General features: G+C 34.3%; 1 protein-coding gene and 1 long non-coding RNA gene across 2 annotated transcripts; one reads left to right on the forward strand and one right to left on the reverse strand.

The window, feature by feature from the left end:
- Positions 1-10424: 10424 nt before the first annotated feature.
- Positions 10425-20922, forward strand: LOC143224289 (serine/threonine-protein kinase PAK 2-like). Its single transcript, XM_076452689.1, has 5 exons — positions 10425-10575; positions 17912-17977; positions 18255-18318; positions 18997-19125; positions 19592-20922. The coding sequence occupies exons 2-5, from the start codon at positions 17965-17967 to the stop codon at positions 20244-20246; spliced, it is 861 nt and encodes a 286-aa protein (XP_076308804.1). The 5' UTR covers positions 10425-10575; positions 17912-17964; the 3' UTR covers positions 20247-20922.
- A 13161-nt stretch (positions 20923-34083) lies between these two features.
- On the reverse strand, positions 34084-46403 carry LOC143224290 (uncharacterized). The gene is made up of 3 exons (XR_013013317.1): positions 46170-46403; positions 35940-36102; positions 34084-34180 (listed from the first exon to the last, which is right to left on the reverse strand). It is a non-coding gene; the product is annotated as an uncharacterized LOC143224290 (long non-coding RNA).
- Between the last annotated feature and the right edge of the window lie 25686 nt (positions 46404-72089).

A 72089-nucleotide genomic window follows, 5' to 3' on the forward strand; every position in this document is an offset into this window, starting at 1 on the left:
ATATCCACGTACTATTGTAGCGTAAATGGAAACACAGTAGCGCACAATGTTCCTGTCGAACAATCGATGTAAATAACGCCCATCAAATAGACACAGTTAAATATTTTTATACAAAGAAATTGCTTATTGGTAACTTGAAAAATTCTGTAAAATTTAAAATATGAAACTCTTAATATGGTACGTTGCACCTAAGAAAATGCGAGATAGATTTTTGCGAGAAAATTAACATAACCTGAGACATTTACGTCTTATACGTTTAAATATAAGTTATAATATTTTATATTTTAAAACAAATAGGTAATAAAATATATTACAAAACTGATAGAGAAACCTGTTGTTTTTGTTTGTTTTTATCCGCGAATGAGTGGTTCATAGAATGGACTCTGAGTTATTTTTTTTGTTTAGGTCATAACTCCGTCATCTCTTGATTGATTTGAGATATATTTACAGTTTTGGACTCAGAAGGTCAAACCCTTTCGATGGACGCAATTAACCACTCCTAAGGTGTTACAGATTCATTTATTCTAATCTTGTCTAAAAGAATTTCAATTTAAAGTTAAGCTGGAAGTGACAAGAACGAGTAATAAAATCGAATAAGGTGAGCCCCATGTTTAGTATTGAAAATATAGGAAATAAAACCACAAAGAAAAGAAGCATAAATTAATGTATTCTAGTCCTACCTATAGGAATTTTAAATGTCGCGACTGTCTGCCATTTTCCTACTGCGAAATGACTAATGGAGATTGATAAAAATCACGCTTTACCCTTTATTTTGCAGAAATGGAAAAAGACAGCTATACAGAAAGCTACGCAAATCAATGAACCATCCTTACGGAATCTCAACTGTCTTGGCCTCTGTTGGTGGGACCATGAGTTAGAACGAAGTTTTCTGGCACTCCATGGACTTATTGGTCTCTTTAGAAGGGCCCAGCATGGCCAAGTGGTTAAGGCGTTGGACTCGTAATCCGAGGGTCGCGGGTTCGAATTCTGGTCGCACATGCTCGCCCTTTCAACCGTAGGGGCGTTATAATGTGACGCTCAATCCCACTATTCGTTGATAAAAGAGTTGGCGGTGAATGGTGATGACTAGCTGCTTTCCCTCTAGTCTTACACTGCTAAATTAGGGACGGCTAGCGCAGACAGCTCTTGAAAAGCTTTGGGCGAATTTCAAAATAAGCAAAGGCTTTAAAGTATTTTATAATGTAGACTTCATCATTATTTTTAACTAATATAATCCCATCTTTTACTCATACGGACCTACTGTCAACTAATAAAACCTGATATCCGTTTCTTCCTCTACACGTACCCAGACTTACCATCGGTTTACACTTTCTTATATATATTTGTATTCCTCTTACAAAGTTACTTGAAGTTTTAAACTGTTTATTATTTCACTTTTAAGTACATTTTATATATTTTTGTGTAGTGGAAATGTTTACGTTTCTTGATTCTAAAATGTTGTGTACATTTATTTTATAATAACTTTGAGCCCGTAGTTACTGCTAATTATTATTATTTTCTGGCTGAAGATATTTCAGTAAAGAACCTAGTATCATTTTCAAATAATGCACTTCTGCTTAGCCTAGGATCATAATATTTTTTAATAGCAGGTCGTCTTTGGACAAGGTGAGTTTAAGCGTCCACATCCCAGCCCTTATTTATATGGAATTATCATAACCTCAATTATATGATTGAATATATCTACAGTTTGAATGTACTTGTACCTTAAATATTGTATGCGATCATGCGTCACTGTTAGAGACAAAACAATGTTTAAAAATAAATATGTTAACCTACAAACAGCTATTTCAAAATTTCACATTGTTCGTAACGTAAGTTGTTTACTATGAATTCTGTTTTCTTATGATTTCAAAAAACAAAACATACGTTCACTACAATTTTCACTTTGTTTTGTTTCTAGTGGCTCAGTGGTAAATCTGCAGGCTTACCACACTGAAATGTGGTTTCGATATCTGTGTAGCTTTACGCTTCACAACAACCAAAACCAAAACAGGTTGTTTTATCATATTTTCTGAGGGAATCTATTAATCATAGAATGGTGACTTTATTTGCCAGGATTTTGTGAAATTCTATATCACACAAACGTACTGACTGTGATAAAAAGCAATGACTCAAAGTGTTCATGATAAATCTAGATGTCGCGTCAGTTCTATATATTCGATTAGAATATAATACCGCGTATGCTATCAACGTAAACATGAACTCTATAACGAGGAACCACAATTAAGATTAAGTATTTATTTCATATATTAATTCAATAATAAAACAATTACGTTTTCTTTTTTTTGTCTAAGAAATTTTTCCTCAATTGCTTTTATAATTGAAGAAATGACATCCGTTTTAAGTGGAACTTGGAACTGCTTAATTTCGCAACAGTGATATCATCGGATGAAACTTTTGACAGAAAAACAGCAAATGGTTTCTAGAACGTCCTTCTAAGTCCCATGTTTTATTGATATTTACAAAATTTAAGGGAGATTTCTGGAACGGCGTTCTAACGCAATATGTTTGGGGATTATCCATGAAAACCATAGGTAATTTGTAGAACGTCCTTTTAAAACATTTTATTCTATAGATTATCTACAAAACTCATTAAGGATTTCTAGAACATCATTTTAAGGCACCGTGTTGAAGAGATATCTACAAAATGTAAGTTGCTTTCTAAAACGTCATTCTAAGGCACCGTTATCCACAAAACACACAGACAATTTCTAGAACGACGTAAAAAGGCACCACGTTTAAGAATGCATCTACATGTATAGCATCGGTAACAAGAAATAAGTTTGGAGTACAATACAGATGGACTAACATCGCATACAGGTAGAATGGACCACCATTCTCATCTGTTTGTGTCATTTGCAACCAGAATGCAAAAAACATAGGTTCTGTGTGTGTTCCAAAGGCATGACAGGAAGTTAACTTTAAATACTTCTATTATATAGATGTTGTAATATTGAGGCTTAGTTAATAAACATTATATTGCAATATTGAGGCTTAGTTAATAAACATTATGTTGTAATATTGAGGCTTAGTTAATAAACATTATATTGTAATATTGAGGCTTAGTTAATAAACATTATGTTGTAATATTGAGGTTTAGTTAATAAACATTATGCTGTAATATTGAGGCTTAGTTAATAAACATTATGTTGTAATATTGAGGTTTAGTTAATAAACATTATATTGTAATATTGAGGCTTAGTTAATAAACATTATGTTGTAATATTGAGACTTAGTTAATAAACATTATGTTGTAATATTGAGGCTTAGTTAATAAACATTATGTTGTAATATTGAGGCTTAGTTAATAAACATTATGTTTATGTACAGATATAGTTTAAAGGCGACTGGAGAAATAACAGCAGAGACCGAAAATGTAACAGCTCGTAACTTACTCAAGCTACAACATTATTATTGTATAAAATTATAATTCTACATTATGCATTATTGATCGATATAAATGCTTGAGTATTTCGAAAAGTGTTCTCCACACACACACACACTAACTATGGTGGTAAAGATAATGCTTCTTCGAAAGTACTCGATTCTTTTTATTTTATCTTCAATATGTTTGTATCTATTTAGCAATGTTCAAGAAGAGTTGTTGATATTGACACTTTGTGATGATTTTGGGATAAACACAATGGTTAAATACAACTTTTTTAAAAGTTGTTTGTTAAATGTCACGTGAAGCTACTCGAGAGCTATCTGCGTTAGCCGTCCCTAATTTAGAAATGATAGACTAGAGGAAAGACAGCTATGTCAACACTACCTACCACGAATCCTTAGGCGTCTCTTTTATCAACGAAAAGTGAAATTGATTATCTGATTATAAAGCCTATACATTTGGTGACGGGATTCGAACTCTGGATCTTCAGATTGCGAGTCGTGACCATCAGAACTCAACTAACTCAGTGTTTCATTATCTTATATTTCGTCGTTGCTTTGAATAAAAATCTTTTGAAAGTTTAAAATATACCAGAATTTCTCACACTTACTCTCTTGTAATTTCCCAGTATGGATGAGGTTCTTTGCCATTGCTTCATATGGAAGGAGATTCCAAAGTTCTCTGTATATTTTACTTTTTGTGATTTTACCAGGCACGATTTTTTTGTGGCTGTTAAAAAGAGAACCCCTAACTTATTAACTACTCGTTAGTGTTCTCAGTCAAACACCATAAACACTTGAAACAATACATCGTTCTTTGGATTCATTCTGGATTATTGAAAATGTTGTTCCGTTAAACGAAAGTGTCAAGTTTGGCGTCAAAATGTGCTAGTTACGTCTGAATCGATTTTAGTTGTTGTTGTACACGTAATGAAAAGTAATGATATGGTAATTATTTATATCATTAGCATTTTTATTCCGGGAAATCCATTAAATGCGCCCCCCCCAGTAGCACATAAGTGTGTTTACAGACTTATACTGCTAGAAACAGGGTTTCAATACCCGTAATGACCAGAGCACAGATAGCGCTTTGTGTAGATTTGTATAACAATAAAACAAACAAATAAACCATTAAATGTGTTATTGCCAACACACAAAAACCTATCATCCTGTCTGTTGGCATTTGTTCCTAGAACGTGCGAGGTTCGCTGAAGTTCCTCCGTTGTTCTGTAAATAATGTACGCTATTTTTGTTTTTAAATGGCACTCAGCTTTTTCCTCCCGAAACACAAAAGTCACGAAAATATGAGTGTTGAGTTTTCTAGCAAAATTAGTCACCTGTTCGAGCTGAACTTCACAGAACGATTATTAGCTGGTCATTCACATTATGTGGATGTGACATCTGTTAAAACTAAACTTCGTAGAATGAGTTTTCTCTGGTCATTCATATTGTATAAATGTGACATTTGTTGGATTTGAACTTCATAAAATGAATATTCTCTTGTCATTCACACGGTGTGAATGTGAAACCTGTAAAATATGAACTTGTAGAATGAGTATTCGCTGCGTGTGAATCTTGATTCACTCCACTGTGTAGTTTGTTGCGTAAAAAATGTTTAAGTGTAATTTACTGAACACACTGACAATCTAGATACCTTAAACCTGTGTGCTGATCTTTGTCCTCGTCGAATTTGTGAACGAATTTCCTTTACAAACACGTCAGTGATCAAATTGCGTCGTTGGGTATTATTATTATAAGAGAAATGAATATTTTATAAGCTGATAAGTGATATCAGTGATATTAAGTGAATATCTACTTAATCGTACTTGCCATGATCTAATACTCAGATAAATTGGGTTACAATAAACTTCAGCTAGAAATAATTCATTCAATTGAAGTCGCTCTATTTAACATATAACTATATTAATAAAAAAAATAATTAAATTTTAATAATCAACATTAATATCTAGCGCATATTTAACTTACAGATTAACAGGAATTTAAATGCGTGTCGTATCAAAGTTACACTAAAGAAAACATTTAACTACTTCGCATTACAAACAAGTGTAGCCTAGTCTCGTTGCACGTAAGTTGAATAGCAACCCGCCCTAAGAGTCGGTATAGAAGGAGCAGAAATATGAATGTAGAAACATATAAGTTATGTATGAAAGTACACATTCAAACATATCTCTTTAAAAACTCTCGTACAAACATTAATTACTACTATTAAGTAATACAGTAACAACAATTATGATACGATAATGACATAAATAAAGTGTACGGGATAAGAGGAGGGGCAACATAACACGTGCAAAAAGAGGGAACACCATAAAAAACAAAGTTTGCCCACCACTACATTAGTTGCTAGACAACATAAACAAATCCAGGAAGTAACGAGATACAAGATATACAGTAGATTCTTTAGGTGAACATTCACATGATCTGCTTTTATGCTTTTGTAGGAACTGTTATAATGTAGAGGACATTATGAATTAGTAAACTATATGATATAGCTACAAGTTATGTAAGTACAAAATATTACAGTAAGAGCTGAGTGGCAAACAGTTCTACCGTCCAAATACAGATAGCTAGAGCTTAATACTAGCATATTTCTGTTATGACGTTTGTAGTAGCTAAACCCAGTACTGTGAAAGGCTTAAAAGCAGAACCAAAACCTGTTTAACAGTAGCATGATCAGTCCACGTGCAGAACTTAAGACATCAACCGCAATCACGAAACTTCTGAACGAAATAACTAATCATGCCTTCCAAATTCATTATATAAAATATGTTACACAAACCCCAGATATGAGCATTTTTTTCAAGTTAGTCATCAGTGATCTAAAAAGTCATTAGTCAAACATCAATTAGCTACCATTCATTGAAGTGTATGTATCATTGTTCTACTTAGACAATGTAAATTAGGATATATTGTGAACTATATTGGCTGTAGTACTTTACAGTTTGTTTCCATTAATTAATACTGTTATCATGAATATTTATACTCATTGTTTTCATTTATTAACATTAATCAAAACTTCGTCTCTTACATTCACGTTCACTAACTCGAGTTAGTGACTTGTGTATCTTCACAACTTGCACCTTTCCATTCGTATTTTAATGAGCACTATTGTGACTTATTGTCATAGTCAGCATTCCATTGAATAATTGTTATTAAAAAGTGCCGTTACACTAAATATACCATGAGAATAGCATTGATTTTTCATCATGTTATGTTGTGATAGATAATAAACAATTATTGTCAAATACAACTATTTAAGTTTTATATTTGATTATTCAGTTCATATAAAATAAAACTTATTTTTCTGACTATATGTTCTTTATTTTCAAAACCTACAAAGTCATCTTTCGAAGCTTTCATCACTTCTTGTAATTCAGAAAAATCTTCTACGTCGAAGAATTGGTTTGCCCTGACTAACTGTGAAAAGGGAATACCTTTGTGAACCTGACGATGACCGAAGAAGGTCGAAACGTTGTTCGCTCTTATATATTTTCTCAAATATTTCTTAAATATTTTCTCAACCTAAACGAGCCGTTTTTGCATATATATTTCCAACGGACCTATTCGTTCTTACACTGTCGCTAACGGATATTCAGAAAAATGGTTATATAGCATATGTCTAATTCAAAAACTGTGACGGTATATGAGTGTATAACTATTGACCAATTACAACAGTTTATTTAAAAACAGATACATTCTGTGTCGAGAAAAATTAATATTAGGTCAAAAGAGCAAAGAGTAAAAAAGTGAGAAATCAGCTATTTACATAATTTCCTTATATTTATGTAAAGTTTTCATTGGCCCGGCATGACGAGGTAGTTAAGGCACTTGAGTCGTTACTTGCGAGTTTGAATCCCAGTTATACCAAACATGCTTCCCCTTTATGCAACCCAAATAAATATAAAATATTGGAACATATAAACAGTTTACTAAGTAAAGATATTTCATTATTTATTTAACATTACTTCCATTAATAATATTTGTTAGAGTTTTTAAATCAATTATTTTTTTATTACGGATATTATTTTACGTTCATAGCTTGGTATATATATATTAAAGACCAACCTGAATCTCCTAAACTGGACAAATCTCGAGAGATACTGTTAATCATGACGGCGAAAATATCGAAACAATGGGTTACCTAACTTACAAATTAATAAAATTATTACACTTTTTTTGTTGTTTTATGGTATTGCATACTCTTGTCTGCATTACTTCCTGAGTTATAATTTTTCTTGTTATCTATGTATGTAGCATGTTTCGATCACAAGTCATTGTAAATATATTCATTTGAATATCTAACCACCTGGTCAGCTATTCCAAGAGGCCCAGCATGGTCAGGTGAATTAAGCACGTTCGACTCGTAATCTGAGGGTTGTAGGTTCGAATCTCGGTCGCACCAAACATGCTCGCCCTTTCAGCCGTGAGAGCGTTATAATGTGACGGTCAATCCCACTATTCGTTGGTAAAAGAGTAGCTCAAGAGTTGGCGGTGGGTGGTGATGACTAGCTGCCTTCCCTCTGGTCTTACACTGCTAAATTAGGGACGGCTAGCGCAGATAGCCCTTGAGTAGCTTTGCACGAAATTCAAAAACAAACACAAACAAGCTATTCTACGTTTGTCTAGTCTTCCTACACTCACTTTTTTCACTCAAGTATGTCAAGTGAATTAAGTACGCTGTCAGTAAACATTTAACATGGTTTAACATTCTATATTTCTCAATCATATTATATAATCACTGAATTCTATAACATCTTACACAGTATAATAAATAGAACTTTAAATACGTTTAGCACAAGGTGTTAAATTATCCGAATTACAGCTTTAAGTTCGATGGGATATACGTAAATTAGCTTGACAACGATATCAAAAACGATTAGTTCTAGTTACTTGTAAATTGGCAAATAGCAGTCCATTCTGATAGAAATGACCTAATAAAATAAGATACAAATCTATGATAAAACAGGTCTAATCTTTTCCTGTTAGGAATTCCTGTTCATGAAGATTCCATACTCTTTCATGATTAGTTTTTTATAATCGGTCACTGGCTCATTCATTAAACATAATAATAATATTACCACGTGTCGCCCTTACTTATGGTTCGTGAATACTAAGTGTTTTATAAGAGTTTTTACGTGTTTTACTTTGATCTTGTACCTGATACCTAGCTGGTGATTTTTTGCATGTTTCAGGACCTGTACTTGTTTCAAAGGTAGCCATCGTATTGTTGAAGTAATAAAGAGAACTGGTCCACTTGAATGTGGGCGAAATTATATATCGAGTTGAATAAAAGCAAGCAGCGTGATAAAAAACGATGAATTATGTGTAATATAAGTCACTTCTCGAGGATTACTATTCCCACATACCAGCTATAAAAGCAACTTACACGTGACTCTATTGAGGACCCTGCGAAGTAATCTTGATAGTAACCTGTCGATCATATAAAACCCAAATACGAAACCCTAATATGTGAACCAAATGAATTATATTCTTGCTACGGTTGTTGAGGCATAGTAAATATCATAGCTACATAGGGCTATATGCGGGGAATCTAACCCAGCAATTTAGCGTTGCAAGTTTATAAAATTGCCGCTGTCTCTCCAGAGGACCGTTCCGAGTGATAAGAAGCTCTTTAATCACACGTGGTAATTCTTATTTGATAAGGCTTTATTTTCAGGAAAACATGAAAATGTGCAAGTTTTTTACAATGATGTAACAACATAAGTTAAAACATTAATGTGGAGAGACTGAATTAAACCCAATGACGAAAGAACTGCAGACTTATTTATTTTTTTATAAGAATGAAGTAGTTTTAAAAGATTAAATTGTTTGACAAAATCGCGGAAAAAATATGAACTCTTTATGAAGACGTAATCAAATAACTATAGCAGCCTGATTTCACTCATATAAGTCTAAATAAAACTTATAAGTTAAGTAATATAGGTTTATTTAAGTCATGAGGTTTCTTAAATAGATAAGCTGAGGTCACTTACATAAATGTGGTTTTAAAACACACTTTTATTAACGTAAACTAAAAATGACCATTTTTAATTGTAATGACATTTCATACAAATGTAATAATTTTAGCTCTAACGATCTCTTTTTGTAAACGATTTTTATCAAATAAACATTCAAAACATCACGTCACTATTCCACTTTGCCCCTCGCTAGCACAGCGGTAAGTCTACAGACTTACAACGCTAAAATCAGTGGTTCGATTCTCCTCGGTGGGCTTAGCCGATAGCCCGACGTGGCTTTGCTAAAAGAACACACACACACAAACACATTATTCCACGTCACTAAGTGAGTTAGTTCTAACTGTACAAGGTCAGTGAATTCTACTAAAGTGTTATATTATCTAACAATGTGCTTGTCCCCACATCATTTTGTTTCATTCAAGTGCACTTTTCATGAAATCAGTTTTCAATTTATTCTACAGAATGCTCGTCGTCGCATCTGTTTGTTTAACAGCATGCTTCTGGTAAAACAGCAGGTTATTGAACAGATGTTTTGTTGTTATATTAGTTTTTTCAATTGTAAATTGATAGCATTCGTTTGTTCAACAGAATGCTTATTGTCACATCGCTGTCTTCACGTGTGCTTGTCGTCACATCAGTGTGTTTAACAGAGTTATTTTTGTCACATCAGCTTGTTCAAGTGTTTGTGATCACGTCAGTTTTTTTTCAACCTGATAATGATGTCATATCACAGTGTTTATCACGTCAGTTTGTTTTCAACCTGATAATGATGTCATATCACAGTGTTTAAGACACATGTTATCCTTGTCTCAGAATCCAGATGATATGGTATTATTTTCCTTTTTTGTATTTACGTAAAGAAAACATACATTTTTAGTTAATTTTTAACTTTATCAAAGGGCAACGCATTATTTATCGAACCAGGGCATTTTGATATAACCGAAATAACCAATGATGTAGAGTAGGTAGCAGTTTACATAGTAAAACGAAAACCAAAACCTAAAGCAAAACCACCACTACTACTGCTATTAATGCTCTCGCACCTTGCTCCAGTTGATGAATTTCTATTTCAGTGAAAATAGATAATGAAATAAATCGTTAAGAAATCACCTGGACTAGCTGCAGAGATAAAAACAATCAAACGTGTGACTGTACTTATTATATAAAGGTAATGTTATTCATATATACCTTTCATTAACTTGTTTTACTAACATTATTTGTGCCTACTATAGGATAATATGTAAGATATGACTTTTGTCCCCAATTAATAGGGTGTATTGTGAAAATTACTAATATTGAGCATATACATTTATCGGTGCTAAGTATATTTGAAATAATTTGTGTCTTATGCTTCAGAAAGAAATCTTAATTTAGCACACCTCAGTCTAGCAGTATAACCAAACCAATACCAGTTTAATTTACAGAGACATTCGGTTTTGACTTTCACCTCAATCGCTATACTTTAGAAGCACATAAAGTCATAAAATCTGGCAACCTTTCATAATTTGTCTGTTTGTTTCCTTTTCTGAATTTCGTCTAAAGTTACACGATGGTTATATGTTCTGGCAGTCCCTAATTTAGAGTGTAAGACTAGAAGGGAAGCAGCAAGTCATCACCATCCATCGCCAAGTCTTTGTATTGAATGTCACATTATAACGCCCCCACGGCTGAAAGGGCGACCATGTTTAATATGACAGGGATTCAAACTCGCAACCTTCAGATTACGAGTGGAATACCCTAATCATTTGGATATGCCAGGCAAATTTATAAATCAGATTTGAATATATCAAAAGTTTAATTAATTAAAGCAACTTGTGCAAAAATTTATAAAATAAAAACAAGAAGAACTTTTGAAATTTACAAATAAAATAAAATCTATTGCGTATTTTCAACGTTGTTTTTTTAATGTTTAAATTTAAATTATAAAGTAATGTTTATAGAATTGCTTGTCAGGTGGCTGCACCAATATTCACTCTAATGATTTATAGAAATGTTGATTTAACATCGTTTTCGTGTCTACCAGAACAGATTTGATCTTCATAAACCCACAGTTTGTCGCTTCATCTGTTATTTGTTGTTGTTGTTTTTAAGAGCCCAATAGGGGGATCATATTTAATTTGTTCGCGTCATCCGATGGTTATTGACATGATACTCGTTCCTGGTCGCAGTATGTTGAATGTATACATCATTCTTTCAACTAATACGGTCAAACCAATGCAGGATTAGCCTCTCTATTGAAGTATAGTAGTGTTACAACTTGAGCTGTATGTTTTCTACATGGATTACAGGAGTTAAATCCTGGAGAAACAACTTTTTTCCTAATGGAACAGCTATATTACACTAAGAGACAAATTATTTTTTAAAACTTTATATGAAAAGGCTTAAGAATCTCTACACCAGAACAGCTATATTTAAATGTTGTATATAAGTTTATATGTCCTAAATGTTTTTAATAACACTATACCTACCACTAGGTGGCTTCAATTTGGAATACAAGAAAATACAAATCGAAGGCCAACGTTGTTTTCAGCATTAAGAACTATGATTCAAGCGAGTGTAACAGGCCAATACATAAAATGCAATTCAAAGCCCTCACTAAAGCAAATTACTGAATATGAACTACACGTTGTTCAGTTTTGTAAACTCAAACGTTTTGGAGTTTAATAATTCTTTCTTTATTTCAACAACAAATTAGTTCAACAGTTTATAGTTTTACAAACTGCTACAGATGAAACGGGCTACGAATACTTTACTAAAACATGGACAATAATGTTGAATGCAGTGTTGTGTTATTGGGTAGTTTTAAAATTAATTCAAGCGCCTTCATTTTTTCGCCTTGAAGCTCTAAATCTTTCATTTTCTACCAAAGACAAAAAATCGGTGTTTTTCTAATCTGTGTTAATTAAAAAAGTGTATGCAATATATGGGACATTAATTGAAAACTGACATGTTGAGGATTCATCATCTGTCTAGTTCGCTGTTGTACTTTGTCTCTCTGTAGTTTTCTGCGACTATTTCATTGAGCAGTTCTGCATGGGGGCCCGGCATGGCCAAGTGTGTTAAGGCGTTCGACTCGTAATCCAAGGATCGCGAGTTCGAATCCCGGTCGCACCAAACATGCTCGCCCTTTCAGCCGTGGAGGCGTTATAATGTGACGGTCAATCCCACTATTCGCTGGTAAAAGAGTAGCTCAAGAGTTGGCTATGGGTGGTAATGACTAGCTGCCTTCCCTCTGGTCTTACACTGCTAAATTAGGGACGACTAGCGCAAATAGCCCTCGAGTAGCTTTGCGCGAAATTCAAAAATAAAAACAAACAAATCCTGCATGGCCAGGTCGTTAGGGCCCTCCTCTACTCGAAATCTGAGGGTCGCGGGTTCGAATTCCGTTACCAAACATGCTCGCGCATTCAACCGTGAGGGAGTATAATGTAACGGTCAATCCCTCTATTAGTTGGTGAAAGAGTAGCCCAAGAGTTGGCGGTGGGTAGTAATGACTAGCTACCTTTCCCTTTAATCTCACACTGCTAAATTAGGGACGGCTAGTACAGATAGCCCTCATGTAGCTTTTCGCGAAATTCAAAAAACAAACAAACAAACAACTTCAACAAACAGTAGATGATTACCATAGTACATTTCTCTGCTCTTGTGAGTGATAAGTTAATCTATTGATTTCATACTCTGCCAAAACTTTAAGTTCGTATTTTATTATTATTTATACTTTTGTTTTACAAGCCTACAACACAATCTGTGGGTATTTTGCACCAAAACCTAAAGAAATACCAATTATTTTATGAAAAGCTGTGGATGCACATGAAGTTGATTATTCTTTATTAAATGTTGGTTTACTTAGCCATAACAACATAGTATAGGCGATGTCATTGTGAGAGGCTTCTTTTGTACTCGAAACTTGTTAAATGCATATTTGCGTGAAACCTCAGGCATAAATCCACCTGGTTCGGTAAATAAGCCAGTACAACAGTAAGCTGTTATAACACATGTAACACTCAACTGAACGTATATACACCAATGTAGATTAAAATGTATTCTCCATAAACTGAAATAAAAAACCTTAAGTAACAAAACGGTTAAAAATTAATAGCAGCTTTAACCAATACAAACAATTGCTCCTAACGAAGCTCCCTGGTTGTTTGGCAGTATCCTTCGGTTCTTATAACGTTATAATTTAGGACCCAATCCCTGCAGTGGACAGGATGCAAATAGCCCACTTTGCAGTTACTGGTATAAAATAACATCTCCTGATTAGCTTGTTGTTACTGGAGTTTGCTCCAGATATACCTTATTCTATCTGAACTACATTTACAATAGTAACAACACCTGTCGGTAGGTGTCTTGCTACAGAACCCAAATTCATGCTTTTCATACTGCTTAAATCTACCTAAATACTTTAATGAATCGTCTCACACACTATAACTTGACAGTTTCCTTTCTTCTAACTTTTTTTCACATATGATGTAAACGAGATTTTACCTTATACTACCAATCACAAACCAAGGCAGATAGTATATGTAATTTTTCCGTAAAGGTAACTGACCTAGTATTCAGCCGCAATACCATTACCAGTTACTTCAGTTTTAAGGGACTGTCTCTGAGTTTCATAGCAGATATACAGATGAGGTTTTCCATGCGTTTATTGGCAGCCAACATTCTCAACAAAACTTCATAATGTTGGCATTTCTCAATTATTCTTTATACTTAGGCACAAAGATCTGTTTTTGTTTGCGTTTTCGATTATGTTTTTAACTGTGTATTATCCTGCTTTGTTTTTCGACACGGACAAATTATTTTCATCGCGAAGTTTTTAGCGATAAAGCTGAAAACCGCTGATCTTATGTAAGTACGGACTGGGGGCTGAATACTTATGTGATAAAAAAAAATCAATTTACATATTTTCTTTGCAGGTTTTGCTGACATTCAACCTCCTTAAAACATCACAGTGTTAAACTTGTGTATATGTAAAAACGGCTATTATGGGTAGAGAAAACTTTATGTGGAGAAGCGAACAGCGTTTCGACCTTCTTCGGTCATCATCAGGTTCACAAAAAAAGAAAGAGATAACTGACCACATGTTTGAAGGCGGTTGTGTTATTGAGTGTAGGAATGTAGAGGGCGTGCTTTTCTCTACAAGTGGGTTTTCTCGTCATCACGGATTAGTGTTAAGTTTGATCACTATAGTTTTGAATCAAAACAATGTATTAGACATATTACGATTTCCCTTACTTTTTAACTATCTAATTAGGCTACAGTGTTTTCCCCTGAGTGGCTCATCGAGTGTGTCAGCAACTTTACGACACTAAAAACCGGATTTCAATACAAGCGTAATGCAAGACACATATAGCCCGTTGTGTAGCTTGATACATTGCAGTAACTTACCAACTGAATAATTTATTTTTGTGTTTGTTTAAACGACATACTCCCTATTTACATAAATCATGCTTACTGCAATTTATTATTGCTATATGTGTATGTATATCATAGTATATTTTGATTAATAAGTGATGTACTGGGATAAATCGTCTAAGTTAGATTTAAAAGCCGTCAGCGTATTTTGACTACTTACGTTATTTTTATGCATTATTGTTATCGTTTTATTGCAATTAATTACGTCCACTGAACCACAAACCCAGTGATGCAGCAGTAATACTGAGAGCTCATAACGCTAAAAAACAGGCTTCGATACCAGCTGACTACCTCTGGTCAGTAATTCAAAATTAAATAGCCTTTACTTATGAATATTCTGAGCTTCTAATTTGGCTGTTTAATAACTGTGTTCATAAATTATCGCTTGGAGTAAAGGTTCCAATTTTCAAATGTAATAAATAACACACAAGACGCAAGTTAATCATATCATCTGAGGCAATAAGCCATATTGTCATCAGGATGTTTGTTTTTTGTTCAGTACGAAAACTGGAGCTTCAGATAATCATGTGGTTAACAAGCCTCATAATGAGGTTAAGAAGCCTCATATGCTTCTGGGATTTATGCAAGGCATAAAATATTTGAGTGTGAGTATCTGAAAGATAGAGTATAGAGTTGTTTATCAAACAACTGTTTCAATGGACCCTCTCTTTTTTGTTGTTGTATTTTTTGTTATGTTTTGTTTTCTGTCTTTTCTCACATAATTTTTAAGTTGAAAATTCAGTATTTTAAAAGCAGTGTACATATATATATTAGTTTCTTATAACTTGAAAAACAAGCCGAAACAAAAATACATTAAACAAAAAAATGCTGCACCAGTTGAAACAATTTCAGTGTACAAGTTATAATGTGGGATTATAAAATGTACCCTAGGTTTTAGAGGTGACTTAAAAGTAGGACCCACATTGTGATGGGATACACCGTCTATCAGACTTAACCTCCATTCGTCAATATCACATAATAAATAAAAGCGTTTAGTTTGGCTTATTTTGAATTTCGCGCAAAGCTACACGAGGGCTGTCTGCGATAGCCATCTCTAATTTTCCAGTGTAAGACTAGAAGAAAGACAGCTATCACCACTCACCGCCAACTCTTGGGCTACTCTTTTACCAACAAATAGCGTGATTGATCGTCACATATATAACGTCCCTACGAAATAAAAGAGTAGCAATAGATATAGAAATAGAAATTAGAAGAGCGAGGTGTGGGTGCTCGAGCCCACAACGTTTCACATCTATACTGCGTGCAGAAAGTTGTGGGAAAGCAACTGCTCTCCCAAATAAAGAAGAAAAAATTTAATTTAAACAAAAATAAGAAAAAGAAAATAAGGAAATAAGGCTTATAAAAGGTAACCAACGCAACGCAGAAATCTGAGGGTCGCGAGTTCACATCCCCGTCGCGCCAAACATGCTCTCCCTTTCAGCCGTGGGGGCGTTATAATGTGACGGCCAAACCCACTATTCGTTGGTAAAAGAGTAGCTCAAGAGTTGGCGGTGGGTGGTGATGATTAGCTGCCTTCCCTCTAGTCTTACACTGCTAAATTAGGGACGGCTAGCACAGATAGCCCTCGAGTAGCTTTGTGGAAAATTCTAAAAACAGACAAACAAATTGGATTACGCCAACAATATCCCACCAAACGCTTAACAAGACTTTCCTTGGGTGGAGGTCCATTTTGGGCTATGTAAGGTTTACCTGCACTGAGTCATTGTCTGTGGCGCTTAACATTTTTATAAAATATCCATTTTTTCATCTATAATCACTTACCTGTCCAAAACAGGTGAGTTACGTTCACGAGAGTGCAGAGGAGTATAAATGTCCACACTTGCTCTAAGTTTGCCTTCTGTCAAATCATAGGGTACACATGTTCCAAGTTTTGACACCTTTCCAAGCTGTTGCATATGACGGTGAACTGTTTAATGGGTTGAATTAAGCTTCTTTGCTAGTTCTTCAACTGTTACAGCACAATCTTCATTAAGTACAGCTAGCAGCAAGTCATCGTTAAACTCAACAGGACAACTTGAACGTAGTGCATCACTTAAGCTGTAGTCACCCGATTTGATCTTCTAATACCACCTTCGACATTTTCTTTCATTGAGGGACTCCGCACCATAAACACCTTGAATGTTTCATGTAGTTTCTGCTGCACTGTTGCCTTTTTTAAGCTCATGAAGCATTATACTCCTCATGTGCTCCTCAGACACATCCATCTTCATAAGGGTCTATTTGATTAATGATCTGAAAAGTGGAGTTGAGTTAGTTTATCTTATTTGTCTGAGCATTTTTATACACGTCCTACTACATATTGTAGCTATTAAAGCCTTCTACAAAGAGAGAAATGATGATGCACTTTCTGTGTTAAATTTTCGAACATCACTTGTGAGATGACCTAACATTTTTGAATTACATCATACAGCAAAAGGTATTGTTTGAAAGTTTTGTGTTTTGTAAAAAAAAAAATGGTTTAATAAGCAATATTACTTTATTCATTAAAAACAAAACGGCCCGGCATGGCCAGGTGGTTAAAGCACTCGACTAGTAATCTGAGGGTCGCGGGTTCAAATTCCCGTCACGCCAAACATGCTTACTCGCCCTTTCAGCCGTGGGGACGTTGTAATGTTACGGTCAATCCCACTATTCGTTGGTAAAAGAGTATCCCAAGAACTGGCGGTAAATGGTGATGACTAGCTGGCTTCCCTCTAGTCTTACAATGCTAATTTAGGGACGGCTAACACAGATATCCCTCAAGTAGCTTTGCGCAAATTCAAAACAAATGAAAAAAAAACAACAACTGGACAATGGGTTACCTGCGAGAAATGGAACCGCGAATCATAGCATTTGAAGTCTGTAAAATTATTGCTGACCATCCACGCAACGATGGTGATAATTGATATTTTTATTGACATACGTGTTACTGTGTTAGGCACAGTACAGCTGTCCTATCATGTAGTTTTGTGCTAAATGACAAACAGACATATATATTTGTTTTACACATTAGATTGTTATTGACAATTTAACAGACAGTTACTGCTCTACATTTGGCATTTTAACAAATTACTCTTACATTACAGGTAAATGAGCATTCGTCAATCAAGTGTAGTAGAAAAAACCCTCGGATGAAAATATGCAGAATTTGAGTAGGTTTGAGTTAATAAGTTTGTTTTACTGTTATTACATCTAAACATAGAGAACTATTTTTAAAGGAAAGATTGAAGTTGTGTGTAATAATGTTAATAACTTGATGTTTGCTTTCTTTTAATTTGAGCAACTCCAAATAATGGCACAACAAAATCAGTATTTATCCACCCTTTGTAATACAATCTCTGTCTAACCTTTTAGAATACACAAATCATGAATTTTGATAACATTTGTGTACTCTTAATAACAGTACTGTTGTTTTGTTGTTTTTTGTAGCTCAAATTGTAAATCCAGGTAACCCCTACACAACGTATGTGCTACAGGAAATAATTGGAAATGGGTAAGGTTATAAATTGTTCTCTGGTGTAATTATGTGTGTAAAAATATAAGAAACTCGTTTAATAAACTACTAAAGGAAACTGTACAGTTTCGTTGGTTTACATAATTGTACAATTAAAGATTGCTAGCCCATAAGTGGATTGAAATAAATTAGGCCTTAATTTAGGGTCCGTTAAGGTTTCTGTAGATCATATTTGTATAGGTAGAAAATAACTACAAGTTAACCTTTTTCCTTTCATCTCAAATCGTTGATCTCTGATGTCAAAATTCAAACAGGCATGACATCAGAGAACAAAGCTCAAACTGGAGTCTCCATATTACTAGATGTGACGTCAGAGATTAACCATCTGTATCGCCAAGATCAATGATCAATCGACCTAGTTTTCAACTTATAACATCAATGTTAAATTTTATTAAAAACAAACATATGCTAAATAGTTTAAAAAAACAGATGTTTTTATGGAAGAAAATGTTTACCTATAATCGCACGAAGTCATTCTCGAATCTGCTTTATCACTCGGGGCATCTTATATGCAAAACTTTTATATGAAAAAAAGGTTTAAGGATTTACAGTAACTTTTTCTCATTACCTTTTAATTAAAAACCGTAAAAGGTGCAATATATCTTATTTAAGATTGTTATTAAAACTATTGGTTTTGGCATACACTCTTCCCAATAGGGGCTTTGGAATAGTTCACAAAGCAAAACACGAGCATACAAAGGAGGTGGTGGCAGTGAAAATCATTGAGCTGAAAAAACCTATGAAGAAAGAAGCCTTGAATGAAGTTTTAGTCATGAGGAAAATGAGGTAATTTTACTGAAATCAAAATAAATAACACAAGTACTGTCGTTCGTGTAAACACGTATGAAAATACTAATGAATTAAGAAAAATACAGGCTAGTGAATATATCATGATCCCAAACATTGTGTTTAGTTTGTGATACATTTGCCTGAATATAAGATTGATTTACTATGAACAACGTTATTAAATTAGTATAAGTTGTTTGTGTTTCAACAAAAGTATATAGCCTTGTTCATTGTGAGATTGGTTAAACCAAACTACTTACCGGACAAATGAACTTTTAATAAAGTGATTGTAATGTTTTAACAGCTTGGGATAGAGACTGTTTATTTAAATAGAGGTGAAACAAAATAAGTTGATGATTTATTTTCTAAAAACAGATATAATTTGTTCCTAATTTTCAATTCTCAGTAGAATTAATTTCTATCATAATCCATAAAATTTATTTTAATTTGTTTTACACATCTTTAGGCACCCAAACCTGGTCAAATTTTTGGACAGTTACATTGTCGGAGATAATCTATGGATAGTTACAGAATTCCTAGGAGGTGGTACTCTGTGTGATCTTATTGCTCATACAGTAATGAGAGAGAGACAGATAGCGGTTGTTTGCCGAGAAATTCTTCAAGCTATCACGTTTCTCCACTCTAAGGGCATTATTCACTGTGATATAAAGAGTAGTAATGTTGTGTTTGGAATGGATGGAAGTGTAAAACTTATTGATTTCGGGACTTGTATACACATAACAAAGGGGGAGAAATGTCTTTCTGTAAGGGGTACAGTCCATAGTATGGCTCCAGAAATGTTCTGTGGAATGCCTTATGATACTAAAGTAGACATATGGAGCTTGGGGGTTGTTGTCACACAAATGGTTTTAGGAGGTTTGCCTTCACAAAGCCGAATGAACTTACGGATAATGGTTACCAATAAAGAACTACAAACAAAAGATAAAAATATTTCGCCGGTGTTACAAGATTTCCTTAACGAATGTTTGGAGCTCGACGCAAACAAAAGATCGTCAGCAGAAAACCTACTGATGCACCCTTTTCTCCAAACTGGTGAAAATGTATCATTAATAAAAAAATTAATCCGCTTAGCTAAAAGAAAAACCAGAATTCAAGACTAGCTGTGTATTTGTTAATAAATATTATTCGTTCATTCACCTAATAGCGACCGACATGATGTGCACAATTAGCTACTTTCAACCGAATAGCTGGATTGGCTGTCATTCCTGTTACGCACCCACAACTGAAAGTATAAAGCATATTTGATTGCATCACCTCACAGATTCGAGACCCTCGAAATGCATGTATAGTACGCTAACTTTTAGGTCACTCTCGGACCTGGGCCTGGCATGGCCAAGCGTGTTAAGGCGTGCGACTTGTAATCTGAGGGTCACAGGCTTAAATCCCCGTCACACTAAACATGCTCGTCCTTTCAGCCATGGGAGCGTCATAATGATACCATCAATCCCACTCTTCGTTGGTAAAAGAGTAGTCAAAGAGTTGGCGGTGGGTGGTGATGACTAGCTGCCTTCCCTCTAGTCTTACACTGCTAAATTGGGGACGGCTAGCACAGATAGCACTCGAGTAGCTTTGCGCGAAATTCAAAACAAACAAACACTCTCGGACCAGCGAGATGTATGTCCACAGTTACCATTTCTTGTAATATGTGACACTCCCGGACTTGATGTTTGTGAAAAATCTTGTAATTGTTGTTTTTAATTTATTTAACCCACACAAGTACTTCACTGATTAATTGTTAATATTACGGTAACAAAATCGCTTTGGATAAATGTTTATTTATAAGTCAAAAAAGATTGATTGGACTACTCTTTTAACCAACGAATAGTGGGATTGACCGTGTTACGTCATAGTAATTTTGTAAATTGTATTATGTAAAATATTTATCTGATAAAGTGGATTATTTGTAACTTATACTTGTAATATTTGTTATTATTTTTAATGGTGTATTACAGTTAGGGTTGTCTTGAATTTAAAGAGGTTTTGTGAAGAGTAAACTTTAACTTTTAATGACTTGTATAAAGTAACAAAAAAGTAAGCTTCGTGGAAGCTGTAACCGTTTTATTGTCTTTCAGTTGTGTATCTTAACCCTGATGAAGCTTCAAAAGGGAAAAGGTTTAAAAGATTAATATATATATGTATGGAGTATATAGGACGTCGTTTTTTAAACTTTTTTATCAAAATGGAATTATTTTTATATAATAACATATTTCAGTTCTTAGAAGAAACAGAACTTCATAAAATTTCTATCAGATTTTTGAATTTACATAAGAATGATTCTTACAGTTTAAATTAACTGTTTGTAATTCTCCTGAAAATGAAAGTTTATATTTCTCCATAAATCAATAAGTCATCTACTAAATGTAGAAAACAAATGAATAAATAAATAAAACCTCAATACGGTGTCAAGACTGACTGTTAAAAATTTCTATAATTATAAAAAATAGTATTGAAATATTAAGTATTTTGGAGATACTTCAACAATGCTGTGAGGATTCGAAAAGATAAACAGAAAAATTTGGCACAGAACTAAAAGTACAAGGACCCATGAATTAGAAACTGAAAACAAATAACTCGATAGAAAGTACTTTATAAAGTTAAAAACATTATAATAATTGTGTATCTTTCAATGTTAAGATCCACTGTTACAGTGTAACAGTATTTTATATAATAGTTGAAAATAAGAACAATAGATACAATTAGTATCACTGGATTAATGACAATCAAAAGAACTTTTTATATCGTTAACTTTCATACATCTGAGCAGCTTGAAGTAAATAATTGTTTCGAAGACGTACATGAAATTACATAAATATGTAGAACGTTATAGATGCAGGGATACCACTTTTGAAAATAATATACAGAACGTTGTTCAAGGATCAACGAATTTAATGCTGGATAAATAAATTTGTTCATGTAGATGAATTCTGTTGAAGTTGGATATACCAGTTTCACATCACTTATAAATTTAACAGTATAGATTTAAAATTGTTAGAACACAAGAAGGCATTGATGAACAAGGTTGCTATAATAATAATAAAACATTAAATGAACGGGTTTTCATTCAAACCCCACAGTGGTTCAGAGGTAAGTCTCAAAACCTGTAACGCTAAAAACTGTTTTTTAATACTCGTGGTGGTCACAGAACATAGAGCCCATTGTGTAGTTTTGCACTTTATAACAAGCAAATAAACTAACCATTCAATAAAATGATCAAGAGATTTCCATAACTCAAAAAGAAATTTAAGGTATAATAACAACACATTTACACACAGTCAAACACTTGCAGGATTTTAGCATCTTTAACACTAGGACCACCTGAATTGCTGTTAGCAATTAGTTAAGAATTTCAGCAAAATGCTGACTATTTTACATATACCACCAACAGCAACGAGGTTCACCAGGACCATTCAAATTATCATTACAATTCATCTTAGCGCCTTCCTCTTTTAAATACCTAACGCCATTTTAAACTCTGTAACAAAGTGTGTGCAACAAAATTATCTTTTAAAAATTACATGGATAACTCAAACCTTGGTGTAAGGCATATCAAGTCGCCCTTCTCCATTTGGATAGTATTTTTCAAGTAAATAAGTGAAAAAATAAATAGTATTAAAATCATTTTTAGCCCAGCTGAAAGAATCGAGCTTAATGGAATTAAACTGCTTGTTTTCAAAAGGTCGGATTATAGCAGTATTCACTGATATTCATTCTTTGCAGTTGTTGAAAGAGGAAATCAGAAGTATCTTTCTAAGAATGTACAGCTACTTGCACATAATTTTTCTAATCAGATACATTTTACGACACCGGTATTTAAAGCTTAATTACAAGACTTAAGCTTCAATACGTTAGTTATTTTTCATCACGTTAGGGCACACTACAAATCATGAGACAGAATCAATTCACCCAATGTGATTTTTCTTTCAGTCATGGAGGCATTATAATGTGATCAATTCCATTTTTTCTTGGTAAAAGATAGCCCAAGAGTTGGCTGTGAGTGGATGGTGTTGACTAGCTACCTTCCCACTAGTTTATCACTTTTAAATTAGGGACGCTTAACGCAAATAACCCTCAAGTAACTTTACACACTCTTCAATAAACAGTAGTTTCCTTCTATCCCCTCAAATCAAATGGCCGATCAAGAAACCGATATTAACTACGTCCTTCTCGTTCAGCATAGTTACTGTTACTATGTTGGTTAAGCTACAGAAAGCAAAACGGCATCTGACGCAAGTTCAGGTGATTGCCTTTCCGAATAAAAAAAAAACAAAATGTCACAGCCAGATTTTGGAAAACGAACAACTTTTGTCCTCCAGTAGACAAAAAAGATTTAAGTACGCTCAAAATCTTAAAAGTTAACAATATCCTGAAAAGTGAAACTAATTTAAAGGTCACCATTTGTATTATTCCATTTGTTTGGTAGGTACTCCGAAAACCCTTTGTGTGTGTGTGAGTTTTTCTCCTAGCAAAAAAACAAAACAAAACCATCTACTGTGTCCCTCGAGGAGAAGCGAGCCCCTGATTTTAACGTTGTAAATCTGAAGACTTATCTCTGTCCCAGCGGGTAACCCGTTTTAGTAACGATTAACGTCAACTCGGCGTGATTTTGTTTTTACTGTTATTGTTACCACAGCTATTTCCTGATATTTTGGAATATACCGTTTTAATAATTATTTTATGATAGAAATATCTTTATATTATGCCTTTTTTACAACATTCTATACGTGTGGGGCTGAATTTGAATTATTGAATAACCCTATTTATAAGTCGTCTAAATAAGGGTGTTAACTAATTTATTTTAGTATTGAATATTACCTAGACGAATAGTATTCAAACTACGCTTCAGAACATTGGGAAACAAATTATTCTACTTTGAAAAGCTCCTACAAAGTTCATCACGAATTGTTAGATTTGGGTGTGGTAGGCATACTTAGGAGCAAATGAAGTGTCTCTGTTGACTGTTTTTAACGTTCAGATGGTCGTGTGATCTCCGGCAAAGCTTCATTTACAGCAGAACTTGTTTTTTATGCTTATTTTGATTTTGGGAACATAATGAAAGATACTCACGTATTCACACGCTTTTGTCACCTTGGTACTGGTGCATCAGGAAAACTTTTGCCTTTTTTCCATTAAAAATGGAAAAAAGATGATCAAAATTTAAGAACACTGCTAAGTTATGTGAATACAGTATTCGTTTAACGGATGTTATGACTGTCAGATACCATAACTAAGTGCAGCTGATCATGTGACGGCTTAAGAGCTCTTTGATTGGCGTTTTACATTTGATTTGGTAACGGCATCCAGAGGTGACCGAGTTAGTTTTCAGGAGTTCTAGTTTTCGCCATTTTGTTTGTTTGTTGCTACGCATTGAGTTATCTACTGTGTCCACCGCGGAGATTCGAACCCCTTATTTTAACGTTGTAATTATGTAAACTTACCATACTCTCACTGGAGGACATCACACATTTCATAGAGAAATGAGTGGATATCCAATCCATAAGCAGTTTTTGAAGTTGTTCCCTGGACAGAAGATCGTCTATTCTAATATATGTAATTTTTCACGTCAAATAAACACACTTCTATAAAATCATCCTCTAACATTTTATCTTTTCTGTTGAAATATCACTGACTTTTCGAGATAATCCATCACTGGTTGAATTATCCAAGACCCAAAGTATCTTATGAGATTCGTATTAGCTTGCAACATTTTTGTTAACTGCTGTACCCATATATAAAACATATTCACTCCTGTTGTGACTATCAAATCACAATAAATTCATACACTGTACTCTTTCATGTCCAGAAAAAAAATGTAACTTAATGTTCACAATTTTTAGCACTCGTATAAAAACGCCAAGCATTTTTCATAACAGTCACTTCATGTTCAAGTTTATCACCCACAAAGACAATAATATTGGCAGATGCTACACATACTAATCAATGCGTCCCATATTAAAGTACGCTGAACCAAATAAGCAGTCCTTAATATTTTTTCATTTTTATTTTTTGTTTCCTGCTAGCGTTAGTGCTCGTCCCCTGCACTGAAGTTATGCAAATTCATGATTAATGAAATGTTGTCTTAAGACATAAAACATCATTTACCTCATATTTGGACCCGGTATGGGCTGGTGGTTAAGGCACTGGACTCGTAATCTAAGGGTCGCGGGTTCGAATTCATGTCACACCAAACATGCTCGCCCTTTCAGCAATGGGAGCGTTATAATGTGGCAGTGAATCCCACTATTAGTTAGTAAAAGAGTAGCACAAGAGTTGGCGGTGAGTGGTGATAACTAGCTGCTTTCCCTCTAGTCTTACACTACTAAATGAGGGACGGCTAGCGCAAATAACTCTCGTGTACCTTTGCGTGAAATTCAAACCAAACTTTCATTTAATTGTAAGTAAAAACTGCAAAATGCAAAAAGTGAAAACGTAAATTTGCAAATGTATCCGCATGGACGCAAAAAAAAAACCCATCATGCCAAATTTGTTGAAGATTCGTCAACAGGAGGTGAGGTAGCGGTAAGAAAAGGAACAATTGTGTAACTGAAAATCTCTTTGTGCCCCCATATGATCCTAATGTACCTCCATACATGTTTTAGTAAAGCTCCATCCATAGCGGTTATATGGACATTTAACAGGCAGTACTATTGTATACATGTATAGAAATACTTGAAAGTTTTAAACAGTGAATCCTTCAGAATCCACTACTAAAATCCTGGTGTTTTTAAGCGGGTCCGGGTAGAGCGTATCACGTTTCAAATAAAAAAATATACCTGTGTTAAAAATCCATCTACGGTTACTTTATATTATTTCACTTACATCATTAATTCATATTTTTCAGTATCGTCTTTATTGTTCATTTGTTATTAGTTTTCTCTATTCGCAATGTGGCTGAAAGTATAAACGTTATTTTTTTATTTGGTTTTAACAATGTAATGCTTAACTGCTTTCGGTGGACTAACTTTCCATGGTGGCATTATTGTCGCTTGCTTGTCTTATCATGTCATGACCAAAATGAGCTCCTTTCTATGGTGGTGTAATTTGTACCAGTCTTTTCAATAAAAAGTTACAAATCGTTGAACAATATAGGGTTTTATAGGCCAACTATCTAGACTTGATTATATATTTATAGCAACTTGTTTTTAGCTGTTTCGCAATCCCTTGTGCTTAAAGCTGTTTTTCTGTTTTTTTGTTTGTTTTAGCACAGGCTTCTTTGCGTTATCACGAGGACCTTAATGTTCCTTCTTAGTTAGCCTTAAAATAATAAACTGCTGTAACTGTTTTCTTATAAAATATATCGCACATTAAGAGTTTTTGTTTGTTTATTGTTGTAATTTTTACATCTTTCTCGACGAGTTTCGTATGGTGAAGTTATTTTACAAACTTATGATATTTTGAACACTTAAGGAACTAACTGGTTAAGGAAAGAAAGAAATGACATGTACATAACAGAGATATAGTTGACCCAAAAGCATTAAGAAAGGAGTAAAATCTCTGTATTAACATATGTAGGTGCTAAACACACTATATCAGAATTCCTTGTTAAAGTAGCTAGATGTTAAAGACACTATAGTACAATTGCATCTAGTCCCTACATATGTTAATATATGAAATTGTACTATAACATCTTTAACATCTAGCTACTTTAACAAGGAATTCTAATATAGTGTGTTTAGCACCATGATTTAGCAAAACATGGATTACTGATGAGCGTTATCAAATATTATAAGAAAATGATAGGAACAGCTCTTTTTTTTCCTGGGTCCTGTAAAACTAAAACATTACCAATGAATATTTTTGGCAGTTTTTTCTTTCCTTTAACAATTTTGATATAAAATCTGTTTATCTAAATGTAATATCCTCCCATTAGTTTAGCCTTGAACTAAGAATGTATGAGTCTGACTAGAAAACTAAATAAAAAATGCCTTTCAGGTAGGATTAAAAAGTATCTATGCGTGATTTATGCAATTATGTTTTTAAAGTGCACCCTTAAAGTTCTTCATGTTTTGCGATACATTAGAGTAAAACGTAAAGATTTTTAAGGTATATAAGGTCTACTCAAATCTTATAGTTAAAAATGTTTCATTTTTTCTTAAATTGTTCTTGCTTCTTCTGATGTTGTGTCATTTGGATTATTGGATATCGAAAATATTTATTTATAATCAAAGCGCTTCTCTGATGAATTTACAGGCAAAGTTAGTTTACGAAACATTTACTGAAAACAACTTTTAAGTTTTAAATGTTACTGAATACTTTTCTCTCGTATTAACTTTTTTATTAAGGTAAAGGTTAAAACCTAGCAAAAAAAATAAAAATTTAAATCACAATTATTTTTAAATGTATTTTCTTTCAGTAACGGATTTACTATTATATATTTATTTTAATATCGATATTTCTTGCAGTTCAATATATATCTAGAAACACAGGTAGTTATACTGTTAAAAGTGTATTGCGAAATTCTAGCCTGTTCACTAAATTTGCAAACGATTCTCGAGTGTAAGAATCAACAAGGAATATATATGTATGTAAATGCCAGTACTGTTTTCTTAGCTAAAATTTCTCGAAACGTTCCTCTCAGTGCATATTGTTGTTTTGTACAACAGTTTTTGTATCAACTGTTGTACGCAGTTGATGTACTATAAACCTCGCAGCTATAACTGTGATTAATGCTTATTAATTGAGAAACTTCGGATATTGAACAAAAATGTTTGTAGACTTCAAGCATTGCAAACCGTTTAACTTCAGCGAGCTAACATCGGACATTAGTATTTTTCCAAATACATTATATAACTTTAGCGGTGAAAAACTCACGTGCGATCAGTGAAGAGTTAGCTAGCTCCCCGTTAAATGAATTGTACCCATATAAATTCAGAATAAATTCACTCGTCGTGAACCCTCGATAAGATATCAAGAAAGTTCTGGATCGGATAAAAGACTCAATATCGTTTGTAAGTTTGTAATACTTTTTGTATATAAATCGTTATTTGTACTAACCATTACTGTAAATTGCATTATTGTTTGTATATTAAAATACATTTGTATTAAAAAAGAAAACTGTGTGTATAAATCTTGTTGGCAAATTTCATAAAGTTGATACCAATTGACAGTTAACTAACTTCTATATCCAAATCACAATTTAACTCATATATAGGCTATTTTAAGCCGTAATACGTAATATAATAAATTGGAGGCTCGTCCGAGATAAATTATAATAGAAAACACATAACATATTTCACCTGTGATTCTGAATAATCAATTCTACAAAACACTTGTGTCAGGCGTAGCCTAATATTTAGTGAACCGAATCGTAAGATCTAAGACTCGTCCCGTTTGATAACAATCAACTCCTTAGAAACTTGCCCCCGCCCAGTGTATTAACAGTAGCTTGAAGGACTTATAACACTTACGTCCGGGTTCGATTTACCGTGAAAGTCAGAGTGCAAAATATCCTATTGTGTAGCTTTGCGCTAAAACAAACAAACTTAAGCACCTCTTCCTGATCAGCTGTTTACCACACAACGTCTACTTCACTGCTGCACATCAAGAGCTCTTTGGTTATTATACAGAAGGTATGTGTTGATATGACCGCATCCTTTCTTTTAGGTTGGTAAATAAGCATCCAAAATCTCATTACTTGGACAGCTTCCAATTCATTACAGCTCAGAAGGCCATTTGATATCAGCCATCTGGTTGTACCTGATGATGTTCTTGCGTAATTTTATTGGCATATTCTCAAACCCCGAGCAGACTCGTTATAAGAATGTACTGGAATACAGTTCACGTTTAGCAAACTAATATCTCATAAAATTATAACTCAGGTTATCAAAACTTTTCAGTCTTTCTGAATTTTTGTTTTCCTGATGAGGTAGAAGCCGCCCTTCAAGAGTATACACTCTTGTATGAGAACAGTTAGTGTTTTCTTATATAGCAAAGCCACATCAGGCTAACTGGTGAGCCCACCGAGGGGAATAAAACCCCTGATTTTAGCGTTGTAAATCCGTAGACTTACCGCTGTACTAGCGGGGGCAGCACAGTCAGTCTTCTTATTTTCATTGTTTGTAATATAAAAATATCCAAAGTTTGTTTGTATTATGTTACTTAACCACAACTACAAAATGAGCTATCTGTGTTCTGTCCACCACAAATATCTAAACACGATTATTAACATTTAGCTTTCAAACTTACCGCTAAACACTTATTTAGATTAAAACATATTCAACACTCATTTTATTTCATAGGGTAGCTTGTGGCCAATAGATGGCAGACGTTGTATTTTGGCTAATATCTAGATAAGTTTCCAATAATGGCAGATATTTCTGTTCGTCTCCTATTAGATTGGAATTAGATTGGCTCTAATACACACAAAGTGAAATAAACAAATCCAAAATTAAAGTAGTGTTGATGATTGATAATGACGTTTGTTAAAAAAAATGAAAAGTAAATTATTTGTGTGCACTTAGTTGACAATAAGTAACGTTAAAAGGCAAAATATGGCGTAGCATGAAACATGAATAGGCTTAACATTTGCGATAAAAAAAAATCATATAAACTGCATTTTTTCAACATTCTTCTGAATTTATCTAATTACTGGGTCCGGTATGGGCAGGTGAGTTAAGACGTTCGACTCGTAATCTGAGGGTCGCAAGTTCGAATTCCCGTCGCACCAAACATGCTCGCCCTTTCACCCGTGGGGGCGTATAATGTGACGATCAATCCCAATATTCGTTGGTAATAAAGTAGCCCAAGAGTTGGCGGTGGGTGGTAATGACTAGCTGCCTTCCCTCTAGTCTTACACTGCTAAATTAGGGACGGCTAGCGCAGATAGCCCTCGTGTACCTTTGCGTGAAATTCAAAACAAACAAACAAATCTAATTAATATTCCAAATCAGAACTGTGGGAAAATAGGAATGGAATAAAAAATAGGCAAAATAAGAAAACTGTGACACAAAAACTACAATTTCAATCAATTTTCTACAACAAATGTTAAATTATTTACTATTAGGAAAGCAAAACCTGCTTTTTAAGGTTGTTTGTTATGAATTTCGCCCAAAGCTACGCGAGGGCTATCTGTGCTGTCCGTCCCTAATTTAGCAGTGTAAGACTAGAGGGAAGGCAGCTAGTCATCACCACCCACCGCCAACTCTTGGGCTACTTTTTTACCAACGAATATTGGGATTGATCGTCACATTATACGCCCCCACGGGTGAAAGGGCGAGCATGTTTGGTGCGACGGGAATTCGAACTTGCGACCCTCAGATTACGAGTCGAACGTCTTAACTCACCTGCCCATACCGGACCCAGTAATTAGATAAATTCAGAAGAATGTTGAAAAAATGCAGTTTATATGATTTTTTTTTATCGCAAATGTTAAACCTATTCATGTTTCATGCTACGCCATATTTTGCCTTTTAACGTTACTTATTGTCAACTAAGTGCACAAAAATAATTTACTTTTCATTTTTTTTAACAAACGTCATTGTCAATCATCAACGCTACTTTAATTTTGGATTTGTTTATTTCACTTTGATTCGAACCCGTGACCCTAGGATTAGATGTCGAGCGCCTTAACAACCTGGCAATGCTGCGCCCGCTTTTTGAGTTAGCTGTATGTTTGTGTTACCTGGATGGACAAGAAAATAGTTAGAGTTGAGAGATTGCACTTTCAGTTAGCTGAATGCGAAAACAAAATATAAACAACTATCGTTTTTTTCGTAAAATATATTACCCAAAAATAACTGCCATTTCGAGTCATGGTCATACATTAATTTTTATTGCAAAACAATAGATACGCATACATAATAATAGGGTAGTTCCCAGAAGGCTATCCCAAGAGCCCACAGTTTACCTCTGACACCTAATAGCATTAATTTATTAAAAGTTGTTGAAAACAATTTAGTTCGGAAATTGTATTTGTATTCAGTACAAGTCAGTCACTAGTAAAACTGCATTTTCTCCCAATGTGGCGCTTTACTTGGTTATTAAAAAACATACTGTTCACCCACACCACCAACACACTCTCCCACCCCATCGCTATAATTTTCAGCTCGTAGTTTTTTACTTGTTGTTTTATTTTTAATTATAACTAAATCATATTCGATACCAGATTATTGAGAACCAGAGTAAATTTATAATAAAATGTGCAACTCATTTATAAAACCAAGGTAAAGATTAAACAGCATTATCCGTTGTATTATGCGGATTTCTACGCATTTTTTTGTTTACATATATCTTACTTACTACAACTGAATGACTATTTTATAAAAAAAATTAAAAAGTGATACTGTCTTGTACTGTTTATGAACGTAACTATGTAGAATTACAACATGTTAAGAAAACAGGATAAATGCTAGCTTCACCTGTGGCTCAACATTAAATATTCAGGCTTACGACCTAAAAATTCGGTTTCGATTCCCATAATGAGCAAAGCATAAATAGCCCTTTGTGTAGCTTTGTGCTTAACAACCATACCAAAACCAAATATTAGTATGTGTATGGAACTGAATTTTCTTTAAGCTATAAAACTGTTGACGTTCTAATATTGTTTTAAAAGATTGTTTTTATATAATACGAATTAAATGTTTGGATCGATTTTGAAAACATAAGTATAAACAATGTTTATGTGTTAATAAATATACTGGTAATTAACTTCGCTTTATGTTGTGTGTTGGTCGTGTATGTGTTAATTGCAAAAATGCAAACTTATTAAAGTTTTGTCTCTAATATCACACAGTATAATTCGCTTAATGTTTCACAAAAGTCTATCATTAAGTGTAAGCTACTTTGGTTGCTGGTTAGAGACTATGATTACATTACAAGGTACTTTATTTGATTTTTCTTCGAGTTATCTTTGCGTTACCAACAGAGGTTATGCAGTGGACCACCTTTATTCCACCATATTAGACGTACCATTAAACTAGTGAAATTATGGTGAACCTGGAAGTTAAATTATTAGAACTTAATCGTGTAATAATTCTAATTGGTTGTATGAAGTGCAGGCCTGACCTTTAGTCATCTTTATTGCTGTATCCATGTAGAATAATGTGGCTGCTACATGGAAACAACACTTTTCTAATCTTGCTACACACGTGCAATGTGCAATCAAATCTAGACTTCTAGTTAAACTGTAATCCAAACACTCAAAGAGCTGTTGGACAGTTGATGTGAACGACATACCTATAAACACATTAATGTTCTATTAAAACTACTTTCTTTCAAACAATGTAATATCATGAATATTAATACTATCAACACAAACGACTCAGTGTATGGTCTGGAACAGAGAACTGTTTCTCGATACAATTCCAGACAAATTCACTTAATATTATAACCCATCTCTACCCAAAAAGTTTAAATGTGGTCTAATACACACCATTAATGCATACATATCTCAATGTATGAACTACTAGTAATTTAACAACCGTTTTAATCCTAATGTTTTTACCATTTTATTGTCAAACTGGATACAACTTCACAAATATGAAAATGTAAAGTTTGCTGTAAACTGCCACTGTTGAGTTAATTTAACACATTAAACCCTATTTATTACACACATATCTATGTACTCTGACAAATTATATTATCTCAGAAACTATGAGTATATTTAGGAGCCAGAAGATGATGCTTTGCAGTGTTTGTTTGAATATTTGGATAAAATCATGCATTGAAAGCTTTACTAGTATAAGGCCTATAAAATGCAAATATAGATATAATATAATTAGATCTACATTCTAGGCCTAATAAAAATATATCTATTAACGTAAGCAACGCTAGCAAACAACCTCGTAAACAAGTTAGAACGATACCAATCGTAATAACACGTGAAATACTGTTAATTAAATAAAGGTGATTAATTAGAAGCCATCTAGGTCTACTTTAACAGTTTTTGTACCAGTTCTTTATCTTTAAGTAGATCACTAAAACTGACTAGTCGTACACTCTCTATAGTCTGACACTGTTCTCCTAGACTGTCATAAATCATTTACAAGTATCTAAAGCTTTGTATGCCTTCAGTATGAGATGCTAAAATTAAAAATTAAGTAAATGAAAATATTTGGGTATTCCATGTGGAAAATGTCCAGAATTGTGTCTCTATTTGTCAACATCACTAATGAAGCGTTAGCTAAACTAGTGGTCATTGTTGGGAGAATACAGTACGGGTCTATCATAACTTGTTAACATTTTACTTTGTACGATTTTAAAATATTCATCTAGATCCTTTGTAAAAGCGCTAAACGCAAATAGTCTAGTTGATTTGTGCCATAAAACGCCAAATATAGCGCTAAACGCAAAGTTTTCCTGTGCATAATGTGACGTAACAGTAGAGAAAATCGTAATGTTTACGTCCAAAATGACAGATGGTGGAACTAGTTCCGCTTTCAGTCACGTGACCGTATAACCTCTACATTCCAATCTATTGATCTAACCTAATTACTGTTATCCTGATCCACGTATTGTAAACACTAGAAACATATGGATTACGTGAGGTTCATAATAAAAAATGGCGCCTTATTCTGTCGTAAATCATTTATAAGTTACTGTAAATCGTAAACATCGATCGGTAATTTGAAGTAAGTGTACAAAAACAAATAAATTATAATCATTTACATTCAACTTGATATACATGAAAAGATTAATTATCAATTTCTTTTTCTCTTTCATTTTTTTTATTTTTTTTCACACTAAAACTAAAGTCTTGTTTCAAAATTTTCATCATGAATCAAAGACAATTTCGTGACACGTTATACTGGGTTGTTTCTATTTGCCTAAACTGGGCCTAAACGAATAAAACTTACTTGAATGAGTACGAAATTTAATGAATTTTCAAATAAGAAATTACTTTTTTTTTGTCTAGTAAATTGTTGTGCTATCTTTTCTTTCACGTCACAATATCAACATTCGATCTTTGTGTGTGTTTTCACATAGCAAAGCCATATTGGGCTATCCACCGAGGGAAACTAATTCCTGACTTTAACGTTGTAAATCCGAAAACTTACCACTGTACCAGCGGATGATCATTCGATCTTTACCGTCACCGAACCTGTTTCGAATACAGAATTTGTTAACTAGAAATTGACAAAGTTGTATAACGGTTAAATTTATAAGTAGTTTTAACCCTTTTGTTACAATAGCTGTCATAAGAAATCAAATCACATTTATAATCCTAGTATGGTGATGGAAGTTTTGTTTTTGAATTTCGCGCAAAGCTACTCGAGGGTTATCTGCGCTCGCCGTCCCTAATTTCGCAGTGTATGACTAGAAGGAAAGCAGCTAGTCATCACCACCCACCGCCAACTCTTAGGTTACTCCTTTACCAAATAATAGTGGGATTGACCGTCACATTATAGCACCTCTACGGCTGAAAGGGCAAGCATGTTTGGTGCGACGAGAATTCGGTCCCGCGACCCTCAGATTACGAGTCCAATGCCTTAACCCACCTGGCCATGCTGGGCCCAATTATAAATAATTGAAAAACATATAAATATAATTATGAAATATTAGTACTATATTGACGTACTCAGCGAAACATCGTATAACTATGATATTTCTTGCATCACATTTTAACGGCCTGGCATGGCCTAGCGCGTTAAGGCGTGCGCTTCGTAATCTGAGGATCGCGGGTTCGCGCCCGAGTCGCGCCAAACATGCTCGCCCTCCCAGCCGTGGGGGCGTTATAATGTGACGGTCAATCCCACTATTCGTTGGTAAAAGAGTAGCCCAAGAGTTGGCGGTGGGTGGTGATGACTAAGTGCCTTTCCCCTAGTCTTACACTGCTAAATTAGGGACGGCTAGCACAGATAGCCCTCGAGTAGCTGTGTGCGTAATTCCAAAAAACAAAACAGACAAACAATGCATCACAGTTTACTACTACTTGACCTAACCAGCTGGCATTTTCTTACAGGCTCTAGAAATTAAACATACATAAGTCGAAATTTTTAGTTCAAATTTAGTTTAGGTGTATATGAAATAATGCAACGAATATATTTTAGTATATAATCTCTATCGAAAAGAGAATATTATTATCATTTACAACGTGAAGGATTTTATGTGACAAAGTAACTAACTGCAGCGACTCCTAGTGAAATCGTGGGCCGCTGTGTAGGCAGTAACTAAAATAAAAAGAGCCCTGTACCTATACCTGAAAACTATTGAGTATTGTCCCACGGATTTAAACTGTAGGTGACAAAAATATATTTCTAAAGCGTGGTGGGTAAATACCACGTAAGCTGGTAAAAATGAAGGGAGTGGAAAAAGAGGCCAAAGAAGGAAACGCCCTTAATAAGTATTCGCCGAAATGAAGGTTATTCTTTTTATCATGTGACGTTTGACTACGTCAGAACAGTGTTTTTTTATGATTGGTTCACTAATAAAGGTTGACTCTGAAAGGCCTGAAAGAATCTTTTAAAAAGTTCGATTAAATATAATTTTTTAAATGTGGTTTAGAAAGACTTGCACATAAGGATCTGTTAAAATTTAATTCAATCGTTGATATCTGTTGTTGTCATAAACTTATTCATGTGAATAATTACGAAAACCAAAACTTATGTAAAACAACTTAAGTTTTGCAGAGTAGATGTAACAGCGATATCTTAATAAAATTATTTCTGTAGACAAAAATACCATTAAGCTTATTTATAAGATCAATGAAGTGTTATTTATAATCAGTGCACTTTTATCTCTTAAAAAGAAAAATATTTTGTTTGAATTTCGAGCAAAGTTACACGGGAGTTATCTGCGATAGCCGTCCCTAATTTAGCAGAGTAAGACTAGGGGAAAGGCACTTAGTTATCACCACCTACCGTCAGTTTTTCGGATACTCTATTACCAACAAAGAGTGGGATTGACCATAACTTTATAACGCCCTCACGGCTGAAAGGGCGAGTATGTTTGGTGTGACGGGGATTCAAACCCGCGACCCTCAGATTACGAGTCGAGTGGCTTAACCACCTGGCCATGCCGAGCCTGAAAGGAAAAGGAACAACATGTCTTTTCTTAATTATAACGAATACTTTTACAATTTGTGATAGAAAATGATTTACGAAACTTATGTCACTATTTAAGTATAAATGTAGTAGCACAAGGTTTAAAGCAATATAAAACCATTTTTGTACGAAATTATATATAATACTGTTTTTTGTATCTTGGAAAGTTTTTAGAGCGGATGATGTCAGTTACATGCAACCTTTCTGTAACAACCCCGTATATACAATGAACATTGTTTTCTTTTTCATTGTGCTTTGTTTCCAGTGGTACAGAGTAATATCGAACACAACTTCCATCTTAAAACATTTCGTACTCGAAATACTTGTACGTGTCCTTTAATATAAAACTACACGTTTTAAAGTTATAAGCCTTCAAGCTTACCCTTGAACAGTGCAAAATGAAATAACGTAAATCGTGTACTTTTTCCATTGTGTATATTACACATTTTATTCGCATTTATATGATTTTCATTATAACATAAGCATGAAATAATTTATAAACTCGCTTTCTTTATTAATATAACCAGAGTTTAAAAACTGAATAAAGCTATCCGTGTTTATCATGATGACAGCACGTGGTATAGAACAAACGCAGTTTGTTATTATTGTCACAATAACTTTATAAAACTGTAACACCTTAGTATAATTACTTTTGCACGTGTTGTGTTTAAACACTGAGTTTTCGGTTTAAATGTTAAGCACTTAATACCTGAACGAACACTTATGTTTTCTTCATAATCAGATGCGGAAATCTTACATTCTGAGCATACCTCCATTTTTGAAATATGAAATCCCTTTCGCTAACTAAAAATGTAAATATTATAGATAAATTAACTTATAATGTTCATCAGATTAAACAACTCCGATGTTTTGGGTTCTTCAACGTCCCAACTCAAAAGAAAGGATTTTGTTTCGTCTCTGCTCAAAATAAGAAAAACGCTAACATATCTATACAATGATAAACTACGAACAGAAACTCCAAGCAATACCAGTTCTGAGCGAATTATTAAGTGAATACATCAGACGAAAACTAATGAAGGTATTTCAGTAAATAAAAACTGAAAACCAGACTTAAAGTATATTCCTAGTGTTATTACTGCTCACTTAGGTATAACAAAAGTGTATTTTACCTCAGAAGTTTTCATTATGAATAACGGAATAACGTGAAGAAAAAATAAAACATCTGCAGTTTACATTATTTTTAAGACAATTTTTAAGCCTATTACTATCTCATATTTTGCAATTTTTCGGTGTTTAAACTGTAACATTTAAAGCATTATCTTGCATATATAAATAACGTTTCGGTGAAACTTTTGCCTCTAGTCGCGCAGCCAACCTGACGTTTCACAGCACAGATTGCAATTGCAGTAAATACTTTTTGTGTATGAAAAATAAGCATGTATACAAATTAATTTTCCATAATCTCTGAAAAATAAGCGTCTTGTAATTTTATTTCGTTGTGAAATAAATAAGTACATTGCGCATGAAAAACGTGTTGTAACTTTGTATTCGATGATAGTAAGATGTGCATAGTGTAAATTTTAGATGCGACCTTATTAAAACACTAAAATAATCTATAATTCCCTTTGAAAGGAGGCTCAAGGCCGCGTTGAGAATCACCTGTTTTAACCATCCGCACCACTACACAGTAGTGTGTTGTCTATCAGCCAGTCAATAGACAATAAAAGGTCGTATCATAAGGGACATCTAACGTTGCAATCTGTACTGTCGTAAGGTCAGCAAAACGTAGGCTATAACACAGTATGACGTATAATCTTCAAAAGCAAGAATTTAATATATTAGTTTATCTTAATTTTGGTTTTATTTATTCTTGAAACAGAACATTTTTGGAGACCTTGCAAAAATACATCTAGTATATTTGAATGTGCAGTTAAATAACAGTACAAAACACCAATCAAAAGTCCTAGGAACAAGCTCGGTAAAGTAACAAGAGTTACATTTATTGATTTATTGTATACCATCATTATTATTTTACGCTTTCGTATCCAAGTGTGTACCTTTCACGCGGTCCACATATATCACGTCATGAAAAAATCTGGATCATTTAGATTGTTTGTTTGTTTTGTTTGATTTTTGAATTTCGCGCAAAACTACTCGAGAGCTATCTGTGCTAACCGTCCCTAATTTAGCAATGTAAGACTAGAGGGAAGGCAGCTAGTCATCATCATCCACCGCCAACTCTTGAGCTACTCTTTTACCAACGAATAGTGGGATTGGCCGTCACATTATAACGCCCCCACGGCTGAAAGGGCGAGCATGTTTGGCGCGACGGGGATGCGAACTCGCGACACTCCGATTATGAGTCGCACGCCTTAACACGCTTGGCCATGCCGGGCCTGATCTTTCAGAAGATTCTAACTTACACAAACATTATTAGTTCAGACTTCTACAGATTTATGCCTCATGATCAAGGAAATTGTAAAAAAAGGGTGGAGGTTGTAAACTAGACATTTACGATCCTCTACATAAACCTTTTTTTTTATTATTGAGACACATCTTGTTAGGAAAGACTAATTAATTAAACGATAATCTAAGCTCTGTTGGACGTTAGACATTCGTTAGTGTTTCTTGGCGGCGTGTTTATACCCGCCTGAAAAGTTGCATTTATTATATACGTTTTAACCTATGTTGTAACGGATGGCCACACCGTAAGCTTTATTAAATTCTTTAAAACTTGTTAGTACACTTTCATAAATACTAAACATTTTTTTTTCTAGAAATAAGTTGGTTATTTTGATACACTAACTTGTACCTGTACAAAAAATGAAATAAAATATTTGTCGAATTTATTCACTGTTTTTTGTTTGGTTTATTATTGAGCACAAAGCCACACGATGGGTATCGTAACCCGATTTTTAGTGTCGTAAGTCTGCAGACTTACAATTAACACACTAGAGGGCTAATTTATCGATCCCAAATGTTTGTACATAGACATATACATGAATAGGTAAATCGCATTTTTTCAAATATATATTCCCTTACAGGATTTCGAAAATTCCAAAGAAAATTCTAGTATTACTATACATCACTTTATTAATTAGTTATATTTTAAACGCGACAATCTTTATTTGATCCTTTAGAAATTTTCCAAGAAAAATAGCTTTTAATAGCATTCCCACCACGTTATGTCTTCCATATCCACTGACAACGACACGTTTCGCTCGATGACGAAGTTCTTTAGAACGGCTGGGATAGAAAAAACATATTAGTAGTCAGAACACTATTAATATAAATCATTTATTCGACTAGCATAGTCTAATGAGCTCTGTTATTGACTAAATTTGTCGAGATCGATGATTGTAGTAGACATATTGTGGTTAGGTCACTATTATTCACTTTTTATCTCTGTAAGCAGGTAAAGAACCGAATAAATAACGTAGTGTTTAAAAATCCAGTAAACCTAATACTACTGCCTTGTTACAAATATAATCAACTGTAATCACATTTCACCATCAAAAGGTGTTTAAGCGATAATAGTTATTCCATCTTGTTTTTTCTTGATTTTATCTCTACTGACTAAATATACGGTATTAATCAGATTTTTTAACGATATGCTGGCTTTACTTGATTAGGCTTTGATTTACGACCTCACAATTTCTCTATATTGTATACAAAATAGACCGGAATCAACAGTTATCATCTGTCAATTGACCCTGTAGTAAAGATATTGTTTTCTTAGTTCAAAGTTCTGCAACGGACTATCTTCTTCATCGCAGGATATCGAACCCTAGATTTTAGCACTTTATGTCCGTAAAGTTAATACTGGTCTCTCCAGAGAGCCCATGGTAATACTTTTTGATTTCAGAACTGATGAACTGGGCTCCACTCGGTATGATACCACAAAATACTTCGCTCACTCTAAGCTGTGACTGCGTTATGAGAGTGATAGGTAATACCTCAGTATGGATGGTGGGTAGTAGGGAACTTCTGACTGGATGCCTTCAATCGGCGGCGAATAGTTTTAATAACTTTGCCATAAATGCATTTGTCAGTTTCATACTATTCAGTAAGAGATTAGATAGGAAAATTGGATATGGCATCAGCTACATATTCATGTTTTAAAAATACCATAAAACTGCACAGACTAGATACCGTATAACTTATTACAGGAATTTTATATTTTCCTGCAAGTATATTCGAACATGCATATTTAAAACGCAGGCATATTAAATGTTAGAAATGTTTAATCTACTATATGCCAGGTGGCCAAAGTTTCTGTGGTCTCCAGCGGTGGCGTTTGCCATGGGACAAAGGTGCAATTAACCCCAAACTTTTATTTGCCCTCTGCAGCTTTATGGGATATAATATGATAACATATAATACGATCAAAGTTTTCTTTAAAAATGAATAAATTAAACAGTTTTCAAACATAACTCTTTTACAATTTATCACAAATATCATTCTGTTGCTATTTGATAATCATGCTGGGTGAAGTTTTTAAGGCTAAGTTTATGTCAGCTTATATGAAGTCTCTGCTGTTTTGTCGCTTCTCCTGAAAGTAGCTATAATTTTGTATTGGACTGTTGAATATGGCCATTAGGTTTGCAATAAATGTTTATTTTTTTTCAATCAACTTACATTTTAGAACATATAAACTTTTATGTTCTGACACAACGTTGACTTCTTATTCTCATCAAGAATGTTTCTAAAATGGTTTTCTTCAGATGTTATTCTTCGTATTGAAACAATTCTATGCTGATTCCCTCATCAGGTATTCATGTTATATGTGTTGTTGTTTGTTTATTAGTTGAGGAAAACATGAAGAACCACAAAACTTCCTATAATGCTCTGTTACATATTTTAATTTTACGCTCAATGTACTTTCGTATTATACGTATGTTGAGTACCTTATATGAAAACTATCTTGGAGCTTCGCCATGTCGTTAAAGCTCTTGTCGTAACGTCCGTCCGATCATGCTCAATTTGACGGCCATATATTATGCAGCGTAGTTTCCATTCCAAAATGTTTCGTTGTAAGGCTATCATTCCGAAAGCACGCCACCTCTTCCTGCTTGCTTTCTATTAACTACCAAGTTTACGATAATGAAAGTTTCAAAATGCCAGTTTCAACAGGGCAGTCGTACAGAAATCCATAGATAATGTGTCTTGGGCAAAGCATGAATGCCAATTTCATTCTCCAGCAGCTTGAGGTATGTGACAGTTGAACAGATAGGTCATGAAAGTAACTTGTGTACAGGTTACTTCTGTTGCTTTTCCAAACAAAGACTATTCTTGACCAGGTTGTATACTGTTGTCTGAGACACACAAGCGGATTTCGCCACTGACATTTCTGTTCATACGTTCTCACTTTTTGCAAGTATCAGTACTTTGTTTGTTATGGGTGGTTATAACTTGGTTTGGATGTCGTTTGTTTTGAATTTCGCGCAAAGCTACACGAAGGCTATCCGCGCTAGCCGTCCCTAATTTTACAGCGTAAGACTAGAGGAAAGACAGCTAGTCATCACCATCCACCGGTAGCTCTTAGGCTACTCTTTTACCAACGAATACAGGGATTGACTGTAACATTATAACGCCCCCACGGCTGAAAGAGCGAGCATGTTTGGTGTGACGGAGATTCGAACACGTGACCCTCGGATTACAAGTCGAGTGCCTTAACCACCTGGTCATGCCGAGACCAGGCATAACGTATTGTCAAGTACTTTTCTGGGTGGTCCTGATCCCCAAGCTGATCCATATTCATGTGTTTCCAATATGAACATATATTTATGATCTGAGTATATGAATATTCTGCGTCATAAAAGGCTGTTACAGAAACTTCATAGGAGCGGTCAATTTTCTGTGGCATCCTAATTACCTATCAAAATGCAAATAGAAAGTTCTCATAATTTCCGTTCCACCGCGATTCTACATCAAGTGTGGTTTTCATGTGACTTGGTGAACTGTTTATTAAAAATCGTTTTAATATAATGTACTCAACCCTCAGTATTCCACTTAAACATTTCGTTTTACTAGTTCTTGGTCTTCTAGTTCTACCTATCACGTCACACTTTCTACCGAATTAAAGAATTCCAAATCTTAATAAGAAGCATCTATGTATAATTATGATGTATATTTAGGTTCTTACGGTTAAATATGCCACCTGTCAGTGGCACAGCGGTATGTCTGTGGACTTATATCTGTAGAAACCGGAATTCGATACTCGTGGCGGGCAGAGCACAGATAGCCCTTTTACAGCTTTGTGCTTAATAACAAGCAAAATCAACGGTTAAATATACATATATATCTATACTTAGATGAAGTTATTTAGTGAACAAAAGCAAATTTCAGGTATCTACTGACGTATTTATTTTTCCTCAAGAAATCTTATCGTTATTAAGGAAATATGTCCACTATCTGTCACTATCTACAAGTGAAAACAAACAACTGAAGAAACAAAAAAGGACAATAAACTGTTTCCTGTGCGAGATGAAAAATAAACGTATACATTAACAGTATATAACTGCCCACGTGTTTTCTTATTATCATCATAATCCCAAGTTGGGATAATACTTTTCGTCGTCAATTTTCTTGCAAGTTTATCTGAAATCATACCATTTTTGAAGTTCTCGAAACATTCAGACCGGAAGTCAGAAAATGAAACTTCTGTAAAAGAAACTTTATTAATGTTCATTTTTCCTTTACGCTATCAGTATTCAATAGAATATGAAAAGTAAATAAAGAATAAGCATGTAAAAATATGATGTATTACTTACATGTCGATATTGAGTTAAACCAATTTTTCTTCTGTATAGTCTCAAAATACTTCACGACATCAGCTATGGTGGCCCGGCATGGCCAAGCGTGTTAAGGCGTGCTACTCATAATCGGAGGGTCGCGAGTTCGCATCCCCGTCGCGCCAAACATGCTCGCCCTTTCAGCCGTTGGGGCGTTATAATGTGACGGTCAATCCCACTATTCGTTGGTAAAAGAGTAGCCAAAGAGTTGGCGGTGGGTGGTGATGACTAGCTGCCTTCCCTCTCGTCTTACACTGCTAAATTAGGGACGGCTAGCACAGATAGCCCTCGAGTAGCTTTGTGCGAAATTCAAAAAACAAACATACAAACAATCAGCTATGGTCTGCCTTTCCACGCAACTACACCAGCGAACACGAGAACGTACACATACACACGTTCTCTGCGTACCAAAACATTGATCGTTTAACATTCTTTTTATCTTTTCATACATGATAAACCCTGCTCTCTTCATATTTTCCATCTTTCTTTCTCCTTTCACCTTCATCAAGTGTCCATATTTTTTATATAAATTCCACGTGGCCCAAAAATATATAAACTGTTTGTTTTGCTTTGTTTTTAACTATTAAATTTATATATTTTCCTTAGTTTTGTCAGTTCCTAAAATTTCCAATACTTTCTTCAAAGGTGTTCTGTTTATCCTGTTAATCTAATTCCGTATTTACAAATATAGATCTACAATAAAACGTTTGATTTTACTCTTAGTTCTAAATTTTAAAGATTTTTTTTTCACACATTACATGTTATCTTATGTCATTTATAATTGTTTATTACTGTGTTTCTTGTAATTAATACTATTGAAATCACAGTTTTCGTTATTATGGCACAGCAAAAAACACTATAATTTGTTCTGTTATGGATCCCACTTACTTATGATAAATGTCTGTCTGTTTATCTGTAATATTTAGCATAACAATTACTGGCTTGTTTCTCTGAGAGTGTTCTTAAGGGTTGACCTATAATTGTATATACATTCTAAGATGTCATAGTCAGTAACATTAATCACGTTTGGTGCTAAGGGTCTTCTCGTTAATATTAGAGATACTTATAGTGGGTAAGTTGGCCAGACGATTATTTCAATTTATTTATAATTTACATTCTATAAATTTATCTTCAAATAATTATATTGTATGACAAACAACTGAAATTCGACGGGTTTTTTTCTTGAATAACTTTTTCATGTGTGTTTTTTTTTCAATTTAAAGTTTTCTTCAACCGTTCTTTTCGGCGTTCTTTAATTTGCAACTGAACAACTGCAGATGCTACCGAAAGTTCCCGCCCTCTCAGTTTTAGTATTCCTTGTAGGGACAACAGTACAAATAATCATTATTCATGCTGCATCACTTTATCTTAATCTCTCCATTCCATTTGTTTGCTTGTCGACTTTTTAAAATATAATTCTCAACAGGTATCTCTGACTTTCTCAAACACTAACAAAAAACATCCACGTGATGTCCGGAAAAAAAAAACAACAGGTTTCTTTTGACAAAACAACTACCATTCTGACATTGTATTTAATCTGTTGGGTGTTTATTTTTTTCAACCTTAAAATGCAGCACATAGACCACTACAGGTTCTGAACCAGTCTACCATGTTTACAAGTCTTTCGACCTAATAACCTTAACAATTAGAAAAAAGTGTTCATTTCTACTTAGCGAGTTCTTTCCAGCAGGTGTTTCACGCGTTCTTAACGCACAATCTTATGTGCATTTTACGGGTCGGACTTTTTTTTTTTTTCTCGGGGAAGAAACACATTCAATTCCTCCACTGGCTTTTTATGTAGATTAGCATCCTTTAAACACGTTCAAACTGGAATTATTTAAGGATGCAGTTAGGGTATTAACCTTAATGTTATAGGATAGACGTGGTTAGGCTCTTAACCTTTGTCATGTTGCTTCATCCCACACTATTTCAAATTATTTTCAAGGTTACAACTAATCACGTTTGTTTGTTTATTTATTCTCTACTAAGGTTGTGTGTGTGTGTGTGTGTGTGAATGTCACATATACTACCAATAACCTTCGCAACTTAGTAATAAATTATTCGGACCTAATAAAAATAAAATAAATTCCATGTACTGGAATAATTACTAAAATAACGAAATGAAAAACTTCGGTACAATATACAAATATTATTAACAAAAGGCACCTTATCCTCTTTGCGTGTGTTTCACTGTATGATCAAATACAAAATTAATGATAACAAAGGAATTTTACTTCTTCTACTACGAGTTTTACAACTCACGCAGTTTCACGAACTAACGATAGTTCTAAATTTACATATAGCATTAACCACTCACTTATTTCTAATTTTATCGTACGTACGATACTTCTCGTATTTCTTGAATTTTGTCGAGACACACTCTCAATATTCGCGAAACTTGAACTATCACAAGAAAAGATTAACAAACCCGCTAACTCAATCAATCCAGCGTTGTAACAGACTTGGTAATTTGTTCTATTCAAAGATACGTTTTGCGGGTAACCAGTGACGGAACTTATTTTTTAAGACAGTATTAGTACCAGTTCTTATTTTAGCTACTTTGTTACTTTTTTATGCTTACACGTAGATTTATTCCAAGTAAGTAGGTCTACCTTTTCTTTTCTTTTTTTCTTTTGAAAATTTAACCCCTGGTTGTATCTTGCTGTTTTATATCGTTCGTAAACCTTCTAGAAAGTTCAAGTCATTGAGCCAGCGCTCAAAAAGAGTACAAACTCGAGACAAACACCTACATTAAAATTTGAGGAAAAACAATCTGTCAAAACTATTATTATTACAAATTTAAACTGCTCCACTAAATTCTAGTAGTCTGAAAATGTTCATCATAAACATTATTCCTTTGAATTTTATTTTGGGCTTAGACTATTAAATTCTTGTTTGAATTTTATCAAGTTTGCTTTTCAAGATATTAACAAAATCAAAATGTAAGAAATGTAGATGTCGTGTTCTCAGTGTTTGTATAGTTAAATATAACTTTTGTATGATTGTTTGTAAAATGAAGTTACGTTTTTTGTATTTCTGTACTCTACAATGATGTTAACAATAATGCTTATTAATTATTTCTCACAGGGGGATAAGGATATGTGAATAAAGACAATTAAAAGCTAAGCTCCTAAAATTTTGTTTTTTATTTAATTATCACAGGTCTAATGAATTTTTTTTTAGTTACTTACATATATTATAATAATTTTCGAGTTATTTTAATGATGCGATAGTCAACTTGAACCAAATGACTTAGATTGTGCAATTTTGTACTAATTTAATTACAAATTACTTTGCGTTGTTATAGTGTCCAGCAGGTTCTTAGGTATCAAACTGCTAATAGCCAGGCCTATTTGTTAAGTGCTAAGATACTAATAACCTATCCGGAAAGACGGCAAAAGGAAACGTGTCGGCCCCGAATACATTTACAATTAAACAAAATTCCTAACTTCACTGCCCTAATAAATATCAATTGAATTATATTTTATCAAAAAAACTTAAGCCTTTTATAATTATAAAATTAATATTCTTCGGAATTGTTTATAAATGTACTAGTTACTGACTTAATATATTACTGATGTAAACAATTATCGAGGTGTTTCATTATCGGTTGATTTATTGCCATGTGACGTTACGTCATAGAACAAAGGTTTTGTTTTTCTCTGTCACCTGTCATTATTGAATAAAACTATGACGAAGGTTTCTTAACTATACACTATCTGTTGCTGCATACTGATTTTATACTTAGAAAAAATGCAATGTTCAGTATTCCTTCGTATGTATATTTTCAAAATTTGTCAACCAGTTTGTCAGAAAACGTTTTAAAGCCATTGAACGTGGTATTGTTCGTAATGTCTATTATTCTGTCTTGAAAGTATTATACTTCTTATTGTGCATGCCGAATAAGAAAGCTCAAATACGCGAGAAAAATAACGGAACAAGTTATGAGTTATAAAGGTATTTACAACAAAATATCACTTCATTAAAACGCACGAAGTAATCTAGTAAAAAATTAAATTTAAAATAATTTAATATGCCCTCAGTGACTCTGCATTACGTATGATGGTTTATGATGTTAATTGTCTTGTTTTGATACGCGTGTATGAACAAAAAATAGAAGAATATTAAAAAATATCGATATTTTATAACATATAGCGCTAATTTGTAAAAAAAAACACAACCTGGAGCTCTGAATTTATTAATTATAAACTTGAGCTATGTGTTAGGTATCACACTTTATATTGGACGAGTCTCCGATTTATATTATGTTATGTATTACGATTTCAGGTAGCGGAAAATTTGAATTTGAATTTAGAAGTGAATTGAACATCGATATATATTAAATTTATAATATTTACCAACAAGACTGATACAATTTTCTTTCCTAATACAAAAATATTTTAATAGGTGAACAATAATACAATTTATAATAGCGGTTATTACAAACTTACAAACAACACCGAGCCTTCTATCTTCTCTGAAAATGAATCTTTTGTCAACGGTTCACGATTAGCGAATTAACTGTATCATAGTACACAGATGTACTTTACTGAACTGGTAGCTAATTAGCTTCTTCACACGTGAGCTTTTTCACTGACGAAAATGTATAAAATCCTTGTAGAAATACTAACGTCCAAAGTTAATTAACTGAAGTTAAACCTTTTGTAATGTGCGATATCTATAAACGTTCCTGGTCATATATCTGTAGTTTTCCTGTTAATAAGCGTTTATTACAGTTATAGCTTCCGAGGTTTATACTATACTAACTGTAGCACACCAGTCATATTAAACTGTCTCTTTGTCCTTCGATTTACAAACTTTAAGGCGAGGTTCTCAGAAAATTCAGATGGCAATAGTACTGGCAGTCAATAGTATTTTATATACACAAACAGTAAGTTGTTGATTCTTACTCTCGGGAATCTTCTACAAATTTAGTGAATAGGTAGGACTCTCGTAATACACAGTTAACAATGTAAGATGCATGCATTTCTAAATATACATATTTAACTTACAACAAACTTCAATATTAAAGTAAATATATTTTAGTAAATCCGTTACAAATGAAAAAGAAAAACGTAGATTTTGAATGTCTAGTAATAGTACTAGCCTGTAAAACAACTTGGATCGTTGAACTTTTAAAGGGAAGTAGTATAGTTCATTTTCCTTCTTATTACGCTACAATACATCGAACCACCAAACTTTCGACTTATTTTAATAAAATACTACAACAGTTAACTTTGATTGATTTGCTTAATTTGTGCACTTACATTACAAGTTTGCAGGATTTGATTAGGTCCGTACTTCATTCGTGAGTCTTTCCTGTTTTTTCATGGAAGTGATAAAATTAACCTTTTTATGAAGAGATGAGTAATTCACCACTAAATACCAGGCTGTTCAAGCTAGACTGGGCTTGCTATGGTGTCAAGCAAGGACTAAAAGTTAAAATCTCTACTTCTGTATACAAAGAAGTGCAATTTCTTCTCATTTACATCATTAACTTAATCTACATGTATATATATACACATATGTTATAACTTAAACGAAAATCCTTTCTTTTCTTATTAACTTCAGTAAAATGTATTCATATCGATATATATCGGTGTCGGTTAAGTAACCGGTTTTAAGCACTTACTTGTGATGATGGTGAGCTGGTAAGGGAAACAGATGAGATCACAAAGGATGACAGTGTAAGGGATATAGAAGTTATAGCTGTAGGTGGATCTCTAGTTAGGCATGTAGATAGAGCAGTGTGTGGGGTAAAATGGAACAAAAGAATACGCGTATGCTAAGCAGTTCAAGATATTGTAACAGATTTAATATTATTTGAATATCTATGTTTATTTCAGTTCCATATATATTTAGAAATGTGTGTAACTTATATTGTTAAATGTGTATTGCTCAAGTCCCACCTGTTCTCCAAATTTGTAGAAGACTCTCGAGAGTAAGAATCAACAATATATGTTTCTTGAAAGCATCAGGGTATCTTCAAATATTGTTGGGTCATTTGAACTTTCTAGAGCTTCACTTAAAGTTTATAAATCGACACTCCAAAAGACAGTTTTAGAATTCTGTTTGGTCGCTACAGTCACTATACTATAAGGCTCGAAAACTATAATTGTGACAAACGTTTATTGATCGGAAAACTACAGATATCTGACTGGGAACGTTTATAGATTTCGAACAATACAAACTTCAGTGAATTAACTCCAGATGTTAGTATTTCTACGAGAACATTAAATATTGTTTTCGGGAAGAAACTCATGTATGAAGAATAGAGTTAGCTAGCATTCTTATCAAATGAAGTGTATCTGTTTATCAATATAAAAGTAATTTGCGCTTCGTGAAGCGATGACAAAGTATTCAGTTTCAGACCGGATTAAGAACTTAATATTGTTTGTAAGTTTGTAAAAATTTTGCATATAAATTAGAATTAATTCGCTCTCTGTGAACCGTCGATAAAATAATCTGTTTCAGACCAGATGGAAAACTCAGTATTGTTTCTGAAACTTGTATATAAACCATTATTTGCAATAACCGTTATTATAAATATTGTTGTCTTCGCACACTAAAATATATGGTGTTAAGAGCAAAAATTGTGTGTATTAATCTTGTTGGCAAATGTCATCAATTCGATACATATCGGCATTTAATTAATTTCTAAATTCAAATTGAACTTTACGGCTCTTTGAAATCGTAATTTGTAACTACGTAATATAATAAGTCAGCGACTCGTCTTGGATAAAGTACACTACGTAACAGTATAAGTGATAGAACCAGAAAGATATTTAAGGGTGCTAGTAGCAATGCTGTTTTTATAGTACATGTTAGGGTTAATGATCTAAAGAACGCTGGAATCCTAAAAGCTTATTAATAAAACACTAACAAGGGCATTTAAAGAAAGAAATCACAGCTTGAATTTTTTTAGGAATATTTTCCAAAATAAATTGTGGGAATGAGATACCAAGTAGATCACGAAGACTGAATACTAGGGTTAAATCAATAAGTAGGAATGAGCAAATAGGCTAGTTGACATTGTTGGATAATTTTAACGGGAAAGATTTTCTTTTTGTAATGGATGGCTTGCACTTAAATAAAGCAGAGGCTATTATGTTAGAAAGTGCTATTAACTTAGCTGTAGCGGGAGATTTAAACTAAAGCTAGACAGAGGTGGAGGCTATAGTACTAGTAAGATAGAAAATATACAGTAATGTGCAAGTGTTAGGACAAGAAATATTTTATTATTTGCAGCTAATTCTTCCACGTCATGAAATTTCAATATAATAATGCTTCAATGATCCATGTGGACAACTGAATGAGCCACGGTGGGAACACTTATTTTTTTATGATTCCCATATACTTGTACCAATGGCATTTCGTAAGGATTCTGCTTTAATGGACAATGATAAAATTTAGGGTCTAAAATAACTGTCATGGTACCACATGCAGTGTCTTAACTATGTAGAAAGAAGCAGCATATGGTATCGATATATGCTGAAAGAAGTCAATTTAATAGCGCTCCACAAACAAACATTGATAAATCAGTGTTTAACACTATATATGAAGTTTGGTTGTGATGTCACAGCCCAAGAAAACGTATAGAATGGTAAGTAGAGCAGAGAGTTCGCATAAAAGCTTTACGTGATGCTAGTGGGAGTCTCCAACAAATTACTTCACACTTGAAATATTCCCCAAACGCTGTCAACTACATAATAGATTAATAATAAACAATCATGTACCAAAAGTGTTCAGATCTACAGTGTTAAGAAAACAAAAGTAGAATGGAATGTTTCTTCGTGTTGCAGCTAAACGACCAATAATTTGATCTTCAAATATTGTCAAAGGATTGAAATATGCTGAAGAGTACAAAATCTGGACTGTTGCTGATTAGAAATGGGTATTCATGTAAAGATGAGTCTAAGTTTGAAATATTTGATTCAAAGCGCAGGTTGAACACCCTTGTGCAAATTAATTGAAACAAATGGTCATTTTACAATATTTTCAGCATGGCGGCCGGTGTAGGCTCGCTGGACCCACTGATTTCCTTTAATAGTTATTTTTTCACACAGACGGCGTCATTAGCTATGTTTTGCAGTACGGTCGATCTATTTTTGGGATATATAACGAAATTTTGAGGAATATTACGTCATTCAAAATTGTGTTAGAAGGGAAAAGAGACCACTCAAAAAACAACTTCTTACTAACTCAATGAAGAAAAAACGGTATCAATGGGGTCTGAAATACAAGAACTGGATGCAAGAACAATGAAGGAAGGTGTTATTCAGTGACAAGACTCATTTCTTCGTACAGGGTCAAAGAAGTCTGCATGTTCGCAGATTTCCAGGTGAAAAACTTCGAGAATCTCATATCAATCAGTTCGTAAAACATCCCTTGAACAAGATGTTTTGGGGCTTTTTCAGCTACTATGGCGTCGGAGGCTTACATATCGTAGAAGGTATGATGCGAGGACCACAGTACATCGAACTTCTGCAGAGAAGAGTCGTTCCAGAATTGAAAAAGAGATTTCCAGATGGATCTGGCATTTTTCAGCAAGATCTGGCTCCGTGCCACACATCGAAACTTGTGAAGAATTTTATTACTACAACGCGAACAAAGGTGCTGGAATGGTCTGGAAAATCTCCAGACTTAAATCCTATTGAAAATCTTTGGGCGATTTGTAAAGAAAGACTTTGGGGAAAAGACTGTACTACGAAGAATAAGCTAATTGAGACCGTAATTGAGGTGTGGTACCGCGATCCAAAAATTAGTAAAGATTGCAGACAACTCGTGGACTCGATGCCAAAGCGGATTAATGATCTTCTACAAAATAAAGGCGGTCATATCATGTATTATTTTGTGAGTAATTTTTGGATTCTTAGAAATAAAATGCAAAAAATTGAAAAAATCGTAATTCTCCGTCTTGTTTCAATTAATTTGTACAAGGGTGTACATCTTGAAGTGAAAAGGTGAATGATGTTTACCTCATTGATTAACACCTACCATGAAGCACGGGGGAAGCAGTGTGATAGTAGATATTTTTCTACTGACGTGGCAGGGGATATTTGCAAACTAAATGGTATACCCAGTGGGTTTGCTTATTATTGGTGAAGTATATTACTACCAAAGGGTAGTGACCTAAAACACTCTTCCAGCCTTTGCAGAAATTATTTGCCTAACAAAGAAGCTGCTTGAATCATTAAAATGACGTAGCGTTTTTAAACATATGCAGTTTGCTGACCCTTAGCCAAGAAGTTAGTGTGAGTGTTGTGCTATGAATCTAAGGGTTGAAGGCTCGTGTATTGTTTCCACCAGATCGTGTCATACACTTTAGAATTATGGGTGTGTTATAAGAGTGGTTGTCAAATCCCACTATTCGACTAGAAAAACTAAAACAGTGACAGTGAGTACTGTTGACGGGCAGCCTTCAATCAGTTCAAAATAAAGAGGATCATGTCGCATCCATCTGAACCGAAAGTAATTTTCTTCTTACTGATATCTTTCATTTAGACATTTTCTCGACGTATTTCTTGTTTTTTAAGTTTTTATTTATTGCTAATTTTGTGAGCGCTATGTGACAGTCATATTCAAAATTAACCTGACAGGTTAGTTGTTTTTTTTTCATCTCAAGTACATGTTTGTTGTTGTTGTTTTTCCATTTCTTTTGAAATTGGATTGATTTAAGTATTGTACAGGTAAACACAATTAGTCGTAATTTATACTTCACCGTCACTTTATTATTAAAACATTTGTTTAATATATATTTACCTATTATTATTTACATAACTTGTATTCTTTTACAATGCAATACACCGTTATTAGCTTCGTATCCTATCCTAAACACTGACTAATTAAGAAATGTGTTTAGTTTCTAAGCCTTCGATACCGCTACAAATGTCGTCTCAAAGGCATGTTAGTTTTATACAAGAACAACGTACAACCGTTCCTGAAATTATTCTTAATAATTGTGTTTTCAGATCTGAAACAGGATCAGATAGGAAAGTTGGAAATTTTTGTCCCTTTTCTGTTTATTTCATATGTCTGTTATTTTTAAGACTTGCTTCATAAGCAATTAGAACTAGTTTTCCCTTTATCCTTTTGTTTCACCTGTTGTCATTTATTTATTTTTTGTAATGCTTTTAAAATGTTGTATTAATGTTTTACTGTTGTTGTTTTCGTATTGATCTAGATGCACATCGTGAAAAAACTAAAGGGTTATATCAGCATCCTCCATGGTTCAGGTATATTTGTCTCTAATTTACTAATTATTATTTCTGATGAAGTAGCGTAAGAAGCAAGGGTCTGGCCTCCTATTTTTCATTTTGTATCAATATGCATGTACCAAAATTAGGAGAATGCACACAATTTACTACAGAATGTTCCCCGCTAGTACAGCGGTAAGTCCACGGATGTAGAACGCTAAAATCACGGGTTCGATTCCCCTCGGTGGGCTCAGCAGATAGCCCGATGTGGCTTTTCTGTAAGAAAGCACACGTACTACTACAGAACACAAAAGTTTCCTGTGACGAACATTCACTTGCTTCTTGATGACGCAAAAACCAATTGAAATGAAAATGTATCTCAGAACGGCTGTTCTGAGTTCTGGGTTTTAACACTGTTATTGATTAGGAGAGAACAACGTTTCGACCTTCCTACGTCATTTTCAGGTTAAGATCTTCAGTAATCATAAAAACATAAACAATACCCATGGATCCCTTTTTTTTTTTTTAACTTGAAAATGACCTAAAAAGGTCGAAACGTTGTTCTCTCCTACTCAATAACAGTGTCAAAACCCAGAACTCAGAACAGCCGCTCTGAGATGCATTGTTTGTTTTTGAATTTCGCGCAAAGCTACTCGAGGGCTCTCCGCGCTAGCCGTCCCTAATTTAGCAGTGTAAGACTAGAGGGAAGGCATCTAGTCATCACCACCCACCGCCAACTCTTGGGATACTCTTTTACCAACGAATAGTGGGATTGACCGTAACATTATAACGCCCCCACGGCTGAAAGGGCGAGCATGTTTGGTGTGACCGGGATTCGAACCTGCGACCCTCGGATTACGAATCGAACGCTTTAACTCACTTGGCTCTGAGATACATTCACCCGCTTCGCTTGGTCAAATAATTCTTGGGCTCCTTCACTGTTAATTTGCCTCCTACACCTCTGATGTGTCTTTAAAACAGTCTGTCAATTTATTCACTTCTATGTACAAAAATTTTATTTAAGGTTTGTCCATTTTTTAAATCCAAATCTGTGCCAAAAAAAATAAGAACAATTAACCTAAAATATTTTTTTTCAAAACGTTAGCTTCTACAATTTTTAATGAGCTAAAACTTGTCACACTCAAAAAACAAAAAAGATGCCGAAATAATATCTCATCAGTGTACAAAAATCACTTCTCGCATATAGTGTTTTTTGCAAATAAATCGGTTCCTGGATTATGGAACTGACACATTTAAGCAGATATATTGGAAAGTCCCCACTAGTCTTTCAACTAAGCTAGCGGTAAAATCTGGAGTATTTTGTCGTGTCGGTTGAAGAACCGAATTTCATTTTTTTAGTAGTCGTTTTAATGTTTGGTTTTGAGTTTCGCGCAAAACTACACGAAGGCGATCTGCGCTAGCGGTCCCTAATTTTGCAATGTAAGACTAGAGGAAAGACAACTAGTCATAACCACCCACCGCCAACTCTTGGGCTACTTTTTTACCAACGAATACTGGGTTTGACTGCAACATTATAGCGCCCCCATGGCTGAAAGGGACGGCTGGCGCAGATATCCCTCACCACAACAAATCACAAAAATAAAATAGTGACAGTCGATAATAACGGACAGTGACGTTAAGATCGCAATCCTGTTATTCTAACAGACTTTTACTTTACAGAATAAACCGCATTCTTTAAAATGTAGAGTGGCAGCTTTAAGTCTCTAAAACAATGTTAATAACTTTCTTTATGCTAACGCCATGGAATTTAGATCAATAGTTTCTTGTCATCAACCTCATGTATAAAATACATTTTAAGAAAAAAACATAAAGTTAAGTATCAAACTTAATCAAAATCAGATATCTTATATCCCGGGTATCTGTTAATGAGTTGCCTTGGAATATGGTGTGTGACGTAAAAGTAAAATAGAGCATATCCATTGAAAGTTTTTTTGGATTACTACAGTTCAAACTACAGAAGGTGGAAAGTCGGCAAACTATAATTGCTGTTAATAACATGCAGTGTGTCCTGTAGGTTTTTATTTTTATTTTCCCTTATGTATCAGTATGGCTGGAAGAGTTATAAAAAGATAAGCTTGCTTGTATCGTAACTCCCCTAGCAAAGTCCCTTGAACAAATAATTCGTACTTCTGTTTATGAAATATATATATATGTACAACTTTTATAGTTTACAATGTTAACTTATAATGCCTGTAACTAACTGGAAAGCTACAGAAATGACAGCTAGTCTAATAGCATAATAAACGCTTTATATATACTCTTCAAAGAAAGAAACGCAAAAGGGATATTTTTGTTATTTTAAAGAGAAATATATGTAATAACGTTACAAGCTCAGAGTATGTGATGTTACACGTGTTAAGGCACAGATTGTCAGACCAAAATAGCAATAAAAGTTGTGCACTTTGAAAACAAAGTAAAACATCGGATTTTTCGCCAAAACGCATTCGTGTCCAATAAATTTGTTTGAGAGATCTGCATGTTCTGCAAGTGCAACATGTGCAAAATCCCTATAAAAGTGACGGATTCTCGGTTTCCATAGCTCAGTGTTAAGCCACCAACACGCAATACAGTTTCACCAAGACAGACTGAAGCACAACGCAACAACGCCATTGGTCCTTGTAAGCAGGCGAATCTCGATCAGATGTTGCCAGAGCTGTGAATGTCCACCCAAGCACCATCACAAGGCTTTGGATCGTCACCAACAACATGGATCAACTTGTGACCGTCCACAATCTGGCAGACCTCGTGTGACCACGCCCGCACAAGATCGCTACATCCGGTTACGTCACCTTCGGGATAGGACCGCCACTGCGACGTCTACTGCCTCAACTATACCAGGGCTGCGTAGGATTTCGATCAGACCGTACGCAACCGTCGACGAGATTCTTAGGCCCCATGTGCAACCCATCATGGTGAACGTAAACGACGTTTTTAAACATGACAACGCCCGTCCTCACACAGCCCGACTCACCACTGTCTTTTTGAGACACCACAACATCAACATTCTTCCATGGCTCTCCAGATCACCAGATTTAAACTCCATCAAATATCTTTGTGACGAGTTGGACCGACGTCTGCGACGGCGACAACCTCAACCACAGACTATACCTCAGCTTGCAGCAGCTTTGCAGGCTGAGTAAACAGCCATTCCACAGGATGTGATTCGTCATTTCATCGCTTCCATGGGCAGGAGATGCCAAGCAGTTATTGATGCTCACGGGGGCATACTCGTTATTGACGTTGAGTGACGTTAAACTTCAACTAGTGAGCGTGAACTTCGCCTTTGCAGACTTTGGATGTTCAGCAGTGAATGTGCAAAGTTTCACACATGTCACACAGAACTACCCGGAATAAACTTGTTAACAATATGTCTCAAATTTTGCTTTTACGTTTCTTTTTTCGAAGAGTATATATTTTTATACTCAGAAATTATTGCCTTCACAGTTACAAACATTGCCTTTTTTGAGTGGTTGATTGTGTGTGTGTGCGTACAATAAATTAAGGTGAAAATTATATGAAAACAGCTAACTGCTTGTGTACTTTATCCATAGTTTCTGAGTCATTTTTTTTGTTTCCTTCTGTATTGATTTTACACGATATATTTACATAGTACGTCAAGTGTTTTACGTTATTCTAATAATATTAGTTTGGTTTGTTTTGAATTTCGCGCAGAGCTACACGAGGGTTATCTGCGCTAGCCGTCCCCAATTTAGCAGTGTAAGGCTAGCGGGAAGGCAGCTAGTTATCACCACCCACCGCCAACTCTTGGGCTACTCTTCTACAAACGAATAGTAGGATTGACGGTCACGTTATAACGCCTTCACGGCTGAAAGGGCGAGCATGTTTGACGTAACAGAGATTCGAACCCGCGATAATGCTATTAGCGTAACTTATTTATTTCGCGAAACAAATGGGAATGCGTGTTTAAGTTTATTTTGACACAGCACTTTAAAACCAGTTAAGGAAATTTTCAAATACAAAATTCATTTATATAATAATGATAGCCTTGGAATACATTGATAATTAATGGGTGTTTCGGGTTTTATTTTTTTTTAAACCGTAATACACGTAATGATACAAAATATAGTAAAACAGATGTTTGTTTCTTTTTTGAAATTCGCGTATAGCTACACGAGGACTATCTGCGCAAGCCTTCCCTAATTTAGCAGTGTAAGATAAGAGGGAAGGCAACTAGTTATCAATACCCACCGCCAACTCTTGGGCTACTCTTTTACCAACGAATAGTGAAACTGACAGTAACATTGTAAAACCCCTACGACTGAAAAGACGAGCATGTTTGGTAGAACGGAAATTCGAACCCACGATCCTCGGATTACGAGTCAGGTGCCTTACCCACCGGACCATGCCGGGCCTAATACAGATGTATAAAAAAAAAATATTTTCGTAGACAGAATAGTTCGGATTATTTGCTATATTTAAGTTTTAGTTTCTGTTTCGTTATTTGTTTGACGCTATTATGTGCCCCCCGCCAGTACATCAATAAATTAACGAATTTACAACACTAAAATCAGAGGCTCGATTCCCCTCGTTGAGCTCAGCAGTTAGCCCGATGTAACTTTGCTATAAGAAAAACACACACAAACACGTGATTATGTGCTTATATTGTCAGAAAGTGTTCTCTCATTGGGCTTGTTCTTTTGGGTTATTCGGTAAAAGTAATGCGAAATCCAATCTATATAGCGGTAACTAATTAACTCATTTTTTCAGTAACGTTTACTATAACTCATTTATTTCTGAATAAATCATTAACAAAATGTTTCACTCTCTTCATTTTCTTCCCCTTATTTCAAAATATTGCATGATATTTCTAGATTCTAGAGTTAACTTTCAACTTTAATGAACTTTCTAGATATATTGCATCATCATCACAATTAGGTCCTTATAGTAAACATTTAAATTAATGCATGAAAATCAAGCCTCAGTACACTACCTCTTCCTGAATTGTAAACTTCAAGCCTTAGTACACTACCTCTTCCTGAATTGTAAACTTCAAGCCTTAGTACACTACCTCTTCCTGAATTGTAAACTTCAAGCCTCAGTACACTACCTTTTCCTGAATTGTAAACTTCAAGCCTTAGTACACTACCTCTTCCTAAATTGTGAGCTTCAAGCCTTAGTACACTACCTCTTCCTGAATTGTAAACTTCAAGCCTCAGTACACTACCTTTTCCTGAATTGTAAACTTCAAGCCTTAGTACACTACCTCTTCCTAAATTGTAAACTTCAAGCCTTAGTACACTACCTCTTCCTGAATTGTAAACTTCAAGCCTCAGTACACTACCTTTTCCTGAATTGTAAACTTCAAGCCTTAGTACACTACCTCTTCCTAAATTGTAAACTTCAAGCCTTAGTACACTACCTCTTCCTGAATTGTAAACTTCAAGCCTCAGTACACTACCTTTTCCTGAATTGTAAACTTCAAGCCTTAGTACACTACCTCTTCCTGAATTGTAAACTTCAAGCCTTAGTACACTACCTCTTCCTAAATTGTAAACTTCAAGCTTTAGTACACTACCTCTTCCTGAATTGTAAACTTCAAGCCTCAGTACACTACCTTTTCCTGAATTGTAAACTTCAAGCCTTAGTACACTACCTCTTCCTAAATTGTAAACTTCAAGCCTTAGTGCACTACCTCTTCCTGAATTGTAAACTTCAAGCCTTAGTACACTACCTCTTCCTGAATTGTAAACTTCAAGCCTTAGTACACTACCTCTTCCTGAATTGTAAACTTCAAGCCTTAGTACACTACCTCTTCCTGAATTGTAAACTTCAAGCCTTAGTACACTACCTCTTCCTGAATTGTAAACTTCAAGCCTTAGTACACTACCTCTTCCTGAATTGTAAACTTCAAGCCTTAGTACACTACCTCTTCCTGAATTGTAAACTTTTTTAAACAAACCTAATACAAAAAAAATTAATATATCACATTACATTGTCCATTTTCGAAGTATTTTTTCCTTTTGCAATAGTTATGGTATACAAAAGTGATGGTATATTGTTTTTTGTTTATTGTTTATCTTTATTGTTATTTGCTCTCATGTTTCTAGAAGAGTTCTCCCTAAGTTGGTGATTGAGTGAATCCACTTGCGACACTGTCCTCGGTGATTCTCTAGGAGTGGTCCTCAGCAAGATAACTAATAACTTTTTTGGTGTTACCGAACTTACTGTTATCTCAGCAATAGTTCCAAAGACAATTATGGTAGATGACTTGGCTTAGACAATCCATTCTTCTGGATTCTGTAAACAACAATATTGATCCTTTGCAGTACAACATGTCTTTTCTCAACACATGCTTAACTTTGGAATTTAACCTTTCTTATGGTAGGGATTGTACAGTTGCACCATGTAAACTTAATGGAATCTAGTCTTGTCGGCATTAACATGTTAACATGATGGAGACTTTTCATTTTGACATTAGAATAATCACTCTCCTAGGTAAAGTTATGTATGATATCAGTAATGTTCCTTAGTCTCTCAGCATATTCTGTGCAAGACTGCTAAGTGACTATCCTCTGGATGTGAATACAAAATGTCCATTGACACTTTAATTCTCTCTCAGTAATCAGTGATGATCGTGTGTTTCTTTTAACTTCATGTACTATTATTCAATTACGCAAATAGAAGTGAATGTATTGATCCTATATATGTTTATATATGTTTTGATGTTCCTCACATAAATTGTTATTTTAAAATGTCCAGTTGCATCCTCCATCATGCTATCAAAAGAGACGAAGAAATGGTCAGATATTTCACATGTTTCTGCAAGCATGGCTATATCAGTGTTCCCTCCATAATTTGATTGAAGATTCACAGGCAACTCAAATCTTAAAACAAATTCACTGAAGAGTTTCTGCTTCCTGATTACGAACAGTACATAATTTTGGCCATTTTGTGAAACAGTCCATCACAACAATGGTATATTTATTTCCACTACTACTTTGCGACAGTGGATCAAGCACATAGTAGCAACTGTCTTAAGTGGTGCTCCAACACAATACAGCTGAAGCTGCCCATGCATTTGATTTTCGTGGACCTTATATTGCACACAACATAGTTTACATGATTTATACCTCTACAGCTTTTTGATGCCAAACTCGGTAAGTATTTTCTTAGCCTCTCCAGTGTCTTCTTAACAGCCAAGTGGCCAGGTGTTGAAAGGTTGCAGAGATGATGGAGTTTTGTGGAATGTGGAAGTACCAACTGTAGTCATTGTTTCTGTAGTTCTTGGCAATATGGTTTTAAGTTAAAAAGAGACTCCTTTTGTGTAATGTTTTTTTCTTCCTATCTGTGTAACTACTTATCTACATAATCCTCTCAGCTCTTTCTAATGATAAGTTAGAAGAGCTGAGAGGATTATGTAGGTAAGTCTGATGATCCTATAACTTCTAAATGATGCCTTTAATAGTATATCTGCAAGATTAATGGATTCAGCTTCTATTGCCAACTGGAAAGCTTCTGTTACGTCTATACACAGAATTTTAACATAATTCTCATATTCTTGTTTACTATAGAATCCATAAATTGATCACATGCCAAGAAATCTATTATTTCACATGCAGTATCTGGGTAAGATAACTGGGCAAGACTTTCTTAATCTTTTCCAAGTTTAGCAAAGGTCTCTTCTTTCTTCTGTACTTCGCTCTAAAACTTTACTATAGATACTTGCTTGTGATACATCACTCCAAACCTGTTGGATAAAGAAACAATTAATACTTGACAGACAATAAGATAAATTCCTTGTTGCTCATTCTTCCACCCATTAACTCTGGGAATTATTTAAAACTGAGTTTGATATGTCTAGCATGCTACCTTTCCTTCATAGTACATTAGTTTTTTTTATTGTTTGTTTGTAGTTAAGCACAAAGCTATCAGTGCTCTGCCCACCACGGGTATCGAAACCTGGTTTCTAGCAGTGAGAGTCTGCAGACAAACCGCTGTGCTACTGGAGAGCAATTTCTTATTATAGGGCATTGTTGAATTGACCATCTAAATTTAGATACTTGGTTAAATAGTGTCAGAGAAGCTATACAATTACAGATAGTACAACAGTCATGATAATAGGTGTAGACCAAATAGGTTCTCCTACTTCAGATTTACTAATAACTGTATTTTAGATTATAACTCTTGAAAAATACAGAAAAACGTAAGACTGGCAAGATATTTTCATTTACCAACTCTTTTTCCCAAACAATATACTCTGTCACTACTTTATTTTTTGCTTCTTTGACTTTTTCATTACAGACTTTCCGTATATCTTCAGTCTTGTAATACATACGTACATCACCAATGTTATGTCCTTTCTTTTCTATCATGCTTTTCTAATTTCCTGTATCTTTCCATTTGATCTTCTATTATTTTCCTACCATGTTTTTTCTAATTTCCTGTATCTTTCCTCTTGATCTTCTATTATTTTCCTATCATGTTTTTCCTAATTTTCTGTATCTTTCCTCTTGATCTACTATTATTTTCCTATCATATTTTTCTAATTTCCTGTATCTTTTCTCTTGACCTTCTATTATTTTCCTATCATGTTTTTTCTAATTTTCTGTATCTTTCTTCTTGACCTTCTATCATTTTTCTTTCTTGTTCTTCATGGTGGTCTTTTAAATTTTTGTCTTTTTCTCCTTGACCTTTCTTCAAGAGTTTTGTTATTTTAACAAAGTTTTGATCTTATTTTTACCGCTGACTTCAGTACTGTAACTTGTTTTATCATTAAGCAATATTTTTTGTTATATTTTAAAAACCGTACCAAGTCCAGTTAACATAACAATAAGTAATTAATTTATTTCATCAGTAATGCTTGCTACAGACAATATTCACGTTCAGTCCAAGTAAGTAGACTCTGTGGTCATTCACGTAACTGTAGAATTACATATACGTCCATACCAGGAAAAATTATCTAAACACAACAAGTTAAGTATGTTTATTAACAAGACTTTGCCCCCAGTGGCACAGTTCATACGTGGACTTACACTAGTAGAAACTGGCTTTCAATATTCACGATGAGTAAAACACAGATAGCCTATTGTGGTGCAATGTAGAAGTAGAACAGAGTTTGTTTACAGTTAAGGACAGAGCAACACAATAGACTTGGTCAAGTCAGAATTGTCCTTTAAATGAGTAGCCCTTAATAAAACGTGTGTTGGTAAAGTCAGTATATTCAGTATGTTGGAGAAGAAAGCTTTACATTTGATCACATATTTTTACAATAACTGTCTATATGTGTATTCTAATTAGGCACCAAATACAAGTTCCTTAATTTTATGAACTTATTATGGAAAGAAAAAGTAGAAATTGCTATGTGCGTTTGGTGATTAACAATATGAAACTTCTCGTATTTTAAATGTTAATAATCAGTAAGAGTCATTCATTCATTATATTTAGCTGAAAGGGTGTATGTTTTCTTATAGCAAAGCCACCTCGGGCTATCCGCTAAGCCTTCCGAAGATAATCGAACCCCTGATTTTAGCATTGTAAATTCGTAGACATACTGCTGTACCAGCGTGGAAGTTAAGTGAAAGGTAATCATTGGTTATGTATGATTGTAAAGCATTAAGTGTTCTACAAAACATTGTCTGAAATAAGCTATGAACAGTTTGGAAATGTAACCCATACTTTTACAAGTTTACCATTGATCAATGGTTATTTAGAAAATGGGCAGATACACTAAGCCGATCATTTAATATTTTTATTATATATAATGAATTTTATCACAAATAAACCTAGACATTGATATCTTATAGAAGTACTGTAACAGTATGTTTGTTAAAATCCTATAGTAATATTGGTATTTAAGTGTATGTGAAAGTCCTGCTCTTGTGAAACATGAGATAAAGCGACGTAAGTTATTATATACAGTCAAATAAGTAAAAATATAATTGTATAATAAACGTTTTATTGTTTGTTTGTTTTGAATTTCGCACAAAGCTACTTAGCAGTGTAAGACTAGAGGGAAAGCAGCTAGTCATTACCACCCACCGCCAACTCTTGGGCTAATCTTTTACCGAAGAATAGTGGGATTGACCGTCACATTATAACGCCCCACGACTAAAAGGGCGAACATGTTTAGCGCGACGGGGATGCGAACCCGCGCCCCTCAGATTACGAGTCACACGCCTTAACACGCTTGGCCATGCCGGGCCACGTTTTATTAACGATGTATATTGTTGTACACAGTAGCGGCGCCACTGGTTGTACAAAGTTAAATCACTAAAAGTACAAGTCTTAATTAGTGCCCTTTCTCAGACGAGTTAAACCTATAGTCATGTATTGTATGTGTCAGAACTGAGTAAGATATAACACTTTTAGGACCAAAAATGTAATAATTTAGTACTTAAAGTTTTTACTCACTTAACTGAATAAGTTTTAATTATCATACTCCCCTTCTGGGACTAACTAAATTATACGGAAATGTAATGTCCTTTTTAAGATGAATTATTAACTGATGAATTATCATTAAGTGTCCTTTTTTTATAATGATTTAACTAATTAATGTTAAGCGTCCTTTCTAAGACGATTTAATTATAAATGATAAAGTTAATTAATGGTTAATTATATTCATATTGAAACATACATTGTGTGAATCATTGCTTCTTGGAAACACGTTCTCCATTTTGTGGTACTATTATGTAATCGTCCATCACGGCTGCCTGTCATGGTGGCCTAGCATCGCGCGCTTTGTTAGCAACTTTTCGAACTGTAACCTCGTCAGATTAAATGACATCACCCACCTTGAGACACCCAATCAGCGTAAGGAGGCATTATTTGGACGTGAAAGTGTCATCCTTACTACCTGCTCTGTCACAAAAGAAAAGACAATATACACTTGGTGACTATTATATATTAAGAACTAAGAAATCCACCAAATTATCATTTGTTTGGTACTAAAATGTAAAGATACACCTATAACGTTCGAATCACAGAGATAATAAAGTTAAGTCAGCGTATATGATTCTATATTAACATATAATAATCAACACACCTTTCTTAATCCTGATTAGTTCACTTGTTAATCTAATTATAAATTGTTACAGTAAAAATTAAAATACTGAAATATTAGATTAAAACCGTTGAAACGTTTTTGTTTTTTTTTCAAAATAAACTGTAAGGCACACAACATACAACTGAAAATCATAGATGTTATTACATATTAGAAAGAAATGCGGTATTTAAAATTCACGTGTGTATTTCGCCTGTTGATGTCAGGTGAAACGTTGTAAACAAAATAAACAAAAGTTTTACTACATACTACCGATAAAAACAAACTTGTGTGAATATAAATATTAGTTGTGAAAGACGATATTAATTGATAATAAATATTTTTGTTGTACTTGCACACCACGCTTGTTTTTGCACGTTCTAATATATAATTATTTCAGAACACACCACATCCCTGCTGCTGAGCCTGATGAAGGGCGGTTTCACGAAGCGTTGCAATAAATCATCTGAAATTCAACTGGATGGACGTTGATTATATTGCATTGTATTAGTTTATGAATGATTACAATTGTAATGTCATGCAAACATTAAGTGCAATAAATACGAACTACGTTTGTTTATTTAACTTTCTTTGCTATTACATCCAATGTACACACCTGCGCTGAACATGAAATCTTACGAACTTACTGAAGTTATTTTATTCACAGGCCAGTTGAAAAAAGTATAACAGAATAATTCACAGTATTTGTATAACAGATATTCGATCATCGTAAAGCTTTCCTGCTATTATAAATGTAAAAGACAATCTAACTTACCTTTCTTTGAAAGATAAGGTTTAGAAACTTAGATAAAAACCTTTATATCTAACAGAAAAAAAAATTATTTTATGGCAAGTTAATCTCGGTACACTTGTAAAAGAGAAAAAGCTAATTACTTACTTCTAACAAATTATACTCAAGAAGTCTATGAAAAACGTAAACATATTTTTAATATTGGAAATGTCTGATAGTAAAAAAAAAATGTCAAAGTAAATAAATCGTACAAAGTAGGATATATAACGAAAGGCAGTTTTGACCTTCGAGGGTTCGGAACAAATTACCTAACGAACCTTCAAATAGTACTAATTTGTATAATGTACTAATTGCATTACAATAACTACAAATTTATGTTTGACTATAGACCCTTTTATTTTTACATGTAGTTCATGCAAGTGAAATTAAACATTCCCATGTAGTTTTAAAATACGTTATATGGAACAGTAATAATATTTTCGTTTTTTAAGTAAAAATTAAAAATGCATTTTTCAGCCACGTGCATCAGATACTTCGTGATTTACTGGTATAACAGCTACATAAAATAAACTTGCACTACAAGAGTGCCCTATTGGAATCAATTGGAACTACATCTGACTTAAATCTGTGTTCAACAGTCACTAGGGGCCCGGCATGGCCTAGCGCGTAAGGCGTGCGACTCGTAATCCGAGGGTCGCGGGTTCGCGTCCCCGTCGCGCTAAACATGCTCGCCCTCCCAGCCGTGGGGGTGTATAATGTGACGGTCAATCCCACTATTCGTTGGTAAAAGAGTAGCCCAAGAGTTGGCGGTGGGTGGTGATGACTAGCTGCCTTCCCTCTCGTCTTACACTGCTAAATTAGGGATGGCTAGCACAGATAGCCCTCGAGTAGCTTTGTGCGAAATTCCAAAACAAACAAACAAAATCAACAGTCACCGCTATTAAAGGTCTCATTTTATTAACCACATAATTGTTGATTAATTAAATATAATATTAATAAATAATACAGGAAATCAGAACTTAGTATCTCTAACATTTTCATTAGGAATTAAACACAGGTCTTTAACAAAAAGTTGTTATACTGTTATTATCAGTCACAGTTTTTAAAAACGTATTAATTAAATGAACATGCGCATTGTTAATGGTGGTAGGTGAACATAAAGTAACAATGATACTTCTCTTTTAACAATGAATTTTTTTTGTTAGCGTATTATTTCATATTTATTTGATTGTAACAGAACTATTACTTTTATATACAAAAACGGTTCGTTTGGGTTGAGAAAATATTTTACATAGAAGAGCGAACAACGTTTCGACCTTCTTCGGTCATGTAAAATATTTTCTCAACCCAAACGAGCCGTTTTGCATATAAATTTCTCAACAAGTGGGTTTCTCGACATCACTGTGTACTATTACTTCTTTTACACGAGAAATTCAGTGCATTTTCTTAAAGCAATTGCACCCACTAAATGTACTACTACTTGCACTCTACCATAATAGTCTACTAGTATATATAAAATGGAATGCCAGGCATAACATTTTGGGTGTATCTATATATGTGTGTGTGTGTGTGTGAGAGAGATTTTTTTTTTAAATAAAATGTTTTGTTGAAGTAATTGTGTTGTTCAAGTCAAAAGAATTTTTCACATCGGTAACAAATGGTTCGTGATCACCCTTTGAAAATTGTCAAACGCCCTCTGTTTGCCTGAGAAAACGGAACGATCTGGAATTGTTTGGATGCCTCTTAACGAACCTCCAAATGTTTAGAACTATCTTCAAATTCCTGGCTGGCGAATAAACCATTGAACGCAGACCTACTACAAAGTCGTAGGAAGGGTCACCGGATAAATTTTGTATGTAAACAAGAACCAGTTACCTGCATACGAGTAACAAGAAAGCCTTTACACCGATGTTTGAAAAGGGTGCTAATTTGCACATACTTATACCACAGGTTCTGGAAACATGCAACTATTTCTTGCCCCCACACACACACACCAAATAAAAAAACTAATGCTTCAACAGAAAAATGTAAGCTATGTAGACAGCGTTAAAAACCATAAGCAGTTGCGATATTGTTATATAAGCATATCTTTTTACAACACATAAATAAGGGTTTTGGTTGAACACCCCTTCCCCCGCGCGTGCCTGCGTGATCATAAAATACACTGATTATATTTTTGATCAACCGCAACAAAACAACAATGGGCCGGCATGGCCAGGTGGGTTAAATCGTTCGACTCGTAATCCAAGATTCGCGGGTTCGAATTCCCATCGCACCAAACATTCTCACCCTCTCATCCGTGGGGGCGTTATAATGTGACGGTCAATCCCACTATTAGTTAGTAAAACAGTAGCCCAAGAGTTGGCGGTGGGAGATGATGACTAGCTGCCTTCCCTCTAGTCTTACATTGCTAAATTAGCGACGGCTAGCGCAGATAGCCCTCGAGTATCTTTGCGCGAAATTCAAAAATAACAAAGCAAATTAATTATGTTATCATTGACACTTTTGTCTGGCCATCAAGCTATCTTTAATTGAATTTTCATAATATTACATATTATAAATAGAAAATAGCTGGCTTATTATACAATACATATATTAACATAAAAATCACAACCTACTACACAATATAGAGAATGAACACAATAGTCTTGGCCAACTGCATAATACAAACTAATGTAATAATCTGACCTACACAATACACATAATTATTATAGCAATCTTCGCTTACTATACAACACAGTCCGGCGTGAGTCCGCAGACATACCGCTGTACCACTGGTGGGGGCTCCCCAGTAGTACAACGGTAAGTCTACGGATTTACAACGCTAAAATCAGGAGTTCGATTCCCCTCGGTGGGCTCAGCAAATGGCCCGATGTGGCTTTGTTATAAGAAAACATACACACACACCACTTGTGGGTTAACATAACAGTGTTGACCAACTATAAAAATATAATTCTGTTAACAGTATTTATCCTGGTGCACAACACAGAAAATAAATGTACCGTTCTTCATCCACGACAGAACACAGGTGATTAACCTAATACTGTAATGGTTTCAAGTGTGTGTGGGGGTGCAGGTAGTTTTTTGAATTATTCATCACAAAGAATAATAAAAAGTACAGTAACATGATGATGACACGTAAAGGGTATTTTGTTCTTTTTTCCAAGTTTCACGTTCAACGTAACCAATGTTCCCTAATAGGCTTAACTTCAAAAATAACTTACGTCTAACAGAAATTCCACTTGCTAATTTTGTTTTCCGTTTCACGACAAAACTAACGTTCATAGCACTGTTAGTTCGTTAACTGAACTAACTGACTAAATCGTGCACTAGTTTCTCAAACATTAGCTTAAAAACTTACTAATTCAATTACTCGTTCTAACAGATTCATTACATAAATTTAGCCTAACTTTTTTTTATTTTTACACGTGATTTAATTGATTCCTAAACTTTAGAAACAGTTCCAGACATCAAGGCAATTCCTCTCACTCCATGTCTTCAGAAATGACTAATTTAAAAGAACAGGATACAACAGTAACAACATTGTCCTATCACAAAGCTGTGATAATTAACATTGTTATCCAGGCTGACTACACAACATAGATAATTAACATTGTTATCCAGGCTGACTACACAACATAGATAATTAATACATTAATCCTTACTCTCAACGCAGGTAATTAACATTGTAACTTTGGTCAACCGCGTGTCACAGATAATTATTATAACAATCCTTTCCCACCACACAACATACATAATTAGCATAACAATCTTAGCCTTCCACACAACACAAGTAATTGGCACAACATCCTTGGCCACTACATAATAAAAGTTGCGCGTACAGGCAAGTCTCAACATTCACATTTGAAACGACAGGAAAACAGGCATGAATAATATTGATGCCAAATTTTATTTTACGAGCAGGATATTCCTGAATTATCAGGAATTAATCACACTGTCATCTCACATTGCAAAATGTGACATAACTTAAAAAATAAAAATGTACTGTAATTTACAGCGTAAAAGAACTTGTTTTTGAATTTCGCGCAGAGCTACTCGAGGACTATCTGCGCTAGCCGTCTCTAATTTAGCAGTGTAAGACTAGAGGGAAGGTAGCTAGTCATCACTGCCAACTCTTGGGCTACTCTTTTACCAACGAATAGTGGGATTGACCGTCACATTATAACGCCTTCACGACTGAAAGGGCAAGCAGGTTTGGCGCGATGGGGACACGAACCTGCGACCCTCGGATTACGAGTCGCACGCCTTACGAGCTTGGCCATGCCGGGCCACAGTGTATAAGACGCACTTTTTTCTTCCTGAAGAAGCCTCAATAATTCTTTCTGTGTCTAACATGTGAAGTTAAAGAAAATGCATCTCATATTTTTGTCCCCATGAACTAAATTCTATCAACTCATTTCCCAGACAACTTTAGATTAAAATACAAATATTTATTTATTCCGAAATATATTATTATGCTTATAATTAATGAAAAACGTTGCTAAATATATGACTGGATTTGTAACAGGTAATAAAATTCGAGACGAGTAGCGTCAGTACTATTTAGAAGTTTACTTGGTTCTTCAGAGCCAGTCAGTAAATGTTTCTGACTTCTCAGAAACTGATAATGGAAACACTTTTCATATATTTCTTTTAAGGGGGAAGGAGGTATAGGGCCCCACAGACCTCCTGAATTAATATAATTCCAATTATTTTCAAGTTTTCCTGTCTTGGCAGTTTGTTTTTAATAGTACATTAACCCTATATGCAATACTTACAATAATCTCTAAAACATAGTAATTTAAACTTACAATATAAAAGTGACAAAATGGGTGAGTCACATGTAACAGACATTGTTTAAAGCTTCCCAATGCTTAAGAGATAACGTTTAGGGCACAAAACGCTAAAATGAGGTCAGTATGTGTAATCCATTGTGCAGCTTTGCTCTTAGAACAAACACGTATTTTTTAGAGTAAAACAGCCAGTTTGAAACAAAGAAGCAACCCTTTTCCCGGCGGGACAGCAGTAAGTTCAAGGACTTATTACGCTAAAATGCGATGTCCGATTCCCCACTGTGAGCACAGCAGGTACCGTAATGTGACTTTGCTTTAAAATAAACATGAAGAAACCTGCTAATCTATAACGCAATACCATTACTCACTTGATGTCCAGTACCATTAGTCAGATTACGTCCAATAGATTTTAATATTATTTAGGCAGTGGGACTTGATGGCAAACATGTCTTTTTCATCAGAAGATGACTTAAGAAGGTGAAACGTTTTTCTGTACTTTATTTTAATCAAAGTACTAATATCCATATGAACCGTCTTTTGAATACATTTTTACTTTAAGTGTATTTCTCGTCATTACGGAGAATAAAAAAAACACTCAAAGTGAATAAACATGATTTGGTTTGTTTTGAATTTCGCGCAAAGTTACACGAGGGTAGTTTATGCTAGTCGTCCTTAATTTAATAGGGTAGAACTAGAGGGAAGGAAGCTTGTCACCACCACCCTCCGCCAGCTCTTGGGCTACTCTTCTACCAACAAATAGTGGGATTGACACATTATAACGCCCCACGGACGAAAGGACGAGCATGTTTGATATGACGGGGATTTGAACCCACTACTCTCACATTACGAGGCGAGTGTTTTAACCACCTGGCTATGCCAGGGCGGAACAAATATAAAACAACAGAACATGTTATTCAAAATATTTGCTAAGCTTAGAAATGTGTGGAGAAATAACGATTAAAGATATATAGAGATCTGTCTGAATATTGCTTTATGTTGTGAAGTTGTTTGATTTTATTAAAAAGGTTTTTCTGATTTTTCTTATGTTAGTGTCAGGTTCATGTTTTAGTACCGTGGCTTTAGAAAGGGTTTTTTGATGTTCTTTTAACCTGATCTTCAACTTACGTCCTGTTTAACCTATGTAAAAGACCCGGCAACTGTTACAGTTTATTTTGTAAATATTTCCTGGTGAGGTGGGTTTGTTATACAATTTTCTTAACATAATTTTCATTCCAGTGGTAAAAACGATACCAGAAATTATATTAAGGTTATATTTACATGCTAGTCTTTTTTATATTTATATTCTATTCTATTCTATTTTTAACAGGTATTCTATTATTTTTAGTGAATGATAAACTGCAAGTAATTCGGTTTCCATTGTTCTGTTGAGTGTTTATTTGTTTGTTAGCGCAGATAGCCCTCGTGTAGCTTTGCGCGAAATTAAAAAAATAAAATAAAAAACGTCATTTGTTTATTAAATGCCTCTTTTCTTTCTTTGTTAAATTCGTTAATAATTTCTATAGCTATTTTGGTAGGAAAACACCAATTTAAGTGTGCAATTTCTTTGTCTCTGCATTTTGTTGTGCACATACTGTTAATATACAAAATGTGTCACTGATTCTTCCCATTTTTCCAGTTTAGATTCGACGTTCTATCAACACTGAATATCTAATATGAGTAGGATTTGAGACAGGGTGTGTGTAATAATCTTAACAAATGCTATGTTAAGTCTACTGGATAAGTATGTGTGGAACTCTACCGAAACAATCCTTGAAAAGGGCCACAAGTAACCAGTGTTCTTCGGCCATTGTGTTGCCCTGACAGCAGCATATGTTATTTTCCTCTCGACAAAACTCCACAATTTGTCCATTGCACTCCAAGGTCAGAGGATGATCATTCACAAAACAAGTAATGCTGTATCACTTGTCTTGTAAACAAAAGAACCTTATTTATAAAAGTTGTCGCTTCTATTAATGGGTTTTGAAGGAAATTATTATACCATTATATAAAATATTTTAAAATCTACAGCAAGTGAAGACTATCGTATCTAATTACTGTGCAACTGAGAAAAAGTTGAAGGTATGAAAAAGTTGATTGGATCATACTGATAAAGATAAACTATTTACGCAAACTGTCAGTGGCAGAATTATTTAGATATCTTGGCCACAATAACCTCCTAAAACCCAAAAATGACAAAAAACAATATTGAATCTATCTTGTTACATATATGGAGTACCATAAAATGAACATGAAGAGACTGGAGCGTAATATGATAACGAAGAGTTAAATTCAGACAGCTCCTCATCAGATGAAGAGGAATCTGGTCCACACAATGAATATTTCTGGTGAAGAGGATGATTTATGAAGAAATGGAACAACATTCGTATATAAAGAATGAACATCGATACAACTCACAGTAGTAGCGAGAAACAAGATTTAACTGTTTCTTTAT

This window comes from Tachypleus tridentatus, chromosome 8 (assembly GCF_004210375.1).
Source record: "Tachypleus tridentatus isolate NWPU-2018 chromosome 8, ASM421037v1, whole genome shotgun sequence".
Classification (NCBI taxonomy): Eukaryota; Metazoa; Arthropoda; class Merostomata; order Xiphosura; family Limulidae; genus Tachypleus; species Tachypleus tridentatus.

Bases quoted from the DNA above. Each gene is read 5' to 3' on its own strand.
- LOC143224289 (XM_076452689.1), top strand. The intron at 18,319-18,996 runs GTAAGGTTATAA...TCTTCCCAATAG, and splicing joins CAGGAAATAATTGGAAATGG to GGGCTTTGGAATAGTTCACA. The intron at 19,126-19,591 runs GTAATTTTACTG...ACACATCTTTAG, and splicing joins TTAGTCATGAGGAAAATGAG to GCACCCAAACCTGGTCAAAT.